Genomic DNA, 65873 nt, shown 5'->3' with positions numbered 1-65873 from the left:
CAAAGTACGAATCAACTTCCGTCTCCCTAAACAGAGGTACTAAAGCAATGTGCTTACTTACATCAAAGGTGGTAGAGAGTGGATCTTGCAAAGGAGACATGCTAGAGGCCTCGGAGTGGGTCGGCTGCACAGCAGGAGCATTCTTTCGTGCTTCTAGCTCAAGCTGTCGGAGCTTAACCTCTTTCTCCGCCTTGATCTCCATCTTACGAATTGCAAGGCGCAATTCAAATTCTGCCTGGCGTACTTGGGCTTTTTCCTCCATGTGCAAGCGGGCCAAATGAACTTTCAGGCGAGTATCGCTTTTTGACCCGGTGGAGACCGGAGAGAACGGTTCAAAGGGAGGCAAGGTGGCCTTGACCTCAGCCTCCACTAAGTCTTCAGCCACCCCCTGCACCTCGTCCTGTTCTTCCACCACCATAGCAGGTTTAGCACCAGCCCCAGGAGAACCGGCGTACCTGCTCGTTAATGCAATGACCTCTAACTCTACCAATCTATCCATCACAGGTCTCTTGACGTCCCTTTTAAGAGCTTGCGTCGAAACCTGAATCTGGAAGTAATCAGCAATTTGGAGCAATTCGTCCTTCCTACACTTATCCAGCTGCTCAAAGGAAGGTTCCTCCACAAACTTTCGCAAATCAAAAGTAGCCATAACTACAGTACCTTGCCAAAACACAATCCACAAATCAAAATCCTGTACCAACACCAAAATTCTGCAACACAAAAAAAAATCCTTAGGACGGGAATTTGATATCCCGGACGAGCCCCCAATAATGTTACGACCCCAAGTGTCTAGGGGAAAAGGGGTGTAACATTTAGGATAATTCTTTTGGAAGCAGATGGGTTTTGGTGAGGGACTAGGAAGCGTGATAAGGGTAAGGAACTAGAGTTTTGCCAAAGAAAAGAAAATAACAAACAAAATGGAGCTGGCTAGGACAGTGAGGGAAAGCTAATCTGACTACAAAAGAAAAACCAGAAACACACGGTCTTCTGCGTCTTCAACACCCTAGTTAACCTGCACTGACTACCCAAAACCATACAAGACAAATGGCACTCACCCGTACTAAACTAGTGTACTAATACAAAATTAACTAAGTGTGTAAGTGTACCCAACAACCTAAACTAACCTTATATACAAAAGTTCACACAAAAATACAAGTGAACCAGGAATACAAATAAGGAAAAACAAGAGTAATCAACAGGACAGGGTACAAAAGAACACATAAGTTGAACATGTAACACCTGGGCAAGGTAAAGACAAATCATGGATGAACACACAAACAAACGAAAGTACAAAGAAACTAACGTAAAACCAACAAAACAACAAAGCCGAAGCTATACGAAAATACACAAACACAAAGCAATACAAACCAACAAACGAAGCCGAAGCAATAACAAGAAGCGAAGCGAAGCGAAGCGAAGCGAAAACCAAAACCAAACAGGACCAAAGTCAAACAAAAGGCCTTTTCTTTCTGAAAGCCTCCATGTTATATAGTGAATAAAATATGTTCTGATTGGCTGAAGGCTGATTGATGATGACATCATATTGAAACAGTGGTGTGATGGTTGGCCAATGGGGAAGGGAGAACAATCAAGGGTCAGCAGTGTGGACATAACAGAAAAACACACAGAACACACACTGGGACGTAACAGTGCCGGCGGGGGGGCGCTCACCCTGAGGTCTGTGCAGGTCCCAATGCCCCAGCATAGTGACGGAGAAGCTGTGTTATAAAAGGGTGCTGTCCTTTGGATGAGATGTAAAACCGAGGTCACAGCGCTCTGTGGTCATTAAAAATGACCACCAAAACCTTTGACAAAAGCTCTTGGTAATTGATGGTCTTCAATAATGCTCCTCCTTTAGGTACATTTTAAATCAGCTGAAGAATGCTGTGAAATGGGGGGGCACTTCAGGCCAGTGTAGGATTTGGGTTACAAGAACCATGAAACTGCATGAGAAAGCCCGTACACTGAATTACACAGCTTTCTATTCAAAGGAGGACAAAAGAAATTCCCTGAGTTCGATTTTTTGCAGCACAGAGAGGACCACTGTTGTGAGGCCGGTTAGCTCAGTGGGTTAAAGCGTGGTGCTAGTGACGCCAAGGTTGTGGGTTCGAGCCCTGTACGGGCCAGGTCCATTTCTCCTCTCTTACCAAAGCTGTTAGGTTCCTTTCCGTGGTGAGATGGGTTGTCATGCAACACTGCCACATAGTGCCGACAGACAATTAAATGACAAAAATGAAGAGAGTTAAAGCAGCTGGAGAGGTTCTCTTACAACTTTTGAGCTGACACAGTTTTGGAAAATGTTTCCTTCACGCTGCACTGTACCACATAGGCAGCCAAGAGTCTCCAAAACAAAACAGAATTGACAGTCATATAATGTCCATTAACCCCGGTTTTAAACGCAGCATCATGTCAGCCATCATAAGAATATGAGTCCAATATTTTAGAATATAGTCAGAATGACTTCTAACCTTACCTGTGGTGTCTTTAATCCCTATTGCTCAATGCATGGTGTACGTACTGCATACATGTGTCTTGAGAATGAGGAATGGGCCCCTGAGACAGTCATTTACCTGTTTCACAAATGATCGTATTTTACTAGAGATTCTGTTTGGGATTCAGATGTGCATTCGGACAGCAATCCCTTTCAAGAAATGATACGTTCTGGATGAGGTCAGTGGTGCTGGAACACTGTAGTTAGGATGTGTTTGCAGTGATTGTGTGTCCCCTGCTTCAACGCAGTGATATATAGATGTGCTCCTGTAATTTATTGGTACATGCCCAGGGCAGTAAGCAGTCTGAGGATTTATTTCCAGACGGCATAGAGCAGTGAAGCAGTGAAGTAGTGCAACACACTGGATCATTATATTATTAGAATCTATTCTACTTAAATTATTACATTATACACAATTTGAGTTCATTTTAAAAAGTAAAAGGTAATGAAAGGAATGCATTTTCATAAGAAAGATAATACCGATATGCATGTGATAATCTTCCTTATATCATGTAGTGCGTCATTTGGACACTTTGTGGGCTTGAAATACAAAGAAAATCATGTTCTATGATACAAGATAAATACAAAACTTAAGCTTTTATTTTAATTAGATTTGTTTATAAAGCATAAGCAATCATTTATTACATTAATATATCTGAAAATAACATTTTAGCATCATATTATTACATACAGGTCTCTAGCTTCAACACAGTGCTATATATATATATATGCTCAGTGATTTATTGGTACATGCCCAGGGCAACAATCAGAATGAGGATTGATTTCCAGACGGGCTACAGGTAGTGTTGTGAAATACTTCAACACACTGGATCGCAGATTTAGACCCCCTGCACTCTTACTCCTTAAAAACCAAGGAAATGAAGATATGTAGCAATCACATTGTAACAGGGGTGACAGTGACTTAATGCTTATACTAGTGGACTTCTGGTACCTTTAGGGTACGGTGTTCCCTGAAGGGCTCTCAAACCCCGCATTTCAGATGCCTAGCTGTATCGCTGATGTGTTGCACCTCAGAATCACTTTTAAACCTTACCTCTGGTATCTTTAATCCCTATTGCTCAACGCATGGTGAAAGTATTGCATAAATGTGTCTGAAAATGAGCAATGGGCACCTGAGAGACTCATTTGCCTGTTTCACAAATGATCATATTTGACTAGAGATTCTGTTTGGGATTCAGTTGTGCATTCTGACAGCAATCCCTTTCAAAAAACGATACATTCTGGATGAGGTCAAAGGTGCAGGAACACTGTATTTAGGATGTGTTTGCTCTTATTCTGTGTCTCTAGCTTCAACACAGTGATATATATATATATGCTCACTGATTTTTTGGTACATGCCCAGGGCAATAATCATTATGAGGATTTATTTCCAAATGTGCTAGGGTTAGTGTTGTGAAATACTTCAACACACTGGATCGCAGGTTTAAACCCCCTGCACTCTTACTCCTTAAAAACCAACAAATGCAGATATGTAGCAATCATATTGTCGCAGACACTCATTTGCCTGTTTCACAAATGATCATATTTTACTAGAGATTATGTTTGGGATACGGGTGTGCATTCTGACAGCAATCTCTTTCAAAAAATGATTTTACCTTATCGCGGCATTGCCATTCTTGCCTCTTTGGACAATATCTCCATCTTGTGGTCGTTGTTGGTAATGTCTAGACAATATCTCCATCCTGTGGTCGTTGTTGGTAATGTCTTCTTATGCCCTTTTTTTATTTCAATTCTCTATTAGTTGATTCTAGAATCTCTACAATGGAGTTGAAAACATCAGTTTTATAGCAGACAATATGACATTATTTATAGTCCAATTAGAAACTTATTACCCTGTTTTTAACATAATAACACATTAAAATTGATTAAAACTAAGTTTGGAACACCAGGGAACATAACAAATGATTTTAGGAAAACCATGAGGTTCTCTGTGTCCGATGCCTGCAAGGGGAGAAAGCTAGAATCCTTTGATTTTATCAAAATTTGAAAATAAACATCATTTAACAACAGCTTTCATTCCTAGGAGTGAAAAACAACCATTTTTGAAGACATATTAGTTTCTAAAACACTACAATAAAGTTAAAAACATCCGTTTTATGTTACATTATTTTGTGTGAAATTTGTCATTTTTTGCACTATTTTTAATAAAATCTCTAATTAAAAGTGATTAAAATTAAGTTTGGAACAACAAGGAACACAAAAAAAAAAAGATTTTAAGGAAAAAAATGATGTCTTCTGTGCCAGGTGCCTGCAAGGGGAGAAAGCTAGAATCCTACCCAGGCTCCTGGAGCTCTGTCCTGGCTAAAGGAGGGTGAATCCATCCCCTTCAAAGCTCCATGAAAAAATGATATTTTTAAATTTGAAAAAAAACATTATAGAACAACATCTCTTGGTCCACAGAGTGCAAAAATCCAACTTTGAAGAAAATCCATTGACTGATCCCCGAATTCTGAAGTTTCTTCGCATGATATAGGGCTTGCAACCACTTTCTGGAAAATGATAAAAATGCCAAAAATGAAAAAAAAGTTATCAATTCTAGAGCCTAAGAGGAAAACAAGACAAATGTATATCTCCAAAAAATGTTATGTGCTTCAGAAGAGCCCAGGAAAGTTTTTTGCATACATGAAACCACGCCCGTTTGCACGTAAGCAGACATGGTTGCACACACGACTGCAAGAAAGCACGCGTGCATGCGAAGTCATCCTGTTGAGCATTTGAGAAGCCGCACCACGCCGCACTTGAAATAGCTCTTACATTAGTGGTAGACGCAGGAATCGCCTTTTTATTTACGCTCTTACCAACGCGATGGAAAGCAAAACAAAGCAAAGCAGAGCAAAACAAAACGAACAAACGAAAACCCTCACGTCCAGCACTTGCATATAACGCCGTTACGTGCACCCCCAACATTCTTCTTTGCGCATCTGTGAAAGGTAAACTCTTGAGCAAACTCTGAACCAGCTCTAAGGAAACTAATCCGATTAGACGTTACTTTGACTCATCTTTTTACGCTCAGTGCTGGATTACTCAAACTCCAGCTAGGGTTAGGGTTAGCATTCCCACGCTACTTAGACACTTTGTTTACGCTCAGTGCTGGATTTTGGGAACTTCAGGACGAGTGGGAATTTTCTCCTATCTGTCCATTCTGTTTTGTTTTGGAGAGTCTTGGCTGCCTATGTTGTACAGTGCAGCGTGAAGGAAACATTTTCCAAAACTGTGTCGGCTCAAAAGTTGTAAGAAAACCTCTCCAGCTGCTTTAACTCTCTTCATTTTTGTCATTTAATGTGACACTCGATGTATAACTGGAGCCTCACATATGCAAATGGTGAGGCTCCAGTTCGATACCCAGTTCAACACCACTTTACAGTAAATGACAAAAGCATGGCAGACTGTGCCGGACCGGCAGATAACTCTTGTCTGTCGGCACTATGTGGCAGCGTTGCACGACAACTCATCTCACCACGGAAAGGAACCTAACAGCTTTGGTAAAAGAGGAGGAAAGGACCTGGCCCGTACGAGGCTCAAACCCACGACCGTGGCGTTATTAGCACCACGATCTAACCAACTGAGCTAACCGGCCTCACAACAGTGGCCCTCTCTGTGCTGCAAAAAATCGAACTCAGGGAATTTCTTTTGTCCTCCTTTGAATAGAAAGCCGTGTAATTCAGTGTACGGGCTTTCTCGTGCAGTTTCATGGTTCTTGTAACCCAAATCCTACACTGGCCTGAAGTGCCCCCCCATTTCACAGCATTTTTCAGCTGATTTAAAATGTACCTAAAGGAGAAGCATTATTGAAGACCATCAATTACCAAGAGCTTTTGTCAAAGGTTTTGGTGGTCATTTTTAATGACCACAGTGCGCTGTGACCTCGGTTTTACATCTCATCCAAAAGACAGCACCCTTTTACAACACAGCTTCTCCGTCACTATATTGGGACATTGGGACCCGCACAGACCTCAGGGTGAGCACCCCCCCACTGGCACCATTAACACCGCTTCCAGCTGGAAGCTTTGTTTTTCCCTGTAGCTCACCCTCATCCAGGTACTGACCTGGCTAACACCTGCTTAGCTTCAGTGGGTTTTCAGTTGCAAGTTGCAAGGGGATGCAAGTGATGGAGCCGCTCGCTGCAATAGCCACTGCATTGGCCGGGAATCGAACCCCAGCCTCCCGCATAGCGGGCGAGAATTCTACCACTGAACCACCAATGCCCAATGCCAGTACCTTCAAAAAAGACGCTTTTTTGGTGCTCTGTTCAAAAAGCATCGACATCTGCTTCCAGCTGCAAAATGCCATCCCCGGAAGCTGAAGAATTTATTTATTTAGACACCGCTCAGAATCCCCTGTAAGATTATCCCTCAATTCCGTTGTGCAGTGCTTTACCTCGTTCAAAAGGCATCTCTTTCCTAGTCACATTCCAAGGCTCATCGAACCCGTGCTGTTTCCTCCAGCGGTATAGTATTGCAGTAAGACAGCACGATGCCTGCAAGACTATGTCACGCTAAACGCCACAGATAGTGTTTGTCCGTTCGTGTCAGTCCTGCAGCCATGGGAAGTGGGACACAAACATGCTGCAATGCTTTCAGGACGTTAGGATTTGTTTATGCAACATCCGAGAAGAGTACTTGTGGCTTGAATGTGAACTGTACGTGCCCGCCCCCTTTCCTCTGCAGTGCATGAGTTCCTCCTGGCATGCCCTTCGTCATTGTTCTGTCATCTTGTATTTAAAGGGTTGTATTTCTGCTGCTGAAAATAAGCAACGGTTTTCTCACAACGCCCTTTGTTCCTGACGGAGCCCTTGTCTGTCATGAAATTCTTCAAAACCTCAAGCTAGAAGAAGAAGAAGACGACAAATATGAAGCATTATAGCAACGACATGCCATGAGACGATCGATAACGATTTCCATAGGATCCCCGCGGTTGCCTGGCAACCGTCAGCTTTGCGCATTGGCAGTATCATAGCCTGTGAGGTTTAGCCGAGGCGCGATTTTTGCTAGTTGAAAACTTTTCCCAATACCCCGCTTCCGCCGGTTTGCAATACAATCGGCGAAATCAATTTTTGACAGTCTCGTCAGAGACTGAGCAAGGTGTTTAAAGACAGATTTTGTCATAGTGACATAATGGTAGAAAGAAACGAGCTTCCCAGTGGGCAAAAGCCGTATAATATACGTCTATTAAACGCATACCTTAGACATCTAAATGTGGTCTGCAATTCATCTAGAATGAAATTCTAATATACGTCTACTGTTATACGTCAATTATACGTCTATGATTAGATGTTCATTATACGTAAATGGTTGGAGTTCTATTATACGGATAAATTCAGAGGACTATTATACATATATGGTAGGTGTTACAGATAACTTTAGAGGACTATTATACGTATATGGGTAGAGGTCTATTATACATCAAAGATAGGTTTTACAGGTGTAGAAACTAGTAAATCAAGCCAATGATTAGGTTTAGAAATTTATTCTGAAAATACACATTCACACCTGAAACATATGTATTTCAAATTATACATTGTATACAATCAATCAACAATCAACATATGGGCAATAATCATAAAAAACACAACTAGTCTTAAACTTCAGCTTCAAATTCTGGTAACATGGCAATATACAGTATAGTAACGACAAACACAAACTAATTACATTAACACACTAACTCAAAACCACATTTTGATTCAAATATACATTTTAAAATGTACAACTTCTATATTTCCAAGAAAAAAAAATATTACAATGGAAGTTAAGACGATTTTTGTCCACTATTTGCAAACCCTGTCTAATTGTCCTAACAGTTAGAACCAAAAACCTATTATTTTCAGTGTCCAGATCTCCTGGCCCCCTGCCTTGCATATGCATTCTTCAAGTAACACATGGCGTGCTCCTTTATTTCTTTTTCTGTTGATGTAGGGTGGGACTTCAGCACCGCAGCTAGGAGAAAATTATATAATATTACTTCCCAAATAAATGATGATTAATATCTTCTTTAGTATAATCTAAAAAATGAATGGTTTACTGAGCTCAAAGCTGAAATAAATGTATAAAATTTGGCTTGCATCATAGCAGTTGAGCAATAAAGTCTGTCCTAATTAAAGAGTACCCAAAGTTTGAAAGTACAACATAGAATAAGAAAAGAGAAACGGCAAAACGATTTTGTGTCATCTTCCCCATTCACACTATTTTTATGTGCCATTTTTTGCTTATTCACGTACTATTTTAATCAAAATAATATTAAGAAAGATCTGTATGTATTCAGATAGTATTATTATTGTTCATACTTGCTCGTCAAAAGAGGATTGCTGAGATATTTGCGGATATACTTCTACGTTTGAAAAACGTGACCAACGAATACTAGCAATGCATTGTGGTATATAACCGGAAAATATGCTGGGTTGAATATTTTCTCAATGTATGCGTTTATTAATGTTGTCGATATTATGGTTGAAATTTAACATTGATAATACATTGCGGCTATGTGCCCCCTGCTATGAGGTATGCTATGTGCCCCCTGCTATCCTCTAAATCTGCAAATGAAGATGAGTCGATAAACCACTCGTTTTTCGTATAACTAGACATATATTCATTTGTTACCGATTTCATTCATTGAGCACGGATACAATAGAGGTACAGCCATTCACTGTTTGACATGTCTGCACTGGTACAGAACCGAGCAATCAGAAAACGGGTGAAACTGTCTTTAGACTCAGCATACAGTACCGAGGCCCCCCATGACCAAATAAAGGCTAACCTCGATAATCAGCCTAAAGAACGCAGACTACAGCAAAACGACTGACTTTGAAAAGGGAATGAACGTCCAGAAAGAGTAGTGGAACTAGCTTGAGATGCTTCTCCGGACCCCTAACTAAAAGCCAGCGAGAACCAGCAGCGGCGTCCACTCCTGTCGAACCGGGATCCTTCCGCAGCCACGCAGCTCGTGGTGTCCTAACCCTCCCGTATCTGATTTTGGACCAAGCACATCAGGGGAGAGCGCGAACGCAGTCCCCCACTACCAGAAATTATGCAGTCGAGATTCCCACATTTGGGGAATTCGCAGGGGTCAGCACAGCCGGAGTGCAATGGCCAAGCCTCGCCCTGGGTGAACCTCCTTCTTGATCAAGGTATCTCCCCTGCCAGGTAAGTATGAGTTAAACAGGCCCCTGCAAGCGGCCCGCACCCACAGCACAAATCGCGCAGTCTAGGCCACCTCCTCGCCCCGCACGCCACCGCCTCCTGCTGGGCCCACTCTTTCACACACTCACACGCCACACTAACACTCAAAAGTGTGGGCAAAACGAGAAAACGAGCGCGCCGTTTCCTACACATCTGCAGTCGCCGTTGCGCATTCGCAGCATGTCCCGGGATGCAATTCGGCCTCATTTGCATAACTCCAGACCGGCAGATCGCCACGCAAGCTCGCGACGTGCGCCTGCCACACACCGAACAAACCTTTTCAGCAATTTCCAAAAAACGGGCCTGCTCGCCTGCCCACAAGGCTCCGTCTCTTACCTGCTCTCCAGAGCCTGCTGCCTTCTGTGCTTTTCTCTCGGCACCGCTGCAGTGCACACAACTCCTGCAGCGGGAGGGGGGGAGAAAGTTCCCGCGCTCCGCCGCAGGGAAGGCTCGCTCCGTGCGCACACGTCCTTTCGATGCCAGTCCAACAAGTGCTCCGCATTAGCTGCGTCGGGGCTCCGGCGTGTCGCACCTCACCTCACCTCGCACTGCCCCCTCCTTGAATGTCTGCCGCTGGGCATGCCCCGCTCTCCTCCGCCTTATCTTATCGCGTGTGAGCACCGACAATGGCCACAATGCCGGGGAATGGCACCTGTAAAGTGTTAATTGGGGCACAGGAACAGCCCGTCTCGTCTCGGGGGGGCCGCCTTCAGAGACAATACAGCAAACACAGCGGGGCGGGGGAAGAAGACGACACCACACATGCGGGTACATTCAGCTCCGGCGGGATCGAGACATTTGTCGGTCTTTTCAAGTGCCGAGAGCCGAGCAATCCTTCACTTGTATCGTTTCTCCCCGGTGACTAGATCTGGCCCTGCGACTCTCGACTGGGCTCACCCCCGGGGCAGCCCAGCAGGTGTGAGCCTGGCCGGCACCCGGATGGGAGATTCCACCCCGGAAAAGCTCCGGTTGCTGCTGCTCCTGCAAGAGGTGTGACTGGGACCAGTAGGGAGCGCTCACCCTGCGGGCTGTGTGGCTCTCTTACGCCCCAGCCTCCTGATGGCAACACTCTGCTGCACAAACAGGCGCCGTCCTTCGGGATAATTGAAAAGTTCGGGTCATAGCCGATACAGTGCGTGCTAATTAGAACAGCAACGCTGAGCTCTCAGCACCGTACTGAGCCCAGGTGTTTTTCTAAAGCTGTCAGGTGCAGTTCATTTACAGTACGCCCCGTGTCTCAACGGTAGGACGGAGTCAAATACTGCCTCGACACGCAACAGCATTATAATAAACCGCAGGACTTGAGGGCTGTTCTCTTTCAATGTTCCAAGGCATTCGTAAGAGCGTAGGTCAAGGGCCATTCGTGCATCTCCTGTAACTCGAGTAAAAATGCTATTCAAAGTGCAGTGACTGAAATCGTCGTCCACATGTCTCCGTTGTTGATTTTTTTCTGTCTAAGAAAGTTCTATTTTCATGTCCGAACGGGGAGACTTTATCATTCCAACTTGAAGCCACCCTTAAGTACTCTGAGGTGTGTGTCTGCTTACACGTATGGCGTAAAAGGTTTCTTAAACGGAGAGCGAACTTGAAAAAAGTTGCCGCCGCCTCGCACTCCCTGTTCGATTGTAGCAAGAAGCCAACAGCTGGCGTATTTACTGTAATCGTGGCCGAGTGGTTAAGGCAACAAACTTGAAATCTGTTTGGGTCTCCCTGCGCAGGTTCAAATCCTGCCGACTACGGTGTCCTTTGCATTTGCTCTCGTGCGTGCATGAAAAAGGACCAGCGCTGTTTTGTTTTCGCTGGGACCTTTAACACTCTAAATCGCCTAGACCCACTGCCTTGGAAATCGATTGTTCAGCACCCACGAGTGACGCTTTGCAGCTGGACGCAGATAACGATGCTTTTCTGCAACGAGCTTTCCAGCTGAATTTTCTCGGCAGCTCCATACTGAACCTGTTCTCCATTGCAACATAGCGGAGGCTCGTCACGTCTATAGCAAGGCTGTGTAGGACCGCATACGCCACAGTGACTTGTACACAGACCACATGAAAGGCAAGCAAAATACACTTTTAAAATTCCAAAGACTCACAAGGTCAGAGGAACAGCGATGACCTGAACAGATCTGTTACAGAAGTCTAGGTTGACCTTTTTAGAGCTGTAATTGCATTTTTGTTTAATAGAAGATCAAATCTACTCGCATGTACCAGCACCTTACAGTTTATTGATGTTAATTCTATTTAAGTAATAAGATTGCTAACGATGTTGGACTTTAGCCAGTGTTTTTTAGAACAAATTGCTTACTCTTCTGTAAGGAATACGCAGTACGTGCCTTTGTCAGTCATTGCTCACCATACCTGTAACTTTCTTATCTAACTCACTTCCTCAAATGGTGAAGGTCCACAAACATAAATGAAAAAAAAACCCTTGTTGTAGATGAGGTGCACAAAAAAGCAGCCCCTGATAGTGTATAACACATTTATACTATTGCAGAGACACATGTAACATATATATATACTGTATATATATATGAAACAGAAATACAAACAGAAACAGGAATCGCTTACTCACCTGGAGAATCTCTGTAGGAATATCTAGCATTTATCAATGGAAATAAAAGCTGCTTTAATACAGTGCATGTTCAAACTCAAAACCTCAGCTGCTGTTCTTGTTTGTTTTGGGACAAATTGCAACTGAGCATCGCATGAGCCGGTACGTACCCTTATCTGTTAGGGAATTTCAAGGGAGGAGTTAGATCAGAATGGGTAGGCTGCAAAACAACAAGTAAAGATTTATTCCAAGATGAAACGTTGTGGCGGTTTTCTTATCTTTTCAGCATGGACTAAACTTTTACGTGTTCCTTATATGCTATATATGTATATATTAGAACCAATGTCGTTCTTAAAAACTAACATGAAATTGTCAGGGACATTCAGCTATATACAAAGACGAGACAGACAAAGTAATAATTCTATATTAACGTGGCCTACATATTGACGCAATGATCGAACTAACTGACATGTTCTGATTCAGATCCCCTGCAGTTCATGCCAATTAGAACAATAGCAATGCTGAGTCCTCCCCACCCTACTGAGCACAAATTCAGCTGCTCTCCAGTTCTGTTCTGCATGTTTTTTCATTGCAATTGAGCTCGGAGCTGGAGATGATCTCCATACAGTTCTGTGTTAACTAGCCCGCACTTGCGTGCTAATTTACGGGTTGTGGCAAATGCTTTTCTATAGTTCATATACATGACGGCAACCTGTTACCGAGGAACCTGAGAGGTTTAAAAGCCTCACGAGCCAGGAAGGACTCGAACCTACAATCTTCTGATGCGAAGTCAGACGCGTTATCCATTACGCCACTGGCCCATAGAACATGCGCTTACACTCCACCACAGAGAGCTCTACACTGCTACCAGTAGTACACTTCCCCATCTAAATTTTCACAGCAAGAAACTTGTGTTTCCTACTATTTTTATCAGGTTTAAAATATCATCTCCTTAAAACAGAAAAAGTGTTGATGTGTCGTGCTGAAATTCCGATTGATTTTGAATTCAAAGAAAAAAGGTTTTCTTCCAAAACACCGTGAAATTCTAACATCTTGCAGACAATAGGTGTATTCCATGTTGAAAAGAGAAGAAAGAAAACCATGGAACCTTTTACAGGTGTGAGGCTTCTTCAGGTGTGAGAAGACCTCATGGCCGAAACGTTGTGTTTCCTTTCTTCTCTTTTCAGCATGCAATAAACCTATTACTTGTTCCTTTGCAGCCGAGGCATGGTGACGTAGCTACCCAGCTGAACATCTTGCAGACTCTACAGTACTTCTCTCCTGTAGAAGTAAAGCAGGGCTTGCTGGGTGAGCTTTTGCTCCGGTAAATTAGGTCACGTGTCATGTTAAATCACTTCTTCTAAACACAACATTTGCTGGTGCTAGCTTTCCCCATGAAAACAGACATTTCCCTTACAGTACATGACATATCGTTTTTTTTTTCTATCAATAAGTATAGAAATAAAACAAAAGAAAAAATGTTGTCGCCAAAGAATGCAGCTCTGTCGCCTTGGGGAGGTGTCAAGGGCATTGAGCTCCATGAGAAGTGTCAAATAAATGCCATTTCTCATCATTTCTCTTGGCGTCAGTTCTGCTATTAAATGGGAAAGAGACAACGGGCTCAGAGATTATGTTAAGTGCACACCGAGCGCAGATGTGTCCAAGTGTCTGTAAAAGTGCGGTGCTCCCTAGTGGCTTAAAGTGCCTGCCTAGTAAGCAGGCGATCCTGGGTCTGAATACCAGCTGTGCCTCTCTCCGTGTCTTGTTGTGCCAAATGTATCATTTCAGACAAACATGTACAGCTTTGTTCAGTTTAATGCAAGAATGCATTTCCTTTCTGGAATAACTTGTTTCTGAAGAAATCCATACATTTTGTGAAAGATGAAATCAATTTCTTGGTTGTCAGTGAAAAAATATTGCTGGCTACAAGAAGCGCAAACGATTGTTTTCTTTGACCATAAACCTGCAAATGTAGGGAGCACGAGCGGCCGTCAGTCTCTGTGGAGCAATCGGTTAGTGCATTTGGCTGTTAACTGAAAGGTTGGTGGTTCAAGCCCCTCTGGTATGGGTGTCTCAGTTTTTCCAATGTAAACATCATCACCATCGCTAAAGAAGATGGCGCAGAAGGCTCCACAGCCAAAACGTTGTGCTTCTTTTTTTCTCTTTTCAGCATGGAGTAAACCTTTGCTTTATCCTTTGCAGCCTAAGCATGCTGATGCAGCTACCTTTCTCTTAACGCGCCTCAATCATTATTCACCAAAAAGATCAGCAGAATAAGTCGCCTTTGTGGTGATGTCACTCCTCTGCTTCACAAATGTCCTTAGTGACGGGCCATTTCTTTCTGCCATTTTTTTTCCGGAGCGGTTATTGATTGCTCCATCATTTCCCTCTTACTTTCCATCACTAGATTGAAAAAAAAAACAGAAACAGGCTGACAGGACGACAATCAAATTGCAAAAACTCATCAAAGCACTCGATAGAGTATTGGAATCCACAAGTAGCTACGAGCAACTTTGTCTTGGCTTGCATGAATGTCGGAAAATGTCAAAAAGAAAAAGATGGTGGCTTTTTCATATTCGTTCTTTTATTTTTAGCTCGTTGGCTCTTCTGTCCATTGTCCTCCTGCCTGGCTCTTGACCTGTGACTGTTTGAACGCACACAGTAGACTTTCATGCGGGGGATTTGTCCTGAGCCTCTGTGAAAGACCCACCCACCCCCATAAATAACTGCTCTAGAAACACATGAATGCAAAACTAAACCACAGCTTAAAGAGGAGCTTGTCATGACCGCCAGGCAGTTAAGACCAACTCTTAAGCGATCTAATCAGCACCAGCAGTGGGTGATTATTAACAAACCCTGCCGCACGAGTTAACCCACCTGCACACACTCCACCGTGCGGTACACAGTGCTATTTTTACCATCTTTACCTGCTTCCCGCTGCTCGGTATTGAGTCTATGCCTTGAGAGCTCTACCTGGCGTTTTTTCCATTACCTCGTTTATTCTGGATATTGGACTCCCCTTCTGCCTTTTTGACTTTGGACCTCGCCTCTCACCTCGGACTGTTTGCCACCAGTGTTCTCCCTGGATTACGACTTACCTTACGCCTCTTGACCACGAAACAAAGCAAAGCAGAGCAAAACAAAACGGAAAAACGAAAACCCTCACATCCCGCACTTGCATATAACGCCGTTACGTGCCCAAGCGGTATTGTACGTCATCCTAGCACTGCACCCCGGGGCGTACGGTATATGGGAACGAGCACACGCCACGAATCGTCTCGAATCACTCCCTACAGCTGTAAGGTGCCTTGAAGCGTGCACCCCCAACTTTCTTCTTTGCCCATCTGTGAAAGGTAAACTCTTGAGCAAACTCTGAACCAGCTCTAAGGAAACTAACCCAATTTAGACGTTACTTTGACTCATCTTTTTACGCTCAGTGCTGGATTGCTCAAACTCCAGCTAGGGTTAGGGTTAGCATTCCCACGCTACTTAGACGCTTTGTTTACGCTCAGTGCTGGATTATGGGAACTTCAGGACGAGTGGGTATTTTCTCCTATCTGTCAATTCTGTTTTGTTTTGGAGACTCTTGGCTGCCTATGTTGTACAGTGCAGCGTGAAGGAAACATTTTCCAAAACTGTGTCAGCTCAAAAGTTGTAAGAAAACCTCTCCAGCTACTTTAACTCTCTTCATTTTTGTCATTTAATGTGACACTCGATGTATAACTGTATAACATCAGTTATTCTGTGCGATTGATTCTCATTTTATTCTAAACTCGCCCGCCCAGGGACGCCATTAAATGTAGAGGTTTGATGGGTTTACTGAGACAATTATTAATTGTAGCAATAAACACGAGGTTGTTCGTTGGGGCTTTTAGAAAATCAATTGTCAGATCAACTAACAACGCACACACATATGCAAATGGTGAGACTCCAGTTCGACACCCAGTTCGACACCACTTTACAGTATCTGACAAAAGGATGGCAGACTGTGCCAGACCGGCAGATAACTTCCGCTTATTTTTACCATATTAAACATTGGAAATCCAACCACCTGCATTTGTGACACTTGATTTTGGCTCCACCTACAGTAAGACACTCTTAAATCTTCAAACACTTTTCTCTTCTCCCGCAACACTCTTGTCTGTCGGCACTATGTGGCAGCGTTGCATGACAACCCCTCTCACCACGGAAAGGAACCTAACAGCTTTGGTAAGAGAGGAGAAAAGGACCTGGCCCGTACGGGGCTCAAACCCGTGACCTTGGTGTTATTAGCATCACGCTCTAACCAACTGAGCTAACTGGCCTCACGACAGTGCTCCTCTCTGTGCTGCAAAAAATCGAACTCAGGGAATTTCTTTTTTCCTCCTTTGAATAGAAAGCCGTGTAATTCAGTGTACGGGCTTTCTCGTGCAGTTTCATGGTTCTTGTAACCCAAATCCTACACTGGCCTGAAGTGCCCCCCCATTTCACAGCATTTTTCAGCTGATTTAAAATGTACCTAAAGGAGAAGCATTATTGAAGACCATCAATTACCAAGAGCTTTTGTCAAAGGTTTTGGTGGTCATTTTGAATGACCACAGAGCGCTGTGACCTCGGTTTTACATCTCAACCAAAAGACAGCGCCCTTTTACAACACAGCATCTCCGTCACTATACTGGGGCATTGGGACCGGCACAGACCTCAGGGTGAGCGCCCCCCCGCCGGCACCATTAACACCGCTTGCAGCTGGAAGCTTTGTTTTTCCCTGTAGCTCACCCTCATCCGGGTACTGACCTGGCTCACACCTGCTTAGCTTCAGTGGGTTTTCAGTTGCGAGTTGCAAGGGAATGCAAGTGATGGAGCCGCTCCCTGCAAAAGCCACTGCATTGGCCGGGAATCGAACCCAAGCCTCCCACATGGCAGGCGAGAATTCTACCACTGAACCACCAATGCTCAGTGCCTGGACCTTCAAAAAAGACGCTTTTTTGGTGCTCTGTGGAAAACGCGTCGACATCTGCTTCCAGCTGCAAAATGCCATTCGCGGACGCTGAAGAACTTATTTCCAAGGCAGTGGGTACAAGCGATTGGGCGTTTTAAAACCACCAGGAACAGCAAAGAGGCGCGCTTCTTTGCTTGCGCCGAAACACACCGACTGGAGGCAGACAACGTAGTCGGCAGGATTCGAACCTGCGCGGGGAGACCCCAATGGATTTCTAGTCCATCGCCTTAACTACTCGGCCACGACTACAGCAAGCCCCACCGCCGCTGCGTTCTTGCTACAATCTTACCTGGATCGCGAGGCGCCGGCGAAAGCCTATTTCAAAGTCGTTCTCCGTTTCAAAAAAACATTTCCAAAATACAAGCCTTGCAGACAGACACGCCTCAGAGGACTTAAGGGTGGCTTCATGTCGGAATGATAAAGTCTCCCCGTCCGGACATGAAAATACCACTTTGTTACACAAAAAAAGAATCAACAACAGAGAAATGCCCACAAGCATTTGAAAAGCCGCACCACGTCGCACTTGAAATAGCTCTTACATTAGTGGTAGACGCAGGAATCGCCTTTTTATTTACGCTCTTACCAACGCGATGGAAAGCAAAACAAAGCAAAGCAGAGCAAAACAAAACGAACAAACGAAAACCCTGCATATAACGCCGTTACGTGCCCAAGCGGTATTGTACGTCATCCTAGTACTGCACCCCGGTGCATACGGTATATGGGAACCAGCACACGCCACGAATCGTCTCGAATCACACCCTACAGCTGTAAGGCGCCTTGAAGCTTGCACCCCCAACATTCTTCTTTGCGCATCTGTGAAAGGTAAACTCTTGAGCAAACTCTGAACCAGCTCTAAGGAAACTAATCCGATTAGACGTTACTTTGACTCATCTTTTTACGCTCAGTGCTGGATTGCTCAAACTCCAGCTAGGGTTAGGGTTAGCATTCCCACGCTACTTAGACACTTTGTTTACGCTCAGTGCTGGATTTTGGGAACTTCAGGACGAATGGGAATTTTCTCCTATCTGTCAATTCTGTTTTGTTTTGGGGACTCTTGGCTGCCTATGTTGTACAGTGCAGCGTGAAGGAAACATTTTCCAAAACTGTGTCAGCTCAAAAGTTGTAAGAAAACCTCTCCAGCTGCTTTAACTCTCTTCATTTTTGTCATTTAATGTGACACTCGATATATAACTGGAGCCTCACATATGCAAATGGTGAGGCTCCAGTTCGACACCCAGTTCGACACCACTTTACAGTATATGACAAAAGCATGGCAGACTGTGCCGGACCGGCAGATAACTTCCGCTTATTTTTACCATATTAAACATTGGAAATCCTCCCACTTGCATTTGTGACACTTGATTTTGGCTCCACCTAAGACACTCTTAAATCTTCAAACACTTTTCTCTTCTCCCGCAACACACTTGTCTGTCGGCACTATGTGGCAGCGTTGCATGACAACCCCTCTCACCACGGAAAGGAACCTAACAGCTTTGGTAAGAGAGTAGAATTACCTGAAGAACTGCTTTCCATGGAAGCAGGACCAAGCGATGTAGCATTTTTATAGTACCAGGAAAGGAGAAACTGCACTTCGCCTTTGCCGCACAGGCACAAGGCAACGTGCGGCAGACGCCATAGTCGGCAGGATTCGAACCTGAGCGGGGAGTCCCCAATGGATTTCAAGTCTATCGCCTTAACTACTCGGCCACAACTACAGCGAGCTCGCCGCCGCCGCATTCCTCCTATAATCTAACACGGAGTGCGAGGTGGCTGCAGAAACTTTTTTTAAGTCGCTCTCCGTTAAAAAAAAAAAACCTTTCACAAGATACATGCCGGCAGACAGACACGCCTCAGAGGGTTTAAGGCTGGCTTCACGTTCAAATGATAAAGTCTCCCCGTCCTGATGTCAAAATGCAACTTTGGCAGACAGAAAAAACATCAACAAACCAAAAATGTGGACAAGGATTTTACAAGCTGCACCACACTGCACTTTCAAAAGCATTTACATTCGTGTTAGACGGAGGAATTGTCTTTGTTTTGCGCGTTTACGAACGCCATGGAAAACGAAACAAAACAAAAGCCCTCAGCTCCTGCACGTGATTATAATGCCGTTACGTGTTGAAGCAGGAATTTACGTCATCCTACCACTGCAACACGGGGAATAGAGGGAAATGAAAACACGCTACGAATCGTCTCAATCACTCCCTAGAGTCGTAAGGCACATTGAAGGGTGCACCCCCATCATTAATCGTTGGGCCTCTGTGAAAGGAAAGCTGTTGAGCAGTCTTTGAAACAGCTCGGATGAAACACTTGATTGCTTCCATGTGCATCTGGAGCCCACTTCTTATTTTCACTTCACGCCGCCCCAAACCATTTCTAAAACAGGAGATTCGCGTTTGGGAATGCGCCCTGCCCTACAAATAAAACAGGTCTACGGGTCTGAAACCTGCTCCACGGAAAACAGTTCTGTTGCGCTTTTGATCAAAGGGAGATTCTCTGTTCTTACTTTTTGATGACATAACACCCAAAGGGGCCTCTTTGGAGCTGGATTCCAACCAGCATCCTAAAGTTTCTTGGCGGTATCCTTTACAGTCCTCTGTTCGGTCGACAAGGAACAGAAGGGGGCAGCTTTCCTCACACATACAGTGCAATGTACTGTAGTGTTCCCCTTCATTGAATTCGCAGTTCTGCATCAGACCTCTAACTCGTTTCCTTAGCTTGGATTTAAGCCACGAAGCAGGCTTCTACTGTATAAACGTCTAGAGGAATCACAAACTATTTGAGAGGCCATCATCCCAGGGGGAACTGACAAAGTCTATCCCTTTGATCTATCCCTAAACACCTAGCGCAGTCTCTCGAGAGACTGTCAAAAATCGCTTTCTCCGTTTGTGCTGCAAGTAAGTGAAAACGCAGTCTCAAACCAGAGCCACTTGGCAGCAGCGGCACGTAAATACTGTTACTGCCACTGCTCGATACCGACGTTAGCCTACTATACCATGTTCAGCCACCGCTAGAAAATGCACGGCTCTAGTACTGGAGCAAACAAAAGGAGGGCCAACATCGAACGGGCACACGTGTCAGACATAGAGAGCGACGAGAATGGGATTCGAACCCATGCGTGCAGAGCACAACGGATTAGCAGTCCATCGCCTTAACCACTCGGCCACCTCGTCGACGAAACTGGGCTGTCCAGACATGGGTTGGCGCGCTAAAGATGATCTTTTTCTTTTTTTTCCCTCGTACTCGAGGGTCCTTTTCCTGTTCCACATGCGATTTCAACATTTTCCTTGGGAGATGTCAAGCCAGCAAGCCACTGCTGTGGTTCAGTGGCCAGTGTGGAGTTCAGTGGCCCTGTTGTACACAGAAAGCACATTGAGCTCCTTGGACATGAAAAGTTCCAGATAAAAGCCATTTGTCATCCTTTCTCTTGGTGTCGATGTTGCTATTGTATGTAAAGGTGGCAACTTGCTCAGCGAGCAGGCGGAGCACACACCGAATGCAGATGTGTCTGAGTGGTGTGTCCAAGTGGCTGCAAAAGGACAACACTCCCAGGGCGCCGTGGCTTAGTTGGTTAAAGTGCTTGTCTCCTTAAACAGGAGATGCTGGGTCCGAATCCCAGTGGTGCCTTCTTCGTTCTGTCTTCTCGAACTGAACTGGTCCTTACAGACAACCGCCTACCGCTAGACTTAATTAAATGCAAGTATTCATTTCCTGTCTTTAACGCGACTTGTTTTTCTTAAAATGGATGCAACTTGCAAAACATGAAATACAAACCTCGCTAATCAGCGCTCGAGGCTGGCAAAAAAAAAAGAAGTCAGCAATGTTTTTTTCTTTAACCTTAAGCCTGCTAATGGAGAAGAACCTAGTCGCCATATCACATACATCCGTTTCAACGATAAGAAGGTAACAACTATCCTCACTCCAGAGTAAATCTCACGTTTAGGGCATATTTTTTTCCACTTTACCATGAGTCGGGCTCAGCTGCACAGAGGCGAGAGCAGAGCAATGAGGTCACGGGGACAGGGGAGTCACACGCTGGCGGTTTGAACACGCGGAAGATCACTGAGAGATCCACAGTATGTGGACCCTCCGTGCGCCATCATTCCACACTCCAGACTCTGAATCCTGCCATCCGAGTTAAGATCTCGGCGGAACCTGAGGCGCAGTTCTTTCTTAAAACGTAATCTGGTGAGCATTTCTAGAATCGTACTTGTATAGATGCAGCCTTTAATGTGTTGCTAGGTTAAAATTTATGACTTCTTGAACTTCAGTAGGCAACTGCCCTCTTGATTTCGGATTTAATTTCTTTATTACAGGGGCGCTTTTATGATGACAGAGTCATGTTCAGGTACTTTGCTTGATGGAGGAAGCTCATTTCGGACTCTGTGATCTGCTCACCTGGAAAGGTCTGCTGTACTACTACAAGAGAGAAGTAGAGTGTGGAGGAAGGGACAATTTTATGATGCTTTGGAAGGTAATGTTTTTTTTTCTTTGAAATCGAAATGAATCAGAATATCAGTGCAAAAGACAAACTTTTGGTTTGGTTTAAAGAGATATGGTTTTAAAACAGACAAAATGTAGAAAACAGGTGTTTCTCACTTTTGGAAAAGAATGGACCAGGGGTAATATTTTACTAGTTGCAGTGCTAAGCTCACTGGGTTACAGTCCTGTAGTGTCACACCAGGGCCAGTGGTGCAATGGATAATGTGTCTGACTATGGATTAGGAGTTTGGAGGTTCGACTCCTGCCTGGCGCTGGTTGTTTTTAAACACATCAGCCTACTCCCTAAGTGCCTGTCGTAAGAGGCGACTAAAAGGGTTGTGTCAGGAAGGGCATCTGACGTAAAACCATCTTGCCAAAACCATGGTTGCAAAGAACACAAACCACATACCGGATCGGCCGGGGCCCGGGTTAACAACGTCCGCCATTAGTGCTGTGTCCCAACAGGGTACTAATGGAAATTATGCTACTGTGGGGAAAACTGTAGAGTGGGGGCTACAGAAAAGAAACAAGGTGAAGGGGCCTGGAAGGAATGTTAAGTCAATGAGAGTGGGGAGTTGGAATGTTGGCACCATGACAGGGAGAGGGAGAGAATTGGTTGAAACTATGGCAAGGAGAAAAGTGGAGATCTTGTGTGTGCAAGTAACCAAGTGGAAAGGAAACAGCTCAAGACACCTAGGAGAGGGATACATGATTCTATATGCTGGAAAGAGTACCAAAATGAATGGAGTGGGTGTGATAGTGTGCAAAGACCTAGCAGACAAGATAGTGAGGGTGGTTAGACACTCAGACAGGATTATCAATGTACAGGTGGCTTTTGAGAGTGGGTTATGGAATATCATCTCTGTATATGCACCACAGGTAGGAAGACCACAGGAGGAAAAGGAGAGCTTTTTGGAAGATCTCGAAGAAGTGATTAGCAGAATCCCAGGAAATGAAATGGTGGTAATTGGAGGAGACTTCAATGCACATTTAGGAGAGAAATGCCCAGATTATCCAGATGAACATGGTCAGAGAGGGCTAGGAGAGAGAAATGAAGAAGGAGGAAGGCTACTAGAGACACTCCAAGCTCTTGAATTGTTTGCAGTGAACACAGGGTTCACGAAGAATTATGAGCAAAAGGTGACATACAGGAGTGGAGGCCATGATACCCAAATAGATTACATATTAGTGAGAAGAATTGATAGAGCGAAAGTCCAAGATGCTAAAGTCCTGCCCTATGAGGCTGTTACCAGACAACACAGGCTACTGGTGATGGACATCACAATATTGAAGGAGCGAAGAATAAGGCAGAGGAAACACCCAGCACGAACAAAAGTGTGGAAACTGAGAGAAAACAAAGTAGATTTCAACAGGCTGGTGAAAGAAATGAAAAACAACACAGAGGAAACAGAGGAGCCTTCAGTTGAAGAAGAGTGGACTGAGATGAGCCACATCCTAGAAGAGGCTGCTACCAGGGTTTGTGGAAAGACAAGAGGAGGCAGACCGAGGGAAAATGAAGAGTGGTGGTGGGATATGGAAGTTCAGGAAACACTGAAGGAAAAGAAAAAAGCATACAAGGCACTGAAAGATGGCACTGGAGAATTACAAGAATATAAGAGACTAAAGAAGGTAGCAAAAAGAAGTGTAGCAAGAGCAAAGGAAAGAGCCTGGAAAGAATGGAATGAGAAACTTGAAACAAAGGAAGGAGAGGACCAAATCTACAAGATTGCTAAACATAGAGCGAGACAGAAAAAAGATATTATCCGGGTGGCGGGACTCAAGGATGGAGAAGGCAGAGTCTTGATTAAAGAAGAACAGATCAAGCAAAGATGGCTGGAGTACTTCAAAAATCTGTTAAATGTAGAAAATGAGAGGGAGAACCTAGTGGAGGCAGACGTAGTGTGTGGACCAATCCAAGAAATTTCAGTAAAGGAAGTGACAGAAGCTATCAAAGAGATGAAAGTGGGCAAAGCAACTGGACCATCAGGAATAGCAGCAGAACACTTTAAGAACCTCGATGAAGAGGGGATTCAGTGGCTGACGAGATTGCTAAACAATATTGCAAAGGAAGAGAGAATTCCAGAAGAATGGACAAAAAGCAGTATGGTTACCATCTACAAGGAGAAAGGAGACCCAATGGAGTGTTAAAACTATAGAGGAATAAAACTTCTGGAACATGGATTGAAAATCCTGGAAAAAATTCTGGACAAGAGACTCAGGAAGATAATCAGGATCCACAACTCACAATTTGGATTCTCAGTGGGGAAAAGCACAACAGATGCCATTTTTGTGATGAGACAGTTACAGGAGAAGACACTAGAGAAAGGGAAAAAGCTGTATGTGGCCTTTCTGGACTTGGAGAAGGCATATGACCGTGTGCCCAGAGAGGTGGTGTATTGGTGCTTGAGGAAGAAAGGAGTACCAGAAAGCATGGTGAAGTTAGTTCAAGCAACCTATAGAGATGCAACTACGAAGATGATAACACAACAGGGAGAGACAAAAGAGTTTGAAATCACAGTTGGAGTACACCAAGGATCAGCACTAAGTTCTTTCCTTTTCATAAACATTATTGACACACTGACAGAGGAGGTAAGAACAGAAGTGCCTTGGGAACTCATCTTTGCTGATGATGTGGCACTGATGGCAGACTCAGAAGTAGAACTACGGGAGAAAGTGTTCAAATGGCAGAGGAGTCTGGAAAAGGGTGGACTGAAAATGAATGCACAAAAATCTGAAATAATGGTAATGGAGAGAAGAGGAGATACTATGACCAATGTTGAGGAGACAAATGGAGGAAAACTGAAACAAGTTGATGACTTTAAATACCTTGGATCAAAACTGGTAAAGGGAGGAGAAACACTGGAGGCAGTAAAACAAAGAGTGAAAGCTGGATGGAACAAGTGGAGAGAGATAACTGGAATAATCTGTGACAGGAAAATTCCCAGAAAGTTAAAGTGCAAAATGTACAAGACTGTGATTAGACCTGTACTACTATATGGAGCTGAATGCTTGGCAGTTGGAAAGAGGGAAGAGAACTTGATGAGAAGAACTGAAATGAGGATGTTGAGATGGATTCTGCAGATTTCAATGAAGGATAAGATCAGAAATGAAGAAATCCGTAGACAATGTAGGGTGGTGGATGTGGTTGAGAAGATGCGAGAGGCGAGGTTACGGTGGTATGGACATATCATGAGGAGGGACTTTGAGGAAGTAACAAAGAGGGTAATGGAATTTGAGGTGGAAGGTAACAATGGAAGAGGCAGGCCTAGAAAGAGATGGATAGATTGTGTGAGAAAAGATATGGAGGTATGTGAAGTGAGTGAGGAAGATGTGCTCGACAGAGACAAATGGAGAAGAGCAACCAAAGCAGCTGACCCCAGGACAGTCTGGGACTAAGGCTGTGAAAAAGAAGAAGAAGAAGAAGAAGAGCCTACTCCCTAAGTAGCCTGTGCTACTTACTGCATTGTAAGAGCGATTGTGAGCGGTTTTGTTTTCTCTCTTTGACCAGCCCAGCTGCGCCCCACCCGAAGGCAGGGAAGCACAAAAATTGTATGGAACTCATTCATGCTCCTCTCCATGGAAATCTTTAGTAAAAGGCAAAAGATTTGTACGAGATGAAGAGAAACCAGAGTGCGTGGCTGGACAGCTGCAGGAGCCCAGGCCGCCTTCAAGTCCTCTGCCCTGCCAGTCGTGGTTGTCAATGCACCTGGCCTTACAAACGAGCCAGTGGCTCTCAGCTTACCTGGCAGGGGAGATACCTTGATCAGCCTGTAGTTGGATTGTTTTCTTGTTTTGTGGAAGCAGTGTTTGTTTTGCAGTTTGAGATGGCAACCTTTGGATCCCGCAAGAATGCTGTACGTTTTGAGCTTTTGGATGACCTCTTCATGGATCGTATGCAGTTCAGCAGAAAAGTGTTACAGAAGGAACTTGGCTTTGAACCTCGGCACTTGGATTTCATCTTCGCTCTCCCAGGTCAGAAAGAATTTGAGGTTGTTTTTGCTACCTATTCTCTGTTTGAACAATGTGTGGATGTGTTTGAGGCAAAAAGAGGGAAAGTTCCTGCCCTTGAGAAGATCAACTTGCAGCCTCTGACACAGAGAGAGAGGAAAACGGTGCATGTTGTTATGTTCTCGGAAATGGCAAAGACGGAGGACATTCACACCTGGCTTAAGCAGTACTGCACCGTCCACCATGGAACTGAGGTTAGAGATGTTGACGGTATAAAAACAGGAGCAAGGAAATTCGAGGTTCGCTTGCTACCGGACAATGTAAATGGAGGCTTAAGGCACCTGCCCTCTACAATCCAGCTGGGCGCCTGCAATGGCTATGTTTTTTATGTGGGACAACCAAAGGTGTGTCGGCGCTGTGGTGCTGTGGGACACAGTGGGTGGGTGCTGTGCAGGAGCCCAGGCCGCCTTCAAGGCCTCTGCCCTGCCGGTCGTGGTTGGCAATACACCTGGCCTTACAAACGAGCCAGTGGGGCCCGTTCAGCTCCGGGCTCATCGCCTGCGGCTCACGGCTTGCGAGCGTGCCCAATCCGTGCGATAACTCGGAAAACACCCGGCCACACTGTGCCGGAAACGACGCACTCTGGGAAGCCGCTATGCAAAGCGAGGTCCCAAGATCCCCTGCGGCCGGACACTTCCCGCCCCCCAAAGAAAAGAGCGCCAATCAGACGGCCGGAGACCGAGGACTCGCGGAGCAGACTGCCACAATCGCCATAACAAGACCGATTGCGAGCGTTTTTGTTTTCTCTCTTTGACCAGCCAGGCTGCGCCCCACCCGAAGGCAGGGAAGCACAAAAATTGCATGGAACTCGTTCATGCTTCTCTCCACGGAAATCTTTAGTAAAAGGCGAAAGATTTGTACGAGATGAAGAGAAACCAGAGTGCGTGGCTGCACAGCTGCAGGAGCCCAGGCCACCTTCAAAGCCTCTGCCCTGCCGGTCGTGGTTGGCAATACACCTGGCCTTACAAACGAGCCAGTGGGGCCCGTTCAGCTCCGGGCTCATCGCCTGCGGCTCACGGCTTGCGAGCGTGCCGAATCCGTGCGATAACTCGGAAAACACCCGGTCACACTGTGCCGGAAACGACGCACTCTGGGAAGCCGCTATGCAAAGCGAGGTCCCAAGATCCCCTGCGGCCGGACACTTCCCACCCTCCAAAGAAAAGAGCGCCAATCAGACGGCCGGAGACCGTGGACTCGCGGAGCAGACTGCCACAATCGCCATAACAAGACCGATTGCGGGCGTTTTTGTTTTCTCTCTTTGACCAGCCAGGCTGCGCCCCACCCAAAGGCAGGGAAGCACAAAAATTGCATGGAACGCATTCATGCTCCTCTCCACGGAAATCTTTAGTAAAAGGCGAAAGATTTGTACGAGATGAAGAGAAACCAGAGTGCGTGGCTGCACAGCTGCAGGAGCCCAGGCCGCCTTCAAAGCCTCTGCGCTGCCGGTCGTGGTTGGCAATGCACCTGGCCTTACAAACTAGCCAGTGGGGCCCGTTCAGCTCCGGGCTCATCGCCTGCGGCTCACGGCTTGCGAGCGTGACCAATCCGTGCGATAACTCGGAAAACACCCGGCCACACTGTGCCGGAAACGACGCACTCTGGGAAGCCGCTATGCAAAGCGAGGTCCCAAGATCCCCTGCAGCCGGACACTTCCCAACCCCCAAAAAAAAGAGCGCCAATCAGACGGCCGGAGACCGAGGACTCGCGGAGCAGACTGCCACAATCGCCATAACAAGACCGATTGCGAGCGTTTTTGTTTTCTCTCTTTGACCAGCCAGGCTGCGCCCCACCCAAAGGCAGGGAAGCACAAAAATTGCATGGAACTCATTCATGCTCCTCTCCACGGAAATCTTTAGTAAAAGGCGAAAGATTTGTACGAGATGAAGAGAAACCAGAGTGCGTGGCTGCACAGCTGCAGGAGCCCAGGCCGCCTTCAAGGCCTCTGCCCTGCCGGTCGTGGTTGGCAATACACCTGGCCTTACAAACGAGCCAGTGGGGCCCGTTCAGCTCCGGGCTCATCGCCTGCGGCTCACGGCTTGCGAGCGTGCCAAATCCGTGCGATAACTCGGAAAACACCCGGCCACACTGTGCCGGAAACGACGCACTCTGGGAAGCCGCTATGCAAAGCGAGGTCCCAAGATCCCCTGCGGCCGGACACTTCCCGCCCCCCAAAAGAAAAGAGAGCCAATCAGACGGCCGGAGACCGTGGACTCGCGGAGCAGACTGCCACAATCGCCATAACAAGACCGATTGCGGGCATTTTTGTTTTCTCTCTTTGACCAGCCAGGCTGCGCCCCACCCAAAGGCAGGGAAGCACAAAAATTGCATGGAACGCATTCATGCTCCTCTCCACGGAAATCTTTAGTAAAAGGCAAAAGATTTGTACGAGATGAAGAGAAACCAGAGTGCGTGGCTGCACAGCTGCAGGAGCCCAGGCCGCCTTCAAAGCCTCTGCGCTGCCGGTCGTGGTTGGCAATGCACCTGGCCTTACAAACTAGCCAGTGGGGCCCGTTCAGCTCCAGGCTCATCGCCTGCGGCTCACGGCTTGCGAGCGTGACCAATCCGTGCGATAACTCGGAAAACACCCGGCCGCACTGTGCCGGAAACGACGCACTCTGGGAAGCCGCTATGCAAAGCGAGGTCCCAAGATCCCCTGCGGCCGGACACTTCCCAACCCCCAAAGAAAAGAGCGCCAATCAGACGGCCGGAGACCGTGGACTCGCGGAGCAGACTGCCACAATCGCCATAACAAGACCGATTGCGAGCGTTTTTGTTTTCTCTCTTTGACCAGCCAGGCTGCGCCCCACCCGAAGGCAGGGAAGCACAAAAATTGCATGGAACGCATTCATGCTCCTCTCCACGGAAATCTTTAGTAAAAGGCGAAAGATTTGTACGTGATGAAGAGAAACCAGAGTGCGTGGCTGCACAGCTGCAGGAGTCCAGGCCACCTTCAAAGCCTCTGCGCTGCCGGTCGTGGTTGGCAATGCACCTGGCCTTACAAACTAGCCAGTGGGGCCCGTTCAGCTCCGGGCTCATCGCCTGCGGCTCACGGCTTGCGAGCGTGACCAATCCGTGCGATAACTCGGAAAACACCCGGCCACACTGTGCCGGAAATGACGCACTCTGGGAAGCCGCTATGCAAAGCGAGGTCCCAAGATCCCCTGCGGCCGGACACTTCCCAACCCCCAAAGAAAAGAGCGCCAATCAGACGGCCGGAGACCGAGGACTCGCGGAGCAGACTGCCACAATCGCCATAACAAGACCGATTGCGAGCGTTTTTGTTTTCTCTCTTTGACCAGCCAGGCTGCGCCCCACCCGAAGGCAGGGAAGCACAAAAATTGCATGGAACTCGTTCATGCTCCTCTCCACGGAAATCTTTAGTAAAGGCGAAAGATTTGTACGAGATGAAGAGAAACCAGAGTGCGTGGCTGCACAGCTTCAGGAGCCCAGGCCACCTTCAAAGCCTCTGCCCTGCCGGTCGTGGTTGGCAATACACCTGGCCTTACAAACGAGCCAGTGGGGCCCGTTCAGCTCCGGGCTCATCGCCTGCGGCTCACGGCTTGCGAGCGTGCCGAATCCGTGCGATAACTCGGAAAACACCCGGCCACACTGTGCCGGAAATGACGCACTCTGGGAAGCCGCTATGCAAAGCGAGGTCCCAAGATCCCCTGCGGCCGGACACTTCCCGCCCCCCAAAGAAAAGAGCGCCAATCAGACGGCCGGAGACCGAGGACTCGCGGAGCAGACTGCCACAATCGCCATAACAAGACCGATTGCGAGCGTTTTTGTTTTCTCTCTTTGACCAGCCAGGCTGCGCCCCACCCGAAGGCAGGGAAGCACAAAAATTGCATGGAACTCATTCATGCTCCTCTCCACGGAAATCTTTAGTAAAAGGCGAAAGATTTGTACGAGATGAAGAGAAACCAGAGTGCGTGGCTGCACAGCTGCAGGAGCCCAGGCCGCCTTCAAGGCCTCTGCCCTGCCGGTCGTGGTTGGCAATACACCTGGCCTTACAAACGAGCCAGTGGGGCCCGTTCAGCTCCGGGCTCATCGCCTGCGGCTCACGGCTTGCGAGCGTGCCCAATCCGTGCGATAACTCGGAAAACACCCGGCCACACTGTGCCGGAAACGACGCACTCTGGGAAGCCGCTATGCAAAGCGAGGTCCCAAGATCCCCTGCGGCCGGACACTTCCCGCCCCCCAAAGAAAAGAGCGCAAATCAGACGGCCGGAGACCGTGGACTCGCGGAGCAGACTGCCACAATCGCCATAACAAGACCGATTGCGGGCGTTTTTGTTTTCTCTCTTTGACCAGCCAGGCTGCGCCCCACCCGAAGGCAGGGAAGCACAAAAATTGCATGGAACGCATTCATGCCCCTCTCCACGGAAATCTTTAGTAAAAGGCGAAAGATTTGTACGAGATGAAGAGAAACCAGAGTGCGTGGCTGCACAGCTGCAGGAGCCCAGGCCGCCTTCAAAGCCTCTGCGCTGCCGGTCGTGGTTGGCAATGCACCTGGCCTTACAAACTAGCCAGTGGGGCCCGTTCAGCTCCCGGCTCATCGCCTGCGGCTCACGGCTTGCGAGCGTGACCAATCCGTGCGATAACTCGGAAAACACCCGGCCACACTGTGCCGGAAACGACGCACTCTGGGAAGCCGCTATGCAAAGCGAGGTCCCAAGATCCCCTGCGGCTGGACACTTCCCAACCCCCAAAGAAAAGAGCGCCAATCAGACGGCCGGAGACCGAGGACTCGCGGAGCAGACTGCCACAATCGCCATAACAAAACCGATTGCGAGCGTTTTTGTTTTCTCTCTTTGACCAGCCAGGCTGCGCCCCACCCAAAGGCAGGGAAGCACAAAAATTGCATGGAACTCGTTCATGCTCCTCTCCACGGAAATCTTTAGTAAAAGGCGAAAGATTTGTACGAGATGAAGAGAAACCAGAGTGCGTGGCTACACAGCTGCAGGAGCCCAGGCCACCTTCAAAGCCTCTGCCCTGCCGGTCGTGGTTGGCAATACACCTGGCCTTACAAACGAGCCAGTGGGGCCCGTTCAGCTCCGGGCTCATCGCCTGCGGCTCACGGCTTGCGATCGTGCCGAATCCGTGCGATAACTCGGAAAACACCCGGCCACACTGTGCCGGAAATGACGCACTCTGGGAAGCCGCTATGCAAAGCGAGGTCCCAAGATCCCCTGCGGCCGGACACTTCCCGCCCCCCAAAGAAAAGAGCGCCAATCAGACGGCCGGAGACCGTGGACTCGCGGAGCAGACTGCCACAATCGCCATAACAAGACCGATTGCGGGCGTTTTTGTTTTCTCTCTTTGACCAGCCAGGCTGCGCCCCACCCGAAGGCAGGGAAGCACAAAAATTGCATGGAACGCATTCATGCTCCTCTCCACGGAAATCTTTAGTAAAAGGCGAAAGATTTGTACGAGATGAAGAGAAACCAGAGTGTGTGGCTGCACAGCTGCAGGAGCCCAGGCCGCCTTCAAAGCCTCTGCGCTGCCGGTCGTGGTTGGCAATGCACCTGGCCTTACAAACTAGCCAGTGGGGCCCGTTCAGCTCCGGGCTCATCGCCTGCGGCTCACGGCTTGCGAGCGTGACCATTCCAATAACTCGGAAAACACCCGGCCACACTGTGCCGGAAACGACGCACTCTGGGAAGCCGCTATGCAAAGCGAGGTCCCAAGATCCCCTGCGGCCGGACACTTCCCAACCCCCAAAGAAAAGAGCGCCAATCAGACGGCCGGAGACCGAGGACTCGCGGAGCAGACTGCCACAATCGCCATAACAAGACCGATTGCGAGCGTTTTTGTTTTCTCTCTTTGACCAGCCAGGCTGCGCCCCACCCAAAGGCAGGGAAGCACAAAAATTGCATGGAACTCGTTCATGCTCTTCTCCACGGAAATCTTTAGTAAAAGGCGAAAGATTTGTACGAGATGAAGAGAAACCAGAGTGCGTGGCTACACAGCTGCAGGAGCCCAGGCCACCTTCAAAGCCTCTGCCCTGCCGGTCGTGGTTGGCAATACACCTGGCCTTACAAACGAGCCAGTGGGGCCCGTTCAGCTCCGGGCTCATCGCCTGCGGCTCACGGCTTGCGATCGTGCCGAATCCGTGCGATAACTCGGAAAACACCCGGCCACACTGTGCCGGAAATGACGCACTCTGGGAAGCCGCTATGCAAAGCGAGGTCCCAAGATCCCCTGCGGCCGGACACTTCCCGCCCCCCAAAGAAAAGAGCGCCAATCAGACGGCCGGAGACCGTGGACTCGCGGAGCAGACTGCCACAATCGCCATAACAAGACCGATTGCGGGCGTTTTTGTTTTCTCTCTTTGACCAGCCAGGCTGCGCCCCACCCGAAGGCAGGGAAGCACAAAAATTGCATGGAACGCATTCATGCTCCTCTCCACGGAAATCTTTAGTAAAAGGCGAAAGATTTGTACGAGATGAAGAGAAACCAGAGTGTGTGGCTGCACAGCTCCAGGAGCCCAGGCCGCATTCAAAGCCTCTGCGCTGCCGGTCGTGGTTGGCAATGCACCTGGCCTTACAAACTAGCCAGTGGGGCCCGTTCAGCTCCGGGCTCATCGCCTGCGGCTCACGGCTTGCGAGCGTGACCATTCCAATAACTCGGAAAACACCCGGCCACACTGTGCCGGAAACGACGCACTCTGGGAAGCCGCTATGCAAAGCGAGGTCCCAAGATCCCCTGCGGCCGGACACTTCCCAACCCCCAAAGAAAAGAGCGCCAATCAGACGGCCGGAGACCGAGGACTCGCGGAGCAGACTGCCACAATCGCCATAACAAGACCGATTGCGAGCGTTTTTGTTTTCTCTCTTTGACCAGCCAGGCTGCGCCCCACCCAAAGGCAGGGAAGCACAAAAATTGCATGGAACTCGTTCATGCTCCTCTCCACGGAAATCTTTAGTAAAAGGCGAAAGATTTGTACGAGATGAAGAGAAACCAGAGTGCGTGGCTACACAGCTGCAGGAGCCCAGGCCACCTTCAAAGCCTCTGCCCTGCCGGTCGTGGTTGGCAATACACCTGGCCTTACAAACGAGCCAGTGGGGCCCGTTCAGCTCCGGGCTCATCGCCTGCGGCTCACGGCTTGCGATCGTGCCGAATCCGTGCGATAACTCGGAAAACACCCGGCCACACTGTGCCGGAAATGACGCACTCTGGGAAGCCGCTATGCAAAGCGAGGTCCCAAGATCCCCTGCGGCCGGACACTTCCCGCCCCCCAAAGAAAAGAGCGCCAATCAGACGGCCGGAGACCGTGGACTCGCGGAGCAGACTGCCACAATCGCCATAACAAGACCGATTGCGGGCGTTTTTGTTTTCTCTCTTTGACCAGCCAGGCTGCGCCCCACCCGAAGGCAGGGAAGCACAAAAATTGCATGGAACGCATTCATGCTCCTCTCCACGGAAATCTTTAGTAAAAGGCGAAAGATTTGTACGAGATGAAGAGAAACCAGAGTGTGTGGCTGCACAGCTGCAGGAGCCCAGGCCGCCTTCAAAGCCTCTGCGCTGCCGGTCGTGGTTGGCAATGCACCTGGCCTTACAAACTAGCCAGTGGGGCCCGTTCAGCTCCGGGCTCATCGCCTGCGGCTCACGGCTTGCGAGCGTGACCATTCCAATAACTCGGAAAACACCCGGCCACACTGTGCCGGAAACGACGCACTCTGGGAAGCCGCTATGCAAAGCGAGGTCCCAAGATCCCCTGCGGCCGGACACTTCCCAACCCCCAAAGAAAAGAGCGCCAATCAGACGGCCGGAGACCGAGGACTCGCGGAGCAGACTGCCACAATCGCCATAACAAGACCGATTGCGAGCGTTTTTGTTTTCTCTCTTTGACCAGCCAGGCTGCGCCCCACCCAAAGGCAGGGAAGCACAAAAATTGCATGGAACTCGTTCATGCTCCTCTCCACGGAAATCTTTAGTAAAAGGCGAAAGATTTGTACGAGATGAAGAGAAACCAGAGTGCGTGGCTACACAGCTGCAGGAGCCCAGGCCACCTTCAAAGCCTCTGCCCTGCCGGTCGTGGTTGGCAATACACCTGGCCTTACAAACGAGCCAGTGGGGCCCGTTCAGCTCCGGGCTCATCGCCTGCGGCTCACGGCTTGCGATCGTGCCGAATCCGTGCGATAACTCGGAAAACACCCGGCCACACTGTGCCGGAAATGACGCACTCTGGGAAGCCGCTATGCAAAGCGAGGTCCCAAGATCCCCTGCGGCCGGACACTTCCCGCCCCCCAAAGAAAAGAGCGCCAATCAGACGGCCGGAGACCGTGGACTCGCGGAGCAGACTGCCACAATCGCCATAACAAGACCGATTGCGGGCGTTTTTGTTTTCTCTCTTTGACCAGCCAGGCTGCGCCCCACCCGAAGGCAGGGAAGCACAAAAATTGCATGGAACGCATTCATGCTCCTCTCCACGGAAATCTTTAGTAAAAGGCGAAAGATTTGTACGAGATGAAGAGAAACCAGAGTGTGTGGCTGCACAGCTGCAGGAGCCCAGGCCGCCTTCAAAGCCTCTGCGCTGCCGGTCGTGGTTGGCAATGCACCTGGCCTTACAAACTAGCCAGTGGGGCCCGTTCAGCTCCGGGCTCATCGCCTGCGGCTCACGGCTTGCGAGCGTGACCATTCCAATAACTCGGAAAACACCCGGCCACACTGTGCCGGAAACGACGCACTCTGGGAAGCCGCTATGCAAAGCGAGGTCCCAAGATCCCCTGCGGCCGGACACTTCCCAACCCCCAAAGAAAAGAGCGCCAATCAGACGGCCGGAGACCGAGGACTCGCGGAGCAGACTGCCACAATCGCCATAACAAGACCGATTGCGAGCGTTTTTGTTTTCTCTCTTTGACCAGCCAGGCTGCGCCCCACCCAAAGGCAGGGAAGCACAAAAATTGCATGGAACTCGTTCATGCTCCTCTCCACGGAAATCTTTAGTAAAAGGCGAAAGATTTGTACGAGATGAAGAGAAACCAGAGTGCGCGGCTGCACAGCTGCAGGAGCCCAGGCCGCCTTCAAAGCCTCTGCGCTGCCGGTCGTGGTTGGCAATGCACCTGGCCTTACAAACTAGCCAGTGGGGCCCGTTCAGCTCCGGGCTCATCGCCTGCGGCTCACGGCTTGCGAGCGTGACCAATCCGTGCGATAACTCGGAAAACACCCGGCCACACTGTGCCGGAAACGACGCACTCTGGGAAGCCGCTATGCAAAGCGAGGTCCCAAGATCCCCTGCGGCCGGACACTTCCCAACCCCCAAAGAAAAGAGCGCCAATCAGACGGCCGGAGACCGAGGACTCGCGGAGCAGACTGCCACAATCGCCATAACAAGACCGATTGCGAGCGTTTTTGTTTTCTCTTTTTGACCAGCCAGGCTGCGCCCCACCCGAAGGCAGGGAAGCACAAAAATTGCATGGAACTCATTCATGCTCCTCTCCACGGAAATCTTTAGTAAAAGGCGAAAGATTTGTACGAGATGAAGAGAAACCAGAGTGCGTGGCTGCACAGCTACAGGAGCCCAGGCCGCCTTCAAAGCCTCTGCGCTGCCGGTCGTGGTTGGCAATGCACCTGGCCTTACAAACTAGCCAGTGGGGCCCGTTCAGCTCCAGGCTCATCGCCTGCGGCTCACGGCTTGCGAGCGTGACCAATCCGTGCGATAACTCGGAAAACACCCGGCCACACTGTGCCGGAAATGACGCACTCTGGGAAGCCGCTATGCAAAGTGAGGTCCCAAGATCCCCTGCGGCCGGACACTTCCCGCCCCCCAAAGAAAAGAGCGCCAATCAGACGGCCGGAGACCGTGGACTCGCGGAGCAGACTGCCACAATCGCCATAACAAGACCGATTGCGAGCGTTTTTGTTTTCTCTCTTTGACCAGCCAGGCTGCGCCCCACCCAAAGGCAGGGAAGCACAAAAATTGCATGGAACTCATTCATGCTCCTCTCCACGGAAATCTTTAGTAAAAGGCGAAAGATTTGTACGAGATGAAGAGAAACCAGAGTGCGTGGCTGCACAGCTGCAGGAGCCCAGGCCGCCTTCAAAGCCTCTGCGCTGCCGGTCGTGGTTGGCAATGCACCTGGCCTTACAAACTAGCCAGTGGGGCCCGTTCAGCTCCGGGCTCATCGCCTGCGGCTCACGGCTTGCGAGCGTGACCAATCCGTGCGATAACTCGGAAAACACCCGGCCACACTGTGCCGGAAACGACGCACTCTGGGAAGCCGCTATGCAAAGCGAGGTCCCAAGATCCCCTGCGGCCGGACACTTCCCGCCCCCCAAATAAAAGAGCGCCAATCAGACGGCCGGAGACCGTGGACTCGCGGAGCAGACTGCCACAATCGCCATAACAAGACCGATTGCGGGCGTTTTTGTTTTCTCTCTTTGACCAGCCAGGCTGCGCCCCACCCGAAGGCAGGGAAGCACAAAAATTGCATGGAACTCCTTCATGCTCCTCTCCACGGAAATCTTTAGTAAAAGGCGAAAGATTTGTACAACATGAAAAGAAACCAGAGTGCGTGGCTGCACAGCTACAGGAGCCCAGGCCGCCTTCAAAGCCTCTGCGCTGCCGGTCGTGGTTGGCAATGCACCTGGCCTTACAAACTAGCCAGTGGGGCCCGTTCAGCTCCGGGCTCATCGCCTGCGGCTCACGGCTTGCGAGCGTGACCAATCCGTGCGATAACTCGGAAAACACCCGGCCACACTGTGCCGGAAACGACGCACTCTGGGAAGCCGCTATGCAGGCAAGGTCCCAAGATCCCCTGCGGCCGGACACTTCCCGCCCCCCAAAGAAAAGAACGCCAATCAGACGGCCGGACCCAACAACCTTGGCGTTATTAGCACCACGCTCTAACCAACTGAGCTAACTGGCCTCGCAACAGTGCCCCTCTCAGTGCTGCAAAAAATCGAACTCAGGGAATTTCTTTTGTCCTCTTTTGAATAGAAAGCCGTGTAATTCAGTGTACGGGCTTTCTTGTGCACTTTCATGGTTCTTGTAACCAAAATCCTACACTGGCCTGAAATGCCCCCCATTTCACAGCATTTTTCAGCTGATTTAAAATGTACCTAAAGGAGAAGCATTTTTGAAGACCATCAATTACCAAGAGCTTTTGTCAAAGGTTTTGGTGGTCATTTTTAATGACCACAGAGCGCTGTGACCTCGGTTTTACATCTCATCCAAAAGACAGCGCCCTCTTACAACACAGCATCTCCGTCACTATACTGGGGCATTGGGACCCGCACAGACCTCAGGGTGAGCGCCCCCCCGCCGGCACCATTAACACCGCTTCCAGCTGGAAGCTTTGTTTTTCCCTGTAGCTCACCCTCATCCGGGTACTGACCTAGCTCACACCCGCTTAGCTTCAGTGGGTTTTCAGTTGCGAGTTGCAAAAGCCACTGCATTGGCTGGGAATCAAAACCAAGCCTCCCGCGTGGCAGGCGAGAATTCTAACACTGAACCACCAATGCTCAATGCCTGTACCTTCAAAAAAGACGGAGGACATTCACACCTGGCTTAACCAGTACTGCACCGTCCACCATGGAACTGAGGTTAGATATGTTGACGGTATAAAAGCAGGAGCAAGGAAATTCGAGGTTCGCTTGCTACCGGACAATGTAAATGGAGGCTTAAGGCACCTGCCCTCTACAATCTGGCTGGGCGCCTGCAATGGCTATGTTTTTTATGTGGGACAACCAAAGGTGTGTCGGCGCTGTGGGACACCTGGCATCGCCCTGCACTGTGAAATGCTGCAAGACCTGTGGCAAACAGGGACATTTAGCCTCTGACTGTTCAATGCTGCCAAAGTGCAATTTACTTGGCTTGGAAGGACACGTTTTTATAAACTGCCCTCATGCCTACGCCAATAAACTCAAAATGAGAAAGGATGAGGCAGTGCTTGTTTCAGCCAAACCGGCCCGAAAAGCCAAAGCAAACAACAAGTCAAACAAAGAACCCTTGTTTGATAAAGTCTCAGCCTCCAGCCAGGATCTGCCCTGCTGTGGTTCCGGGGCCGGTGGAAGAGAAATCCACTACGCCCCCACAACAGACTGCACCAGACAAGCACGAGGGTTTGAAAACCCCCGAGAACAGCGAGGACCCCTCCCCCACTCCTGCTCCTCAGAACGAGGGCCAGTGTGGGGCCCCCCGGTGGAGCGGGTCCAGCGAGGATACCCAGGATTCAGCGGAGCTGCTTTTCTCAGACTCTGCAAGTGCTACAGATGCCCTCCTCTCCTCCATCCAGTCCATCACAGAGGATCTGCAGCAAATGGTTGGTGAGGGGGAAGAGGAGACTGGTGCATCGGCTGCACCCCTTTCCCCTCAGTGCTCCCAGGAGCTGGACTTGAGGAAAAGGAAAAATGACTCTGTTTTCTCCCCGAGCGAGGAGGAAGGAGAGCATGGCGATGGGAACAGCTGGAACCCCTCCACCCCTCCCTCTACCCCCTTCCTTGAAATGGACTCCGTGAATGCTTTTACTGCTGCCACCCTGATGAAGGCTCATTCAGAGGATGGCTGGCAGGAAATTGGTAAGAAGAAAAAGAAAAAGAAGAAGGGACCAGGTGAGACAGAAGAGAAATGTGTTTTGTAAAGACTGGTTCCACTTTCTTATGTAATATGGCTCTAAACATAATATCTCTTAACACCAGAGGTATCAATGACAGAGTTAAATGCCAGTCTGTCTTTGATTACCTCCAGCAGAGAGAGGGAGATGTGTTGATGTTGCAGGAGTGTGCTTTAGCCTATCAAGAGAGGTATAAAAGCTTTGAAGAAAGGTGGGATAAAGGGCTTTCTGTTTGGTCAGGGGACAATAACAACAGAGCCTCTGGCGTGGCCATTCTTTTCAAAGGATGGGCATTCAAATTGAAAAGTATTCAGAGGGTCATAGATGGCAGGTTGCTGTGTGTGGATGTGGAATGGGGGACCATTAACCTGCGGATATTCAATGTGTATTGCCCTACTGACGTGGGAGGAAGGGTGGAGCTACTCAAGGCACTCTCTCACCTATTGTTATGTAGCACAGACGTGATAGTGGGAGGGGATTTTAATTGTATCTTAGAGCACACAGACAGGCAGTCTAGCTCTCTGATAAAATTGGATTCCAGGTCACTGGCCCTGCAAAACTTAGTTCAAGACTTTAAACTCTCAGACACATATAGATGTATATATCCCACAACAGCAGGATATACATGGTCAGGGAGGAATAGCAGCTCCAGAATTGACTATTGCTTTGTCTCAGAGAGAGTGAAAGTTGTTGGGGTCACTCTTCAGCCTGTCTTCTTCTCAGATCATCAGGCTTTAGGTCGTAGAGTGGAACTCCAGGGCTTTGGCCCAGGCATCTGGAAACTCAACACAAAGCTGCTAGAGAACGAGGGGGTAGTATCCTGCTACAAGGAGAAACTATCACAGTGGCTGTCCTTGCAGTGTCTGTACGGGTCAGTAGGAGAGTGGTGGGAGGAGGTGAAGGTGAGGACAAAGGCCTTTTTCATGGCTGAGGGAAGGAAGGCTGCTGCCAGACGGAGAGGAGTGCTAGCCAGGAAACAGAGGCAGCTGCAGCGTCTCTACACGATGATGCACAGTGGCTTCGATGTGCTCGAGGATATCACCCTTTTAAAAAAGGACATCCGGAGCATAGCCGAAGAAAGTAGTCGAGTGCAGTTCTTGGAAGAAAATGAGAAGTGTTCTCGCCTCTTTTTCAGGAAAGTGGAAGGCTCCAAGTCTGTCATGGAAAGTGTAGTTGATGAGGAGGGACGAGAGAGAACAGAGCCGAGTGCTATCCTCTCCTGCACCGAGGCCTTCTACTCAAGACTGTACAGCTCTACAGAGGTAAAGGATGAAGAAATTCATTTTTTTACCTCAAAGCTAGAAAACGTTTTGAGTGAAGAAGATAGGGAAGTACTTGAGAGGGATTTGACAGTAGAAGAGCTGAGACAGGCTATGGAGAGCTTACAGAAGGGGAAAACTCCGGGTGCTGACGGGCTCCCTAAAGAATTTTATTGCACCTTTTGGGATCTGCTTCAGGATCCGCTGCTGCTCCTATTCGAGGAAAGCTATAAGACAGAATTGCTGCCTGACTCCTTAAGAGAAGGCACTATCTCTCTCTTGTTTAAGAAAGGAGCAAAGAATGACATAAAGAACTGGAGACCCCTCAGCCTGTTAGGCGTGGACACTAAGATCCTGTCCAAAGCCCTTTTCCTGCGCCTACAAAATGTAGTGGCCTCACTGGTAGGGAAAGAACAGACTTGTGGGATAGCAGGATGCCTGATGAGCGACAACCTGGCCTTGTTGAGGGATGTCTGTCTGTACTCAGAGGATCGCTCCCTCCCTCTGTGCATTTCAGGTGTAGACCTAGAAAAGGCCTTTGACCGCCTAAACCGGCAGTACTTAACTTCGGTACTTGAGCACATGAAGTTTGGCCCCATCATGAGAAAGTGGATTAACCTGCTGTACACAGGTAGCAACAGCAGAGTAATGGTTAATGGCAATAGATCACGCCCCTTTGAAGTCTGTTGTGAGGCAGGGCTGGCCATTATCCCCCTTGTTATTCGTTTTGGCTATGGAGCCCTTAGCCTGTGCCTTGCGCCAGGATCAGGCCATTAATGGGATACCAGTACCTGGAAGTGGGGGAGGAGAGGTAAAGACATCTCTATACATGGATGACGTCACCCTGCTCCTCTCTGACAATGCCTCAATTAGTAGAGCTCTGCAGTGCTGTGATCGGTTCTCTTTGGCTTCCTCTGCAAAAATTAACAAATCAAAGAGCGAGATTTTTTATCAGAACTGGAGGGAGCCAAAAGAAGGACATGATCTCAGGCTGCAAGAGAAGAGAATTAAGGTCCTGGGGGTGTATTTTGGAGAAGAGATGGGAACAGTAAATTGGCAGAACAAATTGCCAATCTTAAACAAAAAACTGATGCAATGGAAGAACCGAGACCTCACCATGACAGGGAAGGTGCTGGTCATCAAAGCCAAGCTCTTGCCTGTCTTGAATTTTCTGGCTTCTACCTTCCCAATCCCACACCGTGTTGCGGCGGTGCTGAGGAGATTGATGTTTCAATTTCTATGGGGTGGGAAGCAGGAAAGACTCAGAAGGGAAATAATGTACAGGCCGCTACCCTCAGGGGGGAAGTCTGTCCCAGATATTGCTACGAAGCTGCTGTGCATTTTCCTGGCCTCTGTGCTGAGAGGCTTTGCAACAGCACCTGCAGCGCGTACCTGGACTTATTTTTCCAGGCTCTGGGTAGGTAGGGAGGTGTTCAGAGTGTGGGGTGTCAGACCCAAGCTGGATGTCCCACTCTCTGACACATGCCCTGCAATTTATGGGACAGTTAAAAGTTTTCTAAGATCTCACACAATTGGCCATATTCCCCTCCGAGATGTCAGCGTCCAAAAACTGGAAGATTTCTTTGCACCCCAGAACAATAGGCAGACCCCTGTGGGCATTTTAACATCAGCCCAAACAAGGAAGGTGTGGAAACACACATCCTCTAAGTTTCTGTGCAACATTCACAGAGATTTAGCCTGGAGTGTCGTCCACCAGTGCTTACCGGTACGAACTTCCTTGTACCGTATGGTCCTCACACCCAGCCCTCACTGCGTTAGGGTGGGCTGCAGCGAGGAGGAGACTGTGACCCATCTCCTGTGGTCTTGCTTTTTTGCTAAGGCCTTCTGGGCACAGTTTGAAGATTGGTTGCAGGCTCTCTCGCCCCAATTTACCCTGACCGCTGCTTTCGTCATATACGGCATCTCTTTGACACGGCCCAGATCCTGTCAAACACGTCAGGAGGAAGTTTGACAGGATCTGGGCCGTGGTGAACAGTGGGAAAGACGCCCTGTGGAGAGTGAGGAACATGGGGCTGTTCAAAGGCATCAAGATCCCAGTCAAGGCTGCAGGTAGCCTGGCCCTGTTCATCACCCGAGAGAACTATTACCTCAGAGATCTGTGGAGAGAAGGGAGGGAGGAAGCAGAAAATCTGTGGGAAATAGAGGGCATAGGTCAATATCTCAAGAAACTGTGAAAAACACTATCATGTTTAAGTAAAGAATGTGATTTGCTTCAGAAAAAAGAAATTGTTGCTATGTAACTCGTACCGTGTCAAAATGTAATAAGATGTGATCATATATACTGTTTTAAGTATGTATATTAATGTAAAGCATTTGTGATGCCCTGTATTTTATTGTGAAAAGGAAATAAAAGTTCTTAAAAATCGAAATCGCTGGAGGAAACAGTCCATCTGGCCATGAAACTCATTTGAACGTCTAGCTACAGCAACTAACAATATCATGATTTATTCAGGATGTGTGGAATCAGCACGTCCCGGAGACAGCTTCCGAAATCGTGAGCATTCTCTGGTGGTGTCCTGCAGGGCACCTGTGGGCGTGCATTGGTGGTATAGTGTTGAGCATAGCTGCCTTCCAAGCAGTTGACCTGGGTTCGATTCCTGGCCAACGCAGTGGCAATTGGTTTCAAATGCTGTCATGAGCCTTGGATTATGACTAGCAAAGCGAAGCCTTTTGAAAGAGCTAAAGCACTGCAAAACGGAATTGAAGGAGAATCTTACAGGGGATTCTGAGCGGTGTCTGCATACACGCAGTCCGATACGGGTGCTGAAAGCTTGAGCTACTCTCAATGTCAAGCTGCCTTTCCCCGGAGTAAATCTGTTACATTGAAGGAATGCTTCTCGCAGGTTCAAAAGGGACCCTTGTTAATTGGAGAAATCAATGATTTCTAATGAATTCTGTATGTGTTAAAAGACAGCTATACACAGAAAACATGCAGGACACTGCCCATGATGTTTCCCGAGCCGAAACACAGTGCGTTTTTCCAAGCCATCTGACAAAGCTCGCCCACTGAAAACTGCAGCAGATCGTGTAAAGACCTTCAACTTTGTAACTACTGCACGCACAGGAAGCACAATAAATTCCTCTTTTCAAACTGTCAAAGGTTTGCTTTGCAAACGCTGCAGGACATCGCACAATCTCTTTTGAACGGGGACAAACGATTTCTTATGGGGCGCAGTAAGTACAGACGTTTAAAAAGCTCCACTCATGCCGACGATGCAGCATGAAGAAGCGCAACCTAACGTTTGACAGACAAAAGCCGGGCGCCGCTACGAGCAATATGAAATCAAACTGACAGCACACGGCGTTTCGCGCTGACTCAAAAGTGATCTCGACAGACGCTGTTCTCTGCATAACGCTGAAAGAGATAAAGAGCGTTTCTGTTGAGACGTAACAAGCTCGTTTCTTTCTACCATGATGTCACCATGACAAAATCTGTCTTTAAACACCTTGCTCAGTCTCTGACGAGACTGTCAAAAATTGCTTTCGCCGATTGTATTGCAAACCAGCGGAAGCGGGGTATTGGGAAAAGTTTTCAACTAGCAACAATCGTGCGTGCTAATTAGAACAGCAACGCTGAGCTCTCAGCACCGTACTGAGCCCAGGTGTTATTCTAAAGCTGTCAGGTGCAGTTCATTTATATGAAGGAAATCTCTTACTGGGTACGATTACAATGCAGTAAGTAGCACAGGCTACTTGGGGAATAGCCCGATGTGTTTTAAAACGACCCGAGCCAGGTAGGAGTCGAACCTACAATCTCCTAATCCGTAGTCAGATGCATTATGCATTGCGCCACTGTCCCTGGTGTGACACTACAGGACTGTAACCCAGTGATCTCAGCCCTGCAACTAGTAAAATATTACCCCCGGTCCATTCTTTTCCAAAAGTGAGAAACACCTGTTTTCTACATTTTGTCTGTTTTAAAACCATATCTCTTTAAACCAAACCAAGAGTTTGTCTTTTGCACTGATATTCTGATTCATTTCGATTTCAAAGAAAAAAAAGCATTACCTTCCAAAGCATCATAAAATTGTCCCTTCTTCCAGACTCTACTTCTCTCTTGTAGTAGTACAGTAGACCTTTCCAGGTGAGCAGATCACAGAGTCCGAAATGAGCTTCCTCCATCAAGCAAAGTACCTGAACATGACTCTGTCTTCATAAAAGCGCCCCTGTAATAAAGAAATTAAATCCGAAATCAAGAGGGCAGTTGCCTACTGAAGTTCAAGAAGTCATCAATTTTAACCTAGCAACACATTAAAGGCTGCATCTATACAAGTACGATTCTAGAAATGCTCACCAGATTACGTTTTAAGAAGGAACTGCGCCTCAGGTTCCGCCGAGATCTTAACTCGGATGGCAGGATTCAGAGTCCGGAGTGCGGACTGATGGCGCACGGAGGGTCCACATACTGTGGATCCCTCAGTGATCTTCCGCGTATTCAAACCGCCAGCATGTGACTCCCCTGTCCCCGTGACCTCATTGCTCTGCTCTCTCCTCTGTGCAGCCGAGCCCGACTCATGGTAAAGTGGAAAAAAATATGCCCTCAACGTGAGATTTACTCTGGACGAGGATAGATGTTACCTTTTTATCGTTGAATAGGATGTATGTGATGTGGCGACTAGGTTCAATTTTGTATCCTCTTTAAAAGATTAAGGACTGGGGTGAGCGTGATTTACCACCCTTTCAGCTAAGGACCCGACATGCGCACCGTTTAAGCTGCATAGACTCGGTCGATTAACTCTTCTCCATTAGCAGGGTTAAGGTTAAAGAAAAAAAACATTGCTGACTTCTTTTTTTTTTGCCAGCCGCTAGCGCTGATTAGCAAGGTTTGTATTTCATGTTTTGCAAGTTGCATCCATTTTAAGAAAAACAAGTCGCGTTAAAGACAGGAAATGAATACTTGCATTTAATTAAGTCTAGCCGTAGGCGGTTGTCCATAATGACCAGTACTGTTCGAGAAGACAGAACAAAGAAGGCACCGCTGGGATTCGGACCCAGGATCTCCTGTTTACTAGACAGGCGCTTTAACCAACTAAGCCACGGCGCCCCAGGAGTGTTGTCCTTTTGCAGCCACTTGGACACACCTTTAGAAAAACATTTTGTTAACAGGCATTCTGCCTCAGCCTAAACACCTATAGCTTGCAAAGTGCATGCTATTAGACAGGCACCTCTGCAAGACCTTAAGAGTCTCTTAAACTAGTGATAGTAAGGTGTTCCCAACGGGTGATGTTCGGCTTTCAAATCATCTCTCCGTGGAAGCGCCGAGATGCAGCTGTTTAAGGCTTAGAAGCAGCTGACTGTTTCACTACCTAGCTGATCACTGTCAGTCAGGGAGCTCAGAGGTGAAAAGCCTGTCTGAGAGACAATTCGCCGTCGATCAGTTCAATATGTTCCGTACCAGCTCGGCGCACCTGAGATCATCTTGGTAGCCGTGTAGCTCATATAGGTGAGAGCGTGTGTGTGTACCACCGTGATTGGATGCCGGCCCTTCTCAGGTCACAGTAAACCTTCTGCTCAAAAAAAGTGAGGTTTTATTTAATCTCTGACCAAGGGAAACGTTTCATTTTTTCAAAGAAATGTTTGTTAAAAAATAAAGTCATAGTTCAATGGGATTCAATCATAGACCGTGTGATATGGAAGTCAGGAACCTAACCCACAGCACCACCAGCTGAGTGCTGAAAAAGCACTACAGAAACATTATCGACAGACAATGTACAGCGTGTACTATTCTTGTGTTGCGGTACATGAATATAATTATATCGTTATTAATTTCTAATTTATAACTTTATTAACTTTATAAATTTATAAATTAACTTTATAAATTTATTAACGTTATTAATTAATTTCACGACGCACAGACAGGGCGCGGGGAGCCGCCGCCTGCAAACACAGCTCCAGGCAGGATTCCACTCCGCAGGAGCCGCAGAGCAGAGGAGATGGGGGCAGCTTAGCTCCTGTGCAGAGACCTGAGCTGCTGTTGCTGCAGACACTGTCTTTTCTGCACTCGGGGTAGGAGTGAATGTTGAGTTGCCCTTAGAAATGAAGCAGAGCACTTCAACGGCACGGGTGTGTGTGTGTGCGCCCTGGTGATTCTGGGAGACAGATTGAACCTGGGCTAAAAGAGAGGGGGCTTAGCCCTCTTCCATTTGCTAGTTCAAAGTTGTACAACCCATTTGTATCTGCTAGGCGGCGCAGTCGTCGTGCACAAAGAACGCTTTGAAAAGCGTCAAAGGCAAGTCATTCCGAGTTGGTCGTTTGTGTTTTCCGTTCAGACGCGAAATGCTGAAATGATCTCTCGGCTCCTCGGTTGTCATTTCTGCTCCTTAAAGGAATCACAGCACCCGTCGGCTTCCAGCACGGTGGGTCGGGACACAATGCCGGGGGTCGGAGAGAGCGATGTCTTCCTCGTTAGTATAGGACCTGTCACCTGTCCCCACCTGTCACGCGGGAGACCGGGGTACATCAGGACGCGCATTGAAGTGAAAGCAGGATGCGCTGCGACATGCACTGTGCAGATCCCGCCACACTAAGGGGTGAGTGGGTCTGTTCGATCACAGCGCTAGGCGAATCCCCAATCCCCTTTTGTGCGTGGCGACAAAATAAGTCTGTTTCCGCCCGGTTTCGAACCGGGGACCTTTCGCGTGTGAGGCAAACGTGATAACCACTACACTACGGAAACGGTGGTAAGATATGCCCAGCGGCCCAGCGTTGAGCTTCGCCATTGCGATTCAGCTGCTTCCAGTGCCTTTATTGGAGTGCGCTGATGGACCGTGCTCTCTCTCCAGAGACCAGCACGCCTGTCATGGACGGAGCAGGAAAGGCGCTGCCACATTCTACAGCCCTCTCCACGCAATCGACGAAATCTGGCTACTGAAGTGGAGAAAATCGCCTCTCCAGAAAGTGCAAATATCATCTTGGAGAGTATAAATCCTATTGCCGAAGGTCAGCTCTGTCTACCAGAGTGACCCTCCCACCTCCTGCAGCGATGGTCAGCTCGTCTCACACGCGAGAAGTTTTGGCTGGAAACAAGCGCCCCCTCTTCTCGCACGTTTTGCACGTTCGAGAAGGATCTTCTTCACATTCGCCCATGCAGTTCCCAGTCTTGTGGACGAGGACAAGAAGAACACACAAGGGCTCATCCAGGAGTTGAACCCAGGACCTCCCACACCCTAAGCGAGACTCATACCCCTAAACCAATGAGCCACGGCAGCACTTTCCATTTTATTCTGTCAGCGAGCTTGAGGACGGGGGAGAGGCGTCATTCGCTCGTCCAGTCAGACCTTCATCAATAAGTCAAGAAAGCTGCAATTACACGACTGCCTTGCAGACGAAGGGCAGTGAACTGCACCCGGTAAGAGGGGAACAAGCGGCACTAGGTGACACCGAGGCATAACCCCAGCGAGGGGGGTTAGCTTGCATGGTACAGCGCTCGCTTTGCATGCGAGAGATAACGGGATCATTTCCCACGTCCTCCAGGTGTGTGCTTAGAGCTTGATGTGCCGAAAGGTGTCCTTTAGCCTGTGGTCACGCCTTGCATGGAGAGCGTCATGCAGCTGTCAATCATTTTGCAGCCACGCCCCCTCTTCATCTTCTCTCTGCCTTAAGCGTCTCCGCCACTCTCTCTTGACATTTCATGTCAGCATGTCAGAAGTCCGAGTGACGTTTTTAATGGCTGAGTGAGGGCACGATGCTGAAGCAGAGAGGCCACTTCAGCCAGAGAGACTTGTGCTAGGTGAGATCTGAAAAACGGACTCGCAACAGAAACAGACCAAAAAAGTATCGGTGAGATCAAAAGGCAAATGCAACATCCAGCAGAGGGCGTCTAAAGATTAGGGAACGGGCGACTGAAATCCATATGAGGCAAACTTTCCAGCTGTGTACTGCAGCTGGCCTCGTTGGCGTAGTTGGTAGCGCGTCAGTCTCATTGTCTGAAGGTCCTGAGTTTGATCCTCACACGGGGCAGGGCTGCTTCCTCTCTTGCTCTTTTCAAACACTTGCGGCAACTGTTCGCTCATAACCACGTCTGGAATGCGTGACCTTTACACGGGGGAGAAGCAACGCCGCATCCCTTTTCTAAAGAACATTCACATTCAGAAATAAGTCAAGAAATTTGCCATTACTTTAGCTCGCGCTGCTGTCAGCCTGCCCATGTTGCCAAAGAAAGATTCACTCGGCGTCAACATGACAGAACAGCGATCACTTGAAAACACTGTTCCACACTCCGTAAGCAAGAACTTCAGTGTTTGCAGTCACCCGATATGCCGATAGTCAAAGGAGTACAAAACATGAAGCGTCAAAAGACAAGATGAGTTGATGGAAAGAGCCTTGAATTGATGAGCACAAAAGTTCAGCTCGTACAATAGGCAACGAAGGTCCCGGCGTCATCATCGCACTTGAAAGGACTGCCTTGCAGACTAAGGGCAGTGGGAGGTTGCTGTTTTCAGATGGAGGCATTGGGATGGTGGGCCGAGATCTATTCTTCTTAAGGAATTCTTCATCGTGAAAGATCGGTCCACAGGTCATCCAAAGAACTTACAAATTTTTTGGACTCAGGGAATCACGTGCTTCCGGAAGGGAGTGAAGTGCTCAAACACATGACATGCCCCCTTGATCTCACATGCACAATTCTGCTGCAACATGCACAGCTACCGTCCACACCAGGCAGTGGGGCTTCAGCAGAATTTGCTACGCCACCTGCAATAACATATCCAGCTGCACACATATACATGGCCCCTCTGTCCTTTTCAGATCTCAAAAAAAAGCATAGCATGGTTTTCCTGCAACCTGATTGACCGCATCTCCCTCAGAATGTGCCCCGTTGCATTCATTGCTGAAGCAGGACGGAGGCTAACGGACATGCCAGAACAGTTAGGCTCAGCGATCTCTCCAAAATATTGTGGTTGTAGTGGAAGAAATATGGTTTAAATTGTACCTTGGTATTTCAAACTCTCTCTAGAATGTTATCCTTTTCTATTTTATTTTGACAGGAACTGGCTAATGACACTAGATGAAAAGAGAAGAAAGAAAACACAACGTTTCGGCCGTGGAGCCTTCTTCAGGTGTGAGGGCTCCACGGCTGAAATGTTGTGTTTTCTTTCTTCTCTTTTAAGCATGGAATAGACCTATTACTTGTTCCTTTGCAGCCTACGCATGCTGACACAGCTCCCCACCTGAACTGCTTATGATGCCTGGTAGTTTGTGGTACTTGGGTATTGTCTTATGTTTGCTCAAACTGCATATGTGTGATTGCATATTTTTGGGTATTTTCATATGTCAATATTTAATTCACTGACATTCCTGTATGCTTGGAAGAAAGGTAGATTGGATTTGGCACAGGACGCCTGCCCATATTTGTTGATCATTGTTGGGCTGGAAAAACAATGATAAAAAGTGTATGAAAAAAGCTCTCTCCAATATTTCCCTTCTCTTCGCCATGGTTACACTGCCTGTTCTTTCCGTCTTTTGTCCTTCTACAAAGATTCCAGGGCTCTTTTTCCACCATAATATCAGAAGCCAAAAAATAACCATCTAATGTGTAAACAGCATTTGTAATGTTGGTAGCTGGAAGAGGTTAAGTATGTTTGCAAGACCTAGTTGATTACACCAGACTTACTTTGTTGTTGTCAGTTTTTTTTTTCTCTTTTAAAGGCTGTAGGTGGGGTGTGATGGACTGTACCACTATCATAGAAGATTTTTTCAGGACACATCGCAGTTCCATAGTAGAATTTATCAATAGTAGAATTCCATAGGACATTATTTACCAACATATTACCCAGTGTGAGACTCTGCCAGTAAACCTCAGAGCATTGAGTTCTCCACTGATAAAGATGGCTGTCTGAAGTCATGAAATCCACTGCTGGGATGCCTGAGAGACAGTAATTGAATCTTGGCTGGAATTAGGCTTTCTATTAGTGTTGATCTTTGGGAATTATGTGGTAAAAAGGGAAAACTCCTTTACTTTAGTCACTTTGAATGTTCAAATGTACAGAACCTGCAAAACTAAGCAATGAAAAAAATCCATCACCACTCTCATGATAGCATAACTCATAGTCTCTGCTGTTGTGTAACAATACACACTTTCAATTTTCTTATCGCCTGTCTCCAGAGAGAATCTTGTTAGTGCTGATGACCTTGAATTAGACCTTGTTGACTCTGTAAAACAATCTTCCTCTGCTTAGAATTTCACTCAGATTGATTATGTTCTCAGATTATTCCTGGCAGGACTGAGTTTCCAGGAAATGAAAAGTGAAAGAAAAAGTACAGAAGATCAGCCCTTGAATATACAACATTGTGCAGTGAGATTGTTAAATGTATTAGCTGCTATCCCGTGCTAGAGCCTGTCGTGGTAAGCAGTGGATGACAGGATCTAGCATAGATACTAATGAAACACTGTTAATGAAAGATAAAACACTTGAGTCTTATTTTAGTTTTCCATTTCCCTTTCATTTGTGATGTACTGTACAACAGGCCACAGAACATGCACAAAAACAGATATGCACACATTCACACCAGGCAATGACAGTCTGCCCAGTCAGAATCTGAGCTGAGGTATCAGAATTCTGAATTCCCTGAATTCTGTCATGGATCATCCACAATAAGGGCAATGTTTGAACACGAGGATCCCCAGGAGAGAGCCTAGTAACACAAATCTTGGAGCAAAAGCAGATGATTAACTTCATAGTTTGTGTGGTTGAGCCAAAGTTGAGCATGAGGATATGTGAGTCACCATTCTTAGAAATGGATCCAACTTCAGACAGGCGTCAAAAGTAAGAGTATACAGTGCTGGGGCAATGACACTTCAATGATCAGAAGGATAACAAGAGTTTTAATGCATTGAAATTGATTTTCTGGTGATGCACACTGTCATGGAACTATTAATTTTTTAAGGATCACTTACTGACGTCAGACAGCTGCCAATTCTCCAGACTGGAAGGATGAACAGTTTATCCCCCTAGGTACCATATTTCCATATTTCGAAGCATTGGAATAATACATGTCATACAGCAACATAAAAACAGGAAGACAAGTATCACAGCCCCTATAATCGGTGTTAGTAACTTAAAAGAAAAACATTCCCCCTGGCCCAAACAGTGATTCTAACCAGGAGAGAAAAGCCAGTGTATCTTTTATGCCTCTCTCTTTATTCACCTTGTCTTTTAGTTCTTTCAAATGCTGAATAGCGAGCGTAATATTTCCGTAATCATCGTCATTAGCTGGAATATATGTACAACAGGAGTCTCCTACTAAAGCATAGACTCCTCCAGATGCTGCATTTTGAAGGTCCAGCACGAACCTGTTCTGAAGTACCATTAATCTAACTCCCCTTAATTCTTGTTTGATAGCGTCTAAGCCTTCTAACGTGATATTAATAAAAGAGTACATTTCATAAAAAGTCGCATGGGTGAGGCTGTAGAATGAGGCATTAAAGCACATATATAACAAGATGCATTAAATTTCTTTAACTTTACAGTATGATTTATAAATTTATACCACAAATTACTCATATCCCCCTCATTATCAGTTTCATTCAGCCAGTTTGTATACAAAGAGGCTTCGTGTTTAGATTCTTCCTCTTTTGGGGTGGTGACAGGCTTCTACATAAAAAGGAAAAAGGCTGTGCACATCAGTCCCACGCAGGTTATCCCCATCTGTCCTTGTGGAGACATCACTCCTGCGCTTTGCTCAGTTCGTTTGTGACCTTTTTACAGTGGGAAGCATGAATCCAGGGCACCATTTCTGTGACCTTCACAGCAGTGGCAGTGGTCAGCAGCACCTGGTACAGCCCCCTCCACCTGAGTGAACACCATTTCTTTTTCCTGAAGTCTTTCACCAGAATCCAGTCTCCTTATTCACTCATTAGTTCTTACAGCACAGGTAAATCCCTGTGGGCTGGAGCCCAGTATAATCTTAGGCTTTTTTGGTCAACATTGGTCAACAGATTGGTCAACAACTGGGTAATAACTCTTAGAAAAATCTACACATTGTTCCCCTGCCTCAGCTGTGACGTTTTGCAGAACAATTCTAGCTGAAGTTGTAAAATTTCTCTTTGTTCCGTTCCTGCAAAACATCTTATTATGAGCAAACAAACCACAATAATCATTTGCATCTAGGGGAATCACTCCCAAGGGTAACCCCCCTTAAAGCTATATTGTTCTACCCATCAGGTTCTGCCACTAGATAAGAGAACCTTTCCCATGAAATCATTTTTTGACCTTCATGATCCCTTCAGGGTGTACAATTAGCACAGAAGCAGCAGCTTTAGTCCACATGTTTTTCAAACAGGATATTAACGATATGATCATAACGAATAATACCAGACCCACAAATATGTATTGAACCAGAGACCCTCTCCATGTTCCTAGCACAGACTGTAGCCATGTACCAATGCCCCAATCATCTGGATTATAATTATGATATATATTTTTCTTCATCATAGATGTGCTTTGCTAAGTCCTAGCAACCTACAATACTACAATAGAGAATTAGCAAATTCAACAATCCATTCCTCCAGCTAAATTCATCCCTCCCGGAAGTTTCATTGATTGGCCCGTGATGATATCAAACAGGCTGTTACACAGTTCTGTTTGATCCAGCCCGCATCCCATGGCGTTCCTTCAGTCTGATGTCTAGTCGATCTTTCAGAGATCTGTTCCTTCATTCCACTGTTCCAGCAGACTGAGGGTGATCTCAGTCCATCTCACTCCGAACAATGCAGCCACAGCCTGACACACCTTCCCTGTGAAGTGTGTTCCTTGATCATAATACAAGGGGCAGGGCAGTGCCCACCGAGGGCTTATCTCTGTTATCAAGTGATAGACACAGAGGCAGTGGCAGCAACCCACCAGGAAAACAGATTATAAGAGCCCAGGTTTCCCTTTACAATTTTCAATTTCCCAGGTTTGAAAGGTTCCTCAGTAGCAGGCCTTTTGAGCTGTTGCACCCGCACCTGAACTGTAGTTGAGTTCCTTTGATAAACATTACATCCAGATACCACATAAGTGGTTACGGCTTCAAACCCGGTTCTCACCCGGTTTTGGGTAACCGGCACACCATTTGACTCCCACCTGGGTGTCCAACAGAGTGCATTTGTCGGGCTATAAAGGGCATTAGGCTGTGAGGGCATGCAGAGCGTCTGGTGTGCTGTCAGCTCCACACCCCATCATCATGCAGCCCCACAATCTTTTCTAACCATGTCCATTTCTCTGCTTCACAGAGGTCTCAGACTACTGTTCTACAAGTATTGCTCACCTGACAGTTGCATCTGCAAAGTTGTTCCCTCGAGTTACTGGAAACATTTCTTTATTATGTGATTTACACATTACCACAGCTACTTCAGTCAGTAGCTGCAAAGCTTCTAACAGTTCAGAGATAAACCCAGCATTCTTAACTGGAGTCCCTGCTGTGTTGAGAAAATCCCTATTCCTCCACCACCATCCAAAATTGTGGCATGCACCAAATGTATATATAGAGTCTATATACATATGCAGCCATTCAAAACAAGCGGGGTACGCTGCGGTATAACACGGTGGGCGTGTCGCAGTATACCGCATCATACCGGACGCAAATTAGATTATGTTAATAGTATCCGGAATCACCTTGTAAAATCGCCAGGTGGAGCTAATAAAGGTTAACCTCTCCTGTACAGCATTTGAGCTGTCAGCAGAAAACGTCGGTTTTGAATCCTGATCACTGCTGAGGGACAATCTTTATTCAATTAAGAATTTAAGGTGTATACTCTTTAGACTTTAAATTTAAACAGTGTATTACAGCATGTTAATCATTAAACATTAAAAAGGCGGTATATTTTATAAAAGCAAGATTGTTCTGTTGGACAAAAGTACACAACCTACCACCTTTATCATAAATATTTTAATTATGCAGGAATATTTTATGCATCAAAGTCTTTACTGAAGATATTACTAAGAGTATTAATAATGAATGACCTTGGACAAGCTGTAAGCTCAAAGTATTACCCTGGTCCACATTCTTTGTAACCGTCTTTGTAAACGAAAATAGTTTATTTTTTCATTGACAAAAAGTAACACCACAGCATTTAGTTGATCCGATCACGCATTCATTTCTAATCATACAATGTAATTCTTGAGAATCTCCGATTCACCATGCCTTTCACATGCTCATAAACGATTTTAATTTAGGAATATAAACATATTAATGTATGTAAACTGTACTGTATATTGCTGGTCTTGGTAGTTTAAAGAAAAAATACACACCAGTATTCCATTTCTCCCTAAACATTTTAAGCATCAAAGTCTTACATGTTGTTATTTGGGAAACATTTTTACGTGCTCCTTCTGACCATATTAGGATTATATACTTTGTGAAAAGTGATAGTATTTAACCTTTTCTGTGAATTCGCTTGTTATCTAACAAATGCATACTTTTAGAATTTGATTAACAGGGAATATAATATGGAATTGCATATCTAAACAACTTAATAATGATATAATTATAATAATGTACTGTCTGGCGGAATAAACTGAAGAGGTTAGTTAATGCGACACGGAATTATTAAGAATTATCACCTCTTTTTACACTTGAGAACAAATGAGAACATTCCACTCAGTGGGATGTTATCTCAAGCACCTGCTAATTCGTTTTACACCACTGGACGACAGGAGAATGTGACTGTACTGTATCTGTACAGAATGTATCTTTCAATCAATACAGTAATTGATTAAAATCGCAATCGTGCGTTTAATTAAATGCCTTTTTTGATTCACAATCTGAAAATGAAAACAGCGGTAAAGTCACCTTGAATTTAAAAAAAACGATTTTGGCACGCCTGTAGCATTTTCACGAAACCTCCTAAAGTTATGAGAACACTTGCTTTGTGTATAAAGTACATTGTGAATGTTTTCACAGCCTTCACTTTGTTGTTTTTATGCCATTTTTTTGACCACACACAAATATTCCTATGTCCGTATCTTCGCAAGGGAATCAGTGCGAATTTTAATACTAATTAAATGACCGCGGGCACTTTCCACCCCCGCTACATTCTCAGAGTAGAACAGACTAACCTTCTAATGAAAGACGGTCCACCTCCCACGGACAGGAAAAGTGCCCACAGGCACTTAAACTTAATATGGTCAGTAACAGTAAAGAGTAACATGGTCAGAATGTTTAGGGAGAAAGTGGAATACTGGTCTGTATTTTTTCTTTAAACTACCAATACTAGCCATATACAGTCTGTAATGTAGGGATTTCTATATGTCTTTATTTAGTGGTTACATTAGTGAAAAGGCTAAGCTTTTAGCTTCAGTAACGCGTACGTATGGTGTACATGTTTGTTTTGGGTTTTGCTTGTTCACATATCTCCCCTTTTTATAAAACAACGTGGTTGAAAACTGTTCCAGAGACACTGTTGTTTCATCAGTTAAAAGTACATCATGAAATGCCTCTCCCTGTTCAATCTACTGTTAAAAAGAAAAGGAGCATAAAGCGTCTGATGGTCATAAACGATATTCATTTAGGAACAGCATCAGAGATATGTTTTTAACTGCACTGCATCGGAGAGAATACCATAGTGTGTTTTTTTTTTTTACTCCCTGGCGGAAATTGGCTTCCATAAGAATCAATATGGCTCAGAGATTAAATAAAACTTCACTCGCACCAAACAAATGTATATTTCTAATCACAACATGATCGAATTTAAGTCATTTTAATAACAATGAATAGTCACCTATGCGTTACAATATAAACATTTATATTGATTTAAATCGCGTTTAAATCGCCGTTATTTAAAACCCATAAATAAAGCTGATACTGTTTAGACTTTTAATTATTTAAAACTGTATTACAGCAGCACAATGCACAATGCAACGTAAATCGCTATCTTTGTCTTCTGTGTAATAATGTTCACCTCTCTGTCCAGCAAATTAACAATAGTAATAATAATGAACTTTATTGTATATGGCGCCTTTAAAGGTGGCTCCTCAAAGCACTTTACAGGTTAAAAACAATAACAACAATACTGTTTGACTGGGCAAACGATTTTTTTTTAAGAACTACAAAATGAGATATAATGATGTGTTCCGGTTTAGACATAAACGAAGAGCATAACACGTGGGCGGCGTAGCGGTCGGCTCTGGCTTTCCCATCTACTGTATACCGATACGCTGCATACAACCCCCCTCTCTGCGGGAGTTCTGGCTGTGGCGAATTAAACCGGTTTCACAAGTATTTTCAAAGTAGAAGGGGGCGAGATTTCCAGCAAAAGACACCTCCCCCCCTCAAAAACCAAGGAAGTACAGTACTTACTAGTTAAGAAAGCTAGACTCCTCAATGAAATCGCTTTAACATGCTAATGCTTTGGTGTAACAGTCCGGGCGTGGCCAGCTTCTAATGTCAACCTGACTATGGCGAAAGGAACCCTCCTTTCATTGGAAGACTATGAACATATTCTAGCCATAAATGAATTAATAGCAAACATGGTTTACATAAAATACATTTTTCCAAGAAAGTTTAGCCTTTGTTACTAATGAAACCACAAAATAAAGACATAAATATAGAAATCTTAATATTTTTAAAATACATGACTTTGCTAAAATTTATTTGAAAATAAAAACGATTACAAACGCCAGCGGATAGAGAGAACAGGGGAGGGATGTTGGTTTTGCATAAGGGGTGGGGCTATAGAAATGAGGTCTATTTGAGAATGTGGAGTTACATGTTCTGGCTGTTGGTGAATTATCGTTGTTGAGTATGGCGTGTTGAGGTATTGATTTTGTGTAATGCTTTATGTTGAAAATTTAGGTGGATTTTGTTTATAATAACGAGGATAAACTGGGATGGGAGGAGGATTTGGTTTTGCATAAGGGGCGGGAATATGATAATTTGAGGAATTTGAGAGAGATTCACAGAGATTCCCTCTGCTGTGACCCAGGGAACCTGCAGTCAGGTAACATTATTTCTCACAACTACCAGGTATTGAGTGAGATTGACCTGATTGTTCCTGCCTCAACGGCAGGGTTGCCAATACACCCAGTCCCCCAGAAGGGACAGGGAATGAAAGCCAAGCCGGTTTTCTTACAGCCACCAGCTCAGTTTGTCAGTCTGAGTCTGACCAACAGTGGTTCAGCCAGACTGGAGCTGGATGGGCAAGCCACCCGACTGTTAGTGCAGAACATGGAAAAGGGGGGTGTCAGAATCCCCGCCTGCACTGACATGGGCCTGGTGGGTGATGGTGAGTTCGAAGACAGTGAACTAGCTATCCCAGTGCTGGGGCAGCTCCCTGAACCCCTAGAGAGGGAAGGGGGGAGCGAGCAGGTGTCCTACACCCACGTCCAGCGAACGATTGTAAACATGCCGATAGAGGGATTCCTCAATCAGGAAGTGTGCAGGGTGGACCTGAACAGTGAGAATGGAGTAACAATCCCAGATCCCTCAGGTGCTCCAGATAACCACTAAGCCAAGGGTCAGGCATGCTCCACCGCTGCACCACCCCCTGCAGGGTTCCTAGAGCACAGGCATGAACAAATCGAAAAAGCAGATGTCCTGGAAATGGAGGAGCAGCATCAGCAGCTGCGTCAGATCTCCTCAGATTTCCAGGATGTTGGTGCCCAAGATGCCACATGGCATACTGAGAAAGAGACCATGTACATGCTGCGCCAGCTTAGAAAGGGGACAGTCACTCAGAAGGAGATGACTGGGATCAGCCACCCGAAAAGACTTTTGGGAGGACTGATTGCTGCCGCCACTGTTGTGTGTTTGCTATTTCTGGTAGGTTTGTGTGCTACTGGCACTCTCACCCTGACTGCCCCAAGAAGGCAGGTGTCAGAGGTGCCAGAGGGTAGTGACAGACTGTATCAACAGCAGCAAAAGTTGGAAAGCTTAGGGAAAACCCTACAGGCAACTTCCTATGCAACAGGGTTGAATCTTATCCCCCACCTAGTGGACATGATTGTTGGTGTTATACAGTGGGTTTATGCTTGTGTGCAACAGGCCAGAATGTTGACACAAGACCTGTTAAGGGAGCTTAGTGCCACTGTAGCCAGTCTAGCCATAGCACAAATCCTAACCCACTTGATTTCACTCTTCTCAGTAGAGGAGTATGTGACATTAAACCCATTGCTCATAGCTCACCCAGAAGGCAATCCAAGATTGAATTCGGTTCCAAATCTTGAGATGGGTATGGCTACCAAAGCTATCCATTGGCTGTGTCTAACTGATCCACCAATGAAGGGTGTAAAGCTACTAACGAGCAGAGGGAGGTTAATGAACCCCATGAAGAGCAGATGGGAAGTAAATGGCTGGTCAGCACACCACATTTAACTGTCACTATAACTTGTGACAGGCATGATACAGCTACCACAATGCAGCTACCTAACCAACAGTTTCCTGCAAGTTCCCAAGGAGGCCATAGTACAGCATGGTAACTTAACACTGTACGGTCTGCAACCAGACAACATAAGACCAAACTTGAGGTCGTGGATGCCTTCAGGTGCCACACTATTGAATTGGATAGAAATCCAAGAAACAGTAAGCCCTGAAGATGTACAGGTAGTTAGTTTGCTTTAATGGAACAAACCTCCAAACCACCCTGGCAGGTGCCCAACACAGGTGTCATGGTTCATCAGGGGGGCTGGGAACAGGAACCGGTGTTATTGTAACACTGGTGCTGGGAAGCTGGATCATGACTGACAATGTACTCTGAATGCTGTACTCTTACATCAAGATGTACTCCGGGTAGCACGAATGAGTCAAAGGTAGCATTTCAAAAGAAAGGAAGTTACCTCTTCCCCAAATATCTGCCTACAGAGGTATCAGATACTGACAGTGAACTTCCTGATTTGTAATGCCTAGACTGAGATGATGTCTCCTACCTTGTTTATACATACTCCAGATGTTATTCATCCTGTTTGTTCCCAATGCTGGTTCCGGTATGAATTCTCGAGGAGTAATGTGGACATTTAAGGTTAATGTTCTAATGACAAGGGACATCACTTAACTCTGTTTTGTTTTGAAGGCAACAACGCCTCAGGACCTCGTGACCTTCAAAAAGGGGGGATATGTAGAGGCAATGCTTGTTAATAAGACAGAATTAAGTGTTGCTGTGCTTTCCCAAATGAGGCCCCATCTCTCTCTTCATCTCTGTGGCTGCACCACAGAGAAACTATTCATGCAGGCTGATTTAAAGATGTTTTCTTTTGATAAGGGACAGCTCCCAAATGGGGATGCACTTAGCTGAGCCTGGCTATCATGATCAATGGTCATCCATTGGCGCCTATCTGTCTAGGGAGTGCCAGATGGACATCTGGATTGCATTCCTAGGTGTCAGGAGTAAGTGACTCATATCTCACCTTGATCAACCAGTCAGGGATTGGTAGGGCCATGTAACCCATGTGGGACTCTGATGCCCATTAAACTTTCAGCCAATGACAAGCTGAAGTTCCTCCAGGTAAAAACAGGCAACAGAGAGCCTGGAGAAGGAGAACTAGTAGGACTATTCCAGTAGGAGAATTCTAAGGAGAATTCCAGGGGTGCAAGACAAATCCATGGCAGGACGGCCCAGGAGCAGAAGGCTCCCAAGGGCAGGACATTCTCACAGCGCGCCTCTTGACCATCCTGAGACTCAGCCCGGACAACCACGGAACGGCCAGTGCGTCTGAGTGCCAGTACTTTCCTCTGTTCTAAAAGTCGAGAGCGGAGGTTGCCACGAGTAACCAGAGGATCCACCCGAGGTTAGCATCAGCAGCAAACCTCATGAACAGGTCAGAACTGTGGACAGCTGAATCACTATTCAGAACAAGCGCTTCATCAGGAACGAATCGGTCCTCTTCCTGACCTGCTGGGACCCACAGTCATCTTTTCTCCTGTGCACAAACTTTGCTAGTTAAAGCCAACACTAACTAGCCGGTCAGTGAGCATCAGCAGCGCACCGTCGCAAGCAGCACAGCACAGCCTGGCACCTAGCCAGAGAGTGCGGATTGGATAGCAACAGCCTGCAACTGTTCCTTTGTGCCCACAGGAGATCTGAATCCCGAGAGATTGGATGAGTATTCAACTTCACTGCATTACAGCTCGAGAATTCCATTGTTATCCCAACCAGTTGATATCAGTTTAATTCCTAAGAGTTATGTACTTGTTTTGAGTATCTAATGTAGAAGTTGTAATCAAGTTCAATTATGAAACGGTCTAGATGAATGATATACTGAACGTATGTCCTCTTGATATATGTAACTCTTTGTAACTGAATGAATATATACCTTTTGTATTCTGATAACCCTCTCGATAAGATCTGTTAGGTTTACATGCATATTCTATGTATTAATAAATGTATCCTCGTGTATTAGTACCTGTGTGTGTGCGTTGTTTGAGTTATATCGCATAGTTGGATTCTAAAGCCATTAAAATAATTATTTTTGTGACTTACACAAAAATAATTTTTGGCTACAATTAATAATTGTCCCCGTAAATGCCCAAACTCTACAGAACTGGTGCCTCGTGAGAGCACACTACACCAGCTTCCGCGGGCTTGCAATACAATCGGCGAAAGCGAAAGCGAGAGCAAGGTGTTTAAAGACAGATTTTGTCGTGGTGACATCATGGTAGAAAGAAACGAACTTGTTACGTCTCAACAGAAACGCTCTTTAGCTCTTTCGGCTTTATGCAGAGAACAGCGTCTGTCGAGATCACTTTTGAGTCAGCGGGAAACGCCCTGTGCTGTCAGTTTGATTTCATATTGCTCGTAGCGGCGCCCGGCTTTTGTCTGTCAAACGTTAGGTTGCGCTCCTTCATGCTGCATCGTCGGCATGAGTGGAGCTTTTTAAACGTCTGTACTTACTGCGCCCCATAAGAAATCGTTTGTCCCCGTTCAAAAGAGATTGTGCGATGTCCTGCAGCGTTCGCAAAGCAAACCTTTGACAGTTTGAAAAGAGGAATTTATTCTGCTTCCTGTGCGTGCAGTAGTTACAAAGTTGAACGTCTTTACACGATCTGCTGCAGTTTTCAGTGGGCGGGCTTTGTCAGATGGCTTGGAAAAACGCACTGTGTTTCGGCTCGGGAAACATCATGAGCAGCTATACTGTGTATAGCTGACTTTTAACGCATACAGAATTCATTAGAAATCATTGATTTCTCCAATTAACAAGGGTCCCTTAAAGGATGAGTCAAAGTAACGTTTAATCGGATTAGTTTCCTTAGAGCTGGTTCAGAGTTTGCTCAAGAGTGTACCTTTCACAGATGCGCAAAGAAGAATGTTGGGGGTGCACGCTTCAAGGCGCCTTACAGCTATAGGGAGCGATTCGAGATGATTCGTGGCGTGTGCTCGTTCCCATATACCGTACGCCCCGGGGTGCAGTGCTAAGATGACGTACAATACCGCTTGGGCACGTAACGGCGTTATATGCAAGTGCGGGACGTGAGGGTTTTCGTTTGTTCGTTTTGTTTTGCTCTGCTTTGCTTTGTTTTGCTTTCCATCGCGTTGGTAAGAGCGTAAATAAAAAGGCGATTCCTGCGTCTACCACTAATGTAAGAGCTATTTCAAGTGCGACGTGGTGCGGCTTTTCAAATGCTTGTGGGCATTTCTCTGTTGTTGATTCTTTTTTTGTGTGTAACAAAGTGGCATTTTCATGTCCGGACGGGGAGACTTTATCATTCCGACATGAAGCCACCCTTAAGTCCTCTGAGGCGTGTCTGTCTGCAAGGCTTGTATTTTGGAAATGTTTTTTTGAAACGGAGAACGACTTTGAAATAGGCTTCCGCCGGCGCCTCGCGATCCAGGTAAGATTGTATCAAAAACGCAGCCGCGGCGGGGCTTGCTGTAGTCGTGGCCGAGTGGTTAAGGCGATGGACTAGAAATCAATTGGGGTCTCCCCGCGCAGGTTCGAATCCTGCCGACTACGTTGTCCACCTCCTGTCGTTGTGTTCCGGCGCAAGCAAAGAAACGTGCCTCTTTGCTGTTCCTGGTGGTTTTAAAACGCCAAATCGCTTGTACCCGCTGCCTTGGAAATAAATTCTTCAGCGTCTGCGAATGGCATTTTGCAGCTGGAAGCAGATGTCGACGCTTTTTGCACAGAGCACCAAAAAAGCGTCTTTTTTGAAGGCCCAGGCACTGAGCATTGGTGGTTCAGTGGTCGAATTCTTGCCTGCCCCGCTGGAGGCTCGGGTTCGATTCCCGGCCAATGCAGTGGCTTTTGCAGCGAGCGGCTCCATCACTTGCATCCCCTTGCAACTCGCAACTGAAAACCCACTGAAGCTAAGCAGGTGTGAGCCAGGTCAGTACCCGGATGAGGGTGAGCTACAGGGAAAAACAAAGCTTCCAGCTGGAACCGGTGTTAATGGTGCCGGCGGGGGGGCGCTCACCCTGAGGTCTGTGCGGGTCCCAATGCCCCAGTATAGTGACGGATATGCTGTGTTGTAAAAGGGCGCTGTCTTTTGGATGAGATGTAAAACCGAGGTCACAGCGCTCTGTGGTCATTCAAAATGACCACCAAAACCTTTGACAAAAGCTCTTGGTAATTGATGGTCTTCAATAATGCTTCTCCTTTAGGTACATTTTAAATCAGCTGAAAAATGCTGTGAAATGGGGGGGCACTTCAGGCCAGTGTAGGATTTGGGTTACAAGAACCATGAAACTGCACGAGAAAGCCCGTACACTGAATTACACGGCTTTCTATTCAAAGGAGGACAAAAGAAATTCCCTGAGTTCGATTTCTTGCAGCACAGAGAGGAGCACTGTTGTGAGGCCGGTTAGCTCAGTTGGTTCGAGCGTGGTGCTAATAACGCCAAGGTCACAGGCTCGAGCCCCGTACTGGCCAGGTCCTTTTCTCCTCTCTTACCAAAGCTGTTAGGTTCCTTTCCGTGGTGAGAGGGGTTGTCATGCAACGCTGCCACATAGTGCCGACAGACAAGAGTGTTGCAGGAGAAGAGAAAAGTGTTTGAAGATTTAAGAGTGTCTTAGGTGGAGCCAAAATCAAGTGTCACAAATACAAGTGGGAGGATTTCCAATGTTTAATATGGTAAAAATAAGCGGAAGTTATCTGCCGGTCCGGCACAGTCTGCCATGCTTTTGTCATATACTGTAAAGTGGTGTCGAACTGGGTGTCGAACTGGAGCCTCACCATTTGCATATGTGAGGCTCCAGTTATACATCGAGTGTCACATTAAATGACAAAAATGAAGAGAGTTAAAGCAGCTGGAGAGGTTTTCTTACAACTTTTGAGGTGACACAGTTTTGGAAAATGTTTCCTTCACGCTGCACTGTACAACATAGGCAGCCAAGAGTCTCCAAAACAAAACAGAATTGACAGATAGGAGAAAATTCCCACTCATCCTGAAGTTCCCAAAATCCAGCACTGAGCGTAAACAAAGTGCCTAAGTAGCGTGGGAATGCTAACCCTAACCCTAGCTGGAGTTTGAGTAATCCAGCACTGAGCGTAAAAAGATGAGTCAAAGTAACGTCTAATCGGATTAGTTTCCTTAGAGCTGGTTCAGAGTCTGCTCAAGAGTTTACCTTTCACACATGCGCAAAGAAGAATGTTGGGGGTGCACGCTTCAAGGCGCCTTACAGCTGTAGGGAGTGATTCGAGACGATTCGTGGCGTGTGCTCGTTCCCATATACCGTACGCCCCGGGGTGCAGTGCTAGGATGATGTACAATACCGCTTGGGCACGTAACGGCGTTATACGCAAGGTTTTCGTTTGTTCGTTTTGTTTTGCTCTGCTTTGCTTTGTTTTGCTTTCCATCGCGTTGGTAAGAGCGTAAATAAAAAGGCGATTCCTGCGTCTACCACTAATGTAAGAGCTATTTCAAGTGCGACGTGGTGCGGCTTTTCAAATGCTTGTGGGCATTTCTCTGTTGTTGATTCTTTTTTTGTGTGTAACAAAGTGGCATTTTCATGTCCGGACGGGGAGACTTTATCATTCCGACATGAAGCCACCCTTAAGTCCTCTGAGGCGTGTCTGTCTGCAAGGCTTGTATTTTGGAAATGTTTTTATGAAACGGAGAACGACTTTGAAATAGGCTTCCGCCGGCACCTCGCGATCCAGGTAAGATTGTAGCAAGAACGCAGCGGCAGTGGGGCTTGCTGTAGTCGTGGCCGAGTGGTTAAGGCGATGGACTAGAAATCAATTGGGGTCTCCCCGCGCAGGTTCGAATCCTGCCGACTACGTTATCCGCCTCCAGTCGGTGTGTTTCGGCGCAAGCAAAGAAGCGTGCCTCTTTGCTGTTCCTGGTGGTTTTAAAACGCCCAATCGCTTGTACCCGCTGCCTTGGAAATAAGTTCTTTAGCGTCCGCGAATGGCATTTTGCAGCTGGAAGCATATGTCGACGCGTTTTGCACAGACCACCCAAAAAGCGTCTTTTTTGAAGGCCCAGGCACTGAGCATTGGTGGTTCAGTGGTAGAATTCTCGCCTGCCACGCGGGAAGCTTGGGTTCGATTCCCGGCCAATGCAGTGGCTTTTGCTGCGAGCGGCTCCATCACTTGCATCCCCTTGCAACTCGCAACTCAAAAAACCCACTGAAGCTAAGCAGGTGTGAGCCAGGTCAGTACCCGGATGAGGGTGAGCTACAGGGGAAAACAAAGCTTCCAGCTGGAAGCGATGTTAATGGTGCCGGCGGTGGGGCGCTCACCCTGAGGTCTGTGCGGGTCCCAATGCCCCAGTATAGTGACGGAGATGCTGTGTTGTAAAAGGGCGCTGTCTTTTGGATGAGATGTAAAACCGAGGTCACAGCGCTCTGTGGTCATTCAAAATGACCACCAAAACCTTTGACAAAAGCTCTTGGTAATTGATGGTCTTCAATAATGCTTCTCCTTTAGGTACATTTTAAATCAGCTGAAAAATGCTGTGAAATGGGGGGGCACTTCAGGCCAGTGTAGGATTTGGGTTACAAGAACCATAAAAACTGCACGAGAAAGCCCGTACACTGAATTACACGGCTTTCTATTCAAAGGAGTACAAAAGAAATTCCCTGAGTTCGATTTTTTGCAGCACAGAGAGGAGCACTGTTGTGAGGCCGGTTAGCTCAGTTGGTTCGAGCGTGGTGCTAATAATGCCAAGGTCCCGGGTTCGAGCCCCATACTGGCCAGGTCCTTTTCTCCTCTCTTACCAAAGCTGTTAGGTTCCTTTCCGTGGTGAGAGGGGTTGTCATGCAACGCTGCCACATAGTGCCGACAGACAAGAGTGTTGCGGGAGAAGAGAAAAGTGTTTGAAGATTTAAGAGTGTCTTAGGTGGAGCCAAAATCAAGTGTCACAAATACAAGTGGGAGGATTTCCAATGTTTAATATGGTAAAAATAAGCGGAAGTTATCTGCCGGTCCGGCACAGTCTGCCATGCTTTTGTCATATACTGTAAAGTGGTGTCGAACTGGAGCCTCACCATTTGCATATGTGAGGCTCCAGTTATACATCGAGTGTCACATTAAATGACAAAAATGAAGAGAGTTAAAGCAGCTGGAGAGGTTTTCTTACAACTTTTGAGCTGACACAGTTTTGGAAAATGTTTCCTTCACGCTGCACTGTACAACATAGGCAGCCAAGAGTCTCCAAAACAAAACAGAATTGACAGATAGGAGAAAATTCCCACTCATCCTGAAGTTCCCAAAATCCAGCACTGAGCGTAAACAAAGTGCCTAAGTAGCGTGGGAATGCTAACCCTAACCCTAGCTGGAGTTTGAGCAATCCAGCACTGAGCGTAAAAAGATGAGTCAAAGTAACGTCTAATCGGATTAGTTTCCTTAGAGCTGGTTCAGAGTCTGCTCAAGAGTTTACCTTTCACACATGCGCAAAGAAGAATGTTGGGGGTGCACGCTTCAAGGCGCCTTACAGCTGTAGGGAGTGATTCGAGACGATTCGTGGCGTGTGCTCGTTCCCATATACCGTACGCCCCGGGGTGCAGTGCTAGGATGATGTACAATACCGCTTGGGCACGTAACGGCGTTATACGCAAGGTTTTCGTTTGTTCGTTTTGTTTTGCTCTGCTTTGCTTTGTTTTGCTTTCCATCGCGTTGGTAAGAGCGTAAATAAAAAGGCGATTCCTGCGTCTACCACTAATGTAAGAGCTATTTCAAGTGCGACGTGGTGCGGCTTTTCAAATGCTTGTGGGCATTTCTCTGTTGTTGATTCTTTTTTTGTGTGTAACAAAGTGGCATTTTCATGTCCGGACGGGGAGACTTTATCATTCCGACATGAAGCCACCCTTAAGTCCTCTGAGGCGTGTCTGTCTGCAAGGCTTGTATTTTGGAAATGTTTTTCTGAAACGGAGAACGACTTTGAAATAGGCTTCCGCCGGCGCCTCGCGATCCAGGTAAGATTGTATCAAAAACGCAGCCGCGGCGGGGCTTGCTGTAGTCGTGGCCGAGTGGTTAAGGCGATGGA

The 65873-nt window shown here is 47.0% G+C and overlaps 31 non-coding genes across 31 annotated transcripts; 3 read left to right on the top strand and 28 right to left on the bottom strand.

The window, feature by feature from the left end:
* The first annotated feature begins 7442 nt into the window (after positions 1-7442).
* On the top strand, positions 7443-7584 carry LOC138236041 (U4 spliceosomal RNA). The gene has a single exon (XR_011188442.1). It is a non-coding gene; the product is annotated as a U4 spliceosomal RNA (small nuclear RNA).
* Positions 7585-9492: 1908 nt separating this feature from the next.
* Positions 9493-9656, bottom strand: LOC138236118 (U1 spliceosomal RNA). The gene has a single exon (XR_011188514.1). It is a non-coding gene; the product is annotated as a U1 spliceosomal RNA (small nuclear RNA).
* A 3323-nt stretch (positions 9657-12979) lies between these two features.
* On the bottom strand, positions 12980-13052 carry trnar-ucg (transfer RNA arginine (anticodon UCG)). The gene has a single exon. It is a non-coding gene; the product is annotated as a tRNA-Arg (tRNA).
* Positions 13053-17376: 4324 nt separating this feature from the next.
* Positions 17377-17458, bottom strand: trnas-aga (transfer RNA serine (anticodon AGA)). The gene has a single exon. It is a non-coding gene; the product is annotated as a tRNA-Ser (tRNA).
* Positions 17459-20300: 2842 nt separating this feature from the next.
* trnas-gcu (transfer RNA serine (anticodon GCU)) lies at positions 20301-20382 on the bottom strand. Its single transcript has one exon. It is a non-coding gene; the product is annotated as a tRNA-Ser (tRNA).
* Positions 20383-25208: 4826 nt separating this feature from the next.
* On the bottom strand, positions 25209-25325 carry LOC138236089 (U5 spliceosomal RNA). Its single transcript, XR_011188489.1, has one exon. It is a non-coding gene; the product is annotated as a U5 spliceosomal RNA (small nuclear RNA).
* A 1141-nt stretch (positions 25326-26466) lies between these two features.
* On the bottom strand, positions 26467-26583 carry LOC138236068 (U5 spliceosomal RNA). The gene has a single exon (XR_011188468.1). It is a non-coding gene; the product is annotated as a U5 spliceosomal RNA (small nuclear RNA).
* Positions 26584-26974: 391 nt separating this feature from the next.
* Positions 26975-27091, bottom strand: LOC138236083 (U5 spliceosomal RNA). Its single transcript, XR_011188483.1, has one exon. It is a non-coding gene; the product is annotated as a U5 spliceosomal RNA (small nuclear RNA).
* Positions 27092-27482: 391 nt separating this feature from the next.
* LOC138236050 (U5 spliceosomal RNA) lies at positions 27483-27599 on the bottom strand. Its single transcript, XR_011188450.1, has one exon. It is a non-coding gene; the product is annotated as a U5 spliceosomal RNA (small nuclear RNA).
* Positions 27600-27991: 392 nt separating this feature from the next.
* On the bottom strand, positions 27992-28108 carry LOC138236085 (U5 spliceosomal RNA). Its single transcript, XR_011188485.1, has one exon. It is a non-coding gene; the product is annotated as a U5 spliceosomal RNA (small nuclear RNA).
* A 391-nt stretch (positions 28109-28499) lies between these two features.
* LOC138236094 (U5 spliceosomal RNA) lies at positions 28500-28616 on the bottom strand. The gene has a single exon (XR_011188493.1). It is a non-coding gene; the product is annotated as a U5 spliceosomal RNA (small nuclear RNA).
* A 391-nt stretch (positions 28617-29007) lies between these two features.
* On the bottom strand, positions 29008-29123 carry LOC138236105 (U5 spliceosomal RNA). Its single transcript, XR_011188504.1, has one exon. It is a non-coding gene; the product is annotated as a U5 spliceosomal RNA (small nuclear RNA).
* A 391-nt stretch (positions 29124-29514) lies between these two features.
* LOC138236055 (U5 spliceosomal RNA) lies at positions 29515-29631 on the bottom strand. The gene has a single exon (XR_011188455.1). It is a non-coding gene; the product is annotated as a U5 spliceosomal RNA (small nuclear RNA).
* A 391-nt stretch (positions 29632-30022) lies between these two features.
* On the bottom strand, positions 30023-30139 carry LOC138236098 (U5 spliceosomal RNA). The gene has a single exon (XR_011188497.1). It is a non-coding gene; the product is annotated as a U5 spliceosomal RNA (small nuclear RNA).
* Positions 30140-30530: 391 nt separating this feature from the next.
* LOC138236061 (U5 spliceosomal RNA) lies at positions 30531-30647 on the bottom strand. Its single transcript, XR_011188461.1, has one exon. It is a non-coding gene; the product is annotated as a U5 spliceosomal RNA (small nuclear RNA).
* A 391-nt stretch (positions 30648-31038) lies between these two features.
* On the bottom strand, positions 31039-31155 carry LOC138236078 (U5 spliceosomal RNA). Its single transcript, XR_011188478.1, has one exon. It is a non-coding gene; the product is annotated as a U5 spliceosomal RNA (small nuclear RNA).
* Positions 31156-31542: 387 nt separating this feature from the next.
* LOC138236101 (U5 spliceosomal RNA) lies at positions 31543-31659 on the bottom strand. The gene has a single exon (XR_011188500.1). It is a non-coding gene; the product is annotated as a U5 spliceosomal RNA (small nuclear RNA).
* Positions 31660-32050: 391 nt separating this feature from the next.
* LOC138236077 (U5 spliceosomal RNA) lies at positions 32051-32167 on the bottom strand. Its single transcript, XR_011188477.1, has one exon. It is a non-coding gene; the product is annotated as a U5 spliceosomal RNA (small nuclear RNA).
* Positions 32168-32554: 387 nt separating this feature from the next.
* Positions 32555-32671, bottom strand: LOC138236060 (U5 spliceosomal RNA). Its single transcript, XR_011188460.1, has one exon. It is a non-coding gene; the product is annotated as a U5 spliceosomal RNA (small nuclear RNA).
* A 391-nt stretch (positions 32672-33062) lies between these two features.
* Positions 33063-33179, bottom strand: LOC138236075 (U5 spliceosomal RNA). The gene has a single exon (XR_011188475.1). It is a non-coding gene; the product is annotated as a U5 spliceosomal RNA (small nuclear RNA).
* A 387-nt stretch (positions 33180-33566) lies between these two features.
* On the bottom strand, positions 33567-33683 carry LOC138236059 (U5 spliceosomal RNA). Its single transcript, XR_011188459.1, has one exon. It is a non-coding gene; the product is annotated as a U5 spliceosomal RNA (small nuclear RNA).
* A 391-nt stretch (positions 33684-34074) lies between these two features.
* Positions 34075-34191, bottom strand: LOC138236074 (U5 spliceosomal RNA). The gene has a single exon (XR_011188474.1). It is a non-coding gene; the product is annotated as a U5 spliceosomal RNA (small nuclear RNA).
* A 387-nt stretch (positions 34192-34578) lies between these two features.
* Positions 34579-34695, bottom strand: LOC138236058 (U5 spliceosomal RNA). The gene has a single exon (XR_011188458.1). It is a non-coding gene; the product is annotated as a U5 spliceosomal RNA (small nuclear RNA).
* Positions 34696-35086: 391 nt separating this feature from the next.
* On the bottom strand, positions 35087-35203 carry LOC138236053 (U5 spliceosomal RNA). Its single transcript, XR_011188453.1, has one exon. It is a non-coding gene; the product is annotated as a U5 spliceosomal RNA (small nuclear RNA).
* A 391-nt stretch (positions 35204-35594) lies between these two features.
* LOC138236049 (U5 spliceosomal RNA) lies at positions 35595-35711 on the bottom strand. Its single transcript, XR_011188449.1, has one exon. It is a non-coding gene; the product is annotated as a U5 spliceosomal RNA (small nuclear RNA).
* Positions 35712-36102: 391 nt separating this feature from the next.
* LOC138236102 (U5 spliceosomal RNA) lies at positions 36103-36219 on the bottom strand. The gene has a single exon (XR_011188501.1). It is a non-coding gene; the product is annotated as a U5 spliceosomal RNA (small nuclear RNA).
* A 6775-nt stretch (positions 36220-42994) lies between these two features.
* On the bottom strand, positions 42995-43133 carry LOC138236046 (U4 spliceosomal RNA). Its single transcript, XR_011188447.1, has one exon. It is a non-coding gene; the product is annotated as a U4 spliceosomal RNA (small nuclear RNA).
* Positions 43134-44509: 1376 nt separating this feature from the next.
* On the bottom strand, positions 44510-44583 carry trnat-agu (transfer RNA threonine (anticodon AGU)). The gene has a single exon. It is a non-coding gene; the product is annotated as a tRNA-Thr (tRNA).
* A 1559-nt stretch (positions 44584-46142) lies between these two features.
* trnav-cac (transfer RNA valine (anticodon CAC)) lies at positions 46143-46215 on the bottom strand. Its single transcript has one exon. It is a non-coding gene; the product is annotated as a tRNA-Val (tRNA).
* Positions 46216-61317: 15102 nt separating this feature from the next.
* Positions 61318-61399, top strand: trnas-aga (transfer RNA serine (anticodon AGA)). The gene has a single exon. It is a non-coding gene; the product is annotated as a tRNA-Ser (tRNA).
* Positions 61400-63584: 2185 nt separating this feature from the next.
* Positions 63585-63666, top strand: trnas-aga (transfer RNA serine (anticodon AGA)). The gene has a single exon. It is a non-coding gene; the product is annotated as a tRNA-Ser (tRNA).
* The last annotated feature ends 2207 nt before the right edge of the window (positions 63667-65873 follow it).

Source organism: Lepisosteus oculatus, unplaced genomic scaffold (genome assembly GCF_040954835.1).
Source record: "Lepisosteus oculatus isolate fLepOcu1 unplaced genomic scaffold, fLepOcu1.hap2 HAP2_SCAFFOLD_87, whole genome shotgun sequence".
NCBI classification, from domain to species: Eukaryota; Metazoa; Chordata; class Actinopteri; order Semionotiformes; family Lepisosteidae; genus Lepisosteus; species Lepisosteus oculatus.
This window is presented reverse-complemented; position numbering and strand designations above follow the sequence as displayed.